The sequence below is a fragment of the Asparagus officinalis genome, chromosome 4 (genome assembly GCF_001876935.1).
Source record: "Asparagus officinalis chromosome 4, Aspof.V1, whole genome shotgun sequence".
Classification (NCBI taxonomy): domain Eukaryota; kingdom Viridiplantae; phylum Streptophyta; class Magnoliopsida; order Asparagales; family Asparagaceae; genus Asparagus; species Asparagus officinalis.
The window spans coordinates 141,431,362-141,485,396 of record NC_033797.1 but is presented as its reverse complement, the minus strand read 5'-3'; the positions used below and the strand labels follow the sequence as shown (position 1 = coordinate 141,485,396).

Below are 54,035 nucleotides of genomic sequence, written 5' to 3'. Positions count from 1 at the left end.
CTCTTTAAAAAGCAAGTTTTGATTTTATTTTATCAGTACAGGAACTTAATTTTTCATTTATATATTTTAGTTTAAATTTAAAAAAATTATATACATTCCAAACATTCTAGAAATTTGTCATGAAAATTTTTCCTACCCTACTACCAAATTAAAAAAAATACTCCCTATCATACCTACCGCATTATATCATAAAAGTTTATCTTACCTACCATCAAATTTATTAATAATTTCCTACATACCAAAACTTATTTAAAAAATCATTCTTTTCCCACTATTGCACAACATTGCCATAGAAAAATTTCATCAAAAATTTTGGTTTCAAAATCTATATAAATAGTAAATTTTGATTTTATTTTATTTAGTATGAAGATTCATATATATATTTTAATATATTAGTATTGTACATTTATTTATTTCTATATATATTAGTTTTAAAATCTCTTTAAATAGTAAATTTGGATTTTTAAATCAATATATAATCTTAGTTTTTTTATTTAAATATTTTAATTTAGGTTTTGAAAATATATAGATGTTGTTCTAATAACAATATAATTTCTACCAAAAAAAGATGTAGACATCTAGGGGAATCTTTAATTAATGCTCTTACGACCAATGTCCCCACTACCGGCTCAACTGAAGTCTCATTATCCTTTTTTCGAAGCTGATAATTCACAAGTGCAGCAGTGACCTCACTATAAGAAAGAGATGCCTTCCCATTAATAAGAGTAAGAACGAATGTCTCATATTCCTCATCAGGCAAGGAACTAAACAACAATAACGCCTTGTCCTCATCTTCAATCATCACATCTACATTCGCCAAATCTGCAAGAAGCTTCGTGTAGTGGTTCATGTGATCATCAATGGAGGTCCACTTCTTCAATTGGAAGCGATAAAGCCTCCTCTTCAAATGCAAGCGGTTATCTATACTCTTGGTCAAATACTTACCCTCTAGGATCTCCCAAATCTTCTTAGCCGAAGTCTCATTGATCACATCATATTTTAAATCTTGAGTCAAACAAGATCTAATCACACCACACACCGTTCTATTCATCTTTTTTCCAAACCTTCTCCTCAATGTCGTCCGGTTTCTCGTCCAACTCCAAAGTATCTTCCAAATTTTACGTATTGAGCGCATTCAAGACTTCACATCTCCAAAGACCAAAACTATTTGTGCCATTAAACTTCTCCACATCTATCTTCATAGAGTGGATATTCAAACTTTGGATGGTCTTCACGTCGGAAGTACCCCCCATAACTCCTTCTTTCCTGACCATCTTTCTTAAAGCACCAAAACAAATACGGAACAAATGAAGAATATATCCAAAACTGAAAAAGATAGAGTCTTTACCAAAACTATCCCACATTTATCACCAAACAAAGCCCTAGACGAGTCTCCCAAATGACCTACTCCTCCAAATAGCCCAAGCGTAGCCCAAGCTCTGATACCACTTGTTGAGTGCTGCGGAAGCCAAACAACCAAACCAACGTGCTACGAAAAATCAAATAAAACGAACGTCGAGAGAAGGCTAAACAAACCAAATCAATACCACAAATACAAACAACCAATTTTAACGTGATTCGGCAAGTTGCCCATGTCCACAGGGTAAGAAGGGAATATGATTTTTCACTAATAGAGAAGAAGAGTACAAACTGAGATTACAAATCACTCAAACTCACTAATAAATCTCTAATTCTCTCCAAACAAAACATTAACCAATAGCTCAGAAAATACCTCTCTTCTGTGCTCCAAATATCCTCAATTTTCTTCTCAATTCTCTCTTCTAATTGTTCCATATATATAGAAATCCTAAAATCATAAACATACTAGGAATTCTAAAACAAAAAACAAAATAGATTAGGAATCCTAATAACCTGTTACCAAAACAAATTAGGAAACATATTAGGAACCTGCTATCCAACAATATTATTCTTCATGGATTCGTACTTCGTAGAATACCCTTCTGTGAATTCTAAAGTCTTACTTCCACACTACATCAAATTTGGATCCTCTCCACCACCAAACCGTAGTGAAGAGACGACTACTTTGGCACAACCGATGATTTGTCTAGTAAGAAATTAAAATTCATTCTAAACTTATTACTCACCATGCCCTATGGATTACACTCATTTCTAATTTACACTCAAACACAAATCATAATCACTCATTAGAAAAGTCAATGGTTGTTAAAAAAAGTAATAGTCTCTCTATTACTTTCTTATAGTGAAGAAGATCCATAATTAAGTTCATTTTAACTAGATTATGATGAGATTTGTTCTCTTGTTCTATTTTTTGTGGATTATTTCTCTCTCTCTTTTATTCAAATTATAGTTTCTTAGAATTTTCACATCACTTGGTGATCGATCGATTGGTCTATGAAAAAAGAGGAGATCTAATTAGAAATTTGGTGACGCTTCTGCAAGCTATACTTTAGCATATATAGATCACTTGTAGATGCACAAGAATTGGTGTTGGGTTGCAGTTGGCGTGCACTAGCATACCTAACCATCATCCGAGTACTTCTGGTAAACTGAAAATTTTATTCAAAATTTATGTTGAATTTCTTCAATGATTTGATATCTCACAACAAAACAAGTGAAGATATATAATACTAAGTCTGTAAACTAGCAATCAAAACATGTCATACTTTTGGTTTTTCTTGGAATATATTATATACCCATGAACTCTACCTATTTGAATATTTACCCTCCAAGTATATATGTATATCTTCTAATTTGCCATTACATTCTCACAATATTGGATTTTTTTTTATTCCCCTCTTATTTAACACCTTTAAAATCCATAGGGTTAAATGAGCCAATCTGAAGATCTGGAGTGTAAAACTACAAATAGGTTAGATGTGGAGGGTACATAAGCAAAATATTCTTACGTTTTGGGAGAGGGGTGTTTTCATCATTTTTAAATTTTAATTGCATTAATAAGTGGGGGATATCCTAACTCAATGTCAAAGAATGTAGGAGTAAATTACCAAATGTTCAGTTTAGGGGAAAAATTACAAATAAGATATTTAGTGGCTATATAAGTAAAGAAACCCCCACGTATCTATGATTGTCTTCTCTTTTGAAAATATAAACAGAAGTCCACGATAATTAGATGGCCAATTATGAAGTTTTAACGAACTAAATTCCCCAACAGCACTGATATCAGACGTAATTCTCACATGTACATAACCATAGCAGAAAGCAAAGACAGGAGTGCGCTTTTTACTTTTATTTTTATTTTTTTATATTTTTTTGTTGACCCAGAACCGACTTCCATCCAATCTTATAATTAACGCACTAAAACTACGCTAAACACGTGGGCATCTTTAGTTTGGTTTATATTACCAAAATTAAAGTTCCCGATCCTGGCATTAATCGACAAGGAATCAAAGCGACCGGTCCTGCTCCCTACTCGGTCGGAGTTGGCCTTTAAAACTTCAAAATCATCATACCGTTATCAGACTACTACTACTGCTACTGCTAAATCCAACTGATGGGCTCCAAAACCAAAGGAAAGAAGAGGCTGTCCTCTCGGCTTCTCTCGTGTTTCTGTGGCGCTCCGGTCTCCGACGACGACACGATGCCAGATGACCAGAAAAAGGAAGCAACAACCGTCGAAAGCGTCGACGACAGGCCAATTGCGACACAGAATACTAGGACTTTGCGGAGGCAAGCTCCCTGCCCCGAGAGAAACATCCCGAGAGCGAAGAAGAGAGGCGGCGAGGGCGACACCGAAGCCTGGGTCCTTGTCGCCGCGGTGGCGCTTGCGGCGATGGTTTCGGACTCTCGCCTGCTTGCCGTTTTGTGGTTTTCGGTTTGGTTCTATTTCTCGCCTTGTTTCAGCGCGAACCTGCAGACGAAAAAGAGGAGCACTACTGTTTTCTCCGTCGACTGTTGGCGGCCAAAAAAGGCATAGGCTGAATTTTTGTTTCATGTTTTGTTGGAGAGAAATCGGAAAATTACTGCTTTTGTATATATTGCAGAGTTCAAATTAACTGAGTTCATTAACATTGATCACGAGGGGTTAGGATTTCATGTGTTAAATAGTGCAACATTGGGAAAGTTAACAAAGAACGTTAAGCTTTTGAATTAAGTTTGTGTCCTAACCTCTATTTAAGATCAACTAGTTAACTTTTAATTAATTGGACCAGATTAACACATACTTGCGAGCATTTAGCAACAGGAATATTTAAGTTTTCTCAGTTAACCCCCTACATTTGAAAACTATGATTTATTTGTCCGAAAAGAAAATTTTGAGAATAAAAAAACAGCTAGCCTCTAACAAATCAAAAATTGCAAAAAACAATAAGAACCAAAAATTACAAAAAACCCCTCAAAATCTAAAAAAATGCAAACGACGCCGAAAAGTCTGAAAATCACAAACAACCCCTAAAATTCTTACATTACAAACATCACTCAAAAAGTCTAAATGCAAGCAACCCCCTACAAAATTTAAAAAAGAGAAACAGCCCTTAAATTCAAAAAAAAAAAACAACCCTCTTAACAATCCAAAAATAACAAAAAACAACTTGGGAGTTCTACAAAATTAAAAACACGCCATAAAAATTTCAAAATTGCAAAAAGCCCTCTTAAAATCTAAAAAATGGTTGTATGCAATTTTTAGATTCTTTAGGGGGTTGTTTGCAATCTCTAGGCCTTTAGGGAGTTGGTTATAATTTTTCAATTTTTCAAGGGAATGTTTGTATTGTTAGAATTTTTGAGGGGGTTGTTTTATTTTCAAATGTTTCATGGGGTTATTTGTAATTGTCAAAAATTTAGTGGTTGCTTGGAATTTTTAGGGTTTTTTTTTGAGAAAAAGGATGGATTACAATACAGTAATCCAGCCAGCTAAATTAATAAATTGGTTGTTACATATAATGTGCACATCCCAACCCAAAATATGCACATAGATCCAACTGAAAATACAAAAGCAACAAACATACTTTTGCACAAAGTTTAAACCTCCCAAAATACTTAACTACCACAAAAGTAAGTATCATACTCAACAACAGCTTTAATCAATTTTTTTTATAGGAGCTTGTACGCATGTTTATGTGATGTTTGTCTTTTTAAGATATTCAAATTTTGATAATTTAGGAATTATTTATAATTTTTAAACATTTCTATTGAAGCCAAAAAAATCACATAGTCCGAAGGATCATGGGAAAGTTCCCTTGACAAACCTTTTTAAAAAACGGTTTTTCTATAAAGTGCTCATGGGCACTCTATAAGAGATGAGAGAGATAGAAAGAAATGAATAGCCCATGGCCCCCCCTGATTTGCATTAATTTTTATGCATAATTCATTTCTCTCTATCTCTCTCCTCTCTTATAGCCTATGGGCACTCTATAGAAAAACCGTTTAAAAAATATGTCTCTTTGGAGAGCTGCTAATATTCATCCGAATACTTTGTGTTCGATCAACCCATTTATTTATAGCAACAAAGAATTTATTCAAATTTCATATTGAATGTTTTCGATGTTTTGATAAAACGAACAAATGGAGAGAATAATAAATTTTTGTTAACAAGCAATTAAAACATGTCTATTTCTCCCACACTGGATTTTTACTCCCCCTCTCTAATTAAGCATACATGAAGATCTGAAGGGTAAATCTGGAAATAGGTTAGATTAGGAGTTTATACAGACAAAAAATCATTACTTGTTGTTTTATCACTTTATTCCTTCTTTTGAATTTTAACAATATCAATAGGAGGGTATTTTAAGTCAATGTCAACATATGCGCGCAGTAGCAAACTAGTTAGCAAATTAAATATTCAGATTCGGTGTAAACTTTGCAACGAAGATATATATATATATATTTAGCAGGTATATATGTAGCTAATCCTGGACGCAACGCGACATTCGAATCTAGAACCATTAATATTGAGTAGGGAGCAAACCCACTTAACCTTTTAATTGACAATCTTATAAAGTCCAACTAGGAATAAATTTACCTACATATAATTAATTAGATGTACGTAACGCGGGAATTTATTGGTTGGTTGACCCAGAATGACTTCATTTATCTAATCAAATGAGTGAAAGGAAATATATTTCAGTTTCCAGATAATTACAACAAATTAATGAGTTACAAATATTGTAATGACACGTTCATCTTTAATTTGTATAAAAGGAAACAAGCACCCAAGTCCTAATCCTACTCGCACTCGAGCCTCACAACCCCCAAACTATTATATATTGAGCTGCTCAAGTGCATAATCATATAACTGCTACATTAACTGACATGGGCATCAAAACCAAAGGAAAGAAGAGAATGTCTTCTTGCTTTATCTCATGTTTCTGTGGTAGTCCAGGCTCAGATGGTCGGCAAAAGGATCAACGTCGACGATCATCGAATAAGAAGGCTGTGCTGCTCCAGTATGCAACAACTGCTGAATTCGTCGGCGACGGCTCAATCGTGATCAGTGAGACGAAGAGTACTCCGGTGAGACGAACCCCCTCCGACAAAACCATCCAGAGAGCGAAGAAGAGAAGCGGCGACAGCGAGGCAGAGGGCTGGCTCCTTCTGCTCGCGATGCCGTTTGTGTCGATGATTAATCTGGACGCTCGCCTGCTGGCTGTTCTGTGGTTGTCTGCTTGGTTCTATTTCTCGCCTTTTCTTCAGCGAAAACTTGCAGGAAAACTAGGGTTCAGCTAGGCTTAATTGGGATGGAGAATTATAAGGAGAAGGTTGTGTTACGAGGATTATATTGCTGGAGAAAATCGGGAGAACGTGCTACTATTTTGTATGATTGTTGGCAGCGTATATAAGGGATAGCTAATATTAATGTTTCATGCATATTTTGTCGATTGGTCTAATAGGCTATTTTGTTGTATTTTTCTACTGCTTTTTTTTTTTTTTTTTTGGTCTTTGTAGTTTTATGAAATTTTGTGCGAATGTAAGGTTACAGAAATTGTTCTACATTAGGAAACAGTTAATTATACAAGTAAATTGAGTGCATTAACATGATCGTGCATGCGGTTAGGATTTCATGTATGTCAAAATAGTAGAACACTGTAAAAGCCATTATTAACGAAGAATATGGTAGACTTAAATAGATCGAAAGTTGGGATTAAATAGTTAGTTATAAGGTAAGCTTTTGAATTAAATTGGTTCTAATGTCTGTCCACTAATTATATAACTCAATATATGTTTGATCCAGATTAACTCATGCTTGCAAGCATTTAGCAACACCAGGTAAACTATGTTTTTAACTCCAAACTTTGAGAACTATTGATTTTTTTTGTCCTAAAGGAAAACACTAGCTAACATTTACAAGCAACTGCTGAAAACTCGAGAAATTTGCAAAAATCTAAAAAAATGCGAACGACGTCATGAAAAATGTGAAAATCCTAAGCAACCCGTTATTAAATCCAAAAATTAAAGCATCCCCCCAAAAATCTAAATGCAAACAACTTCTTGAAAATATTAAAACTGCAAACAGTAGCTTAAAATTCAAAAATTGCGTACTTACAATCCCTTGAAATTTCTAAAAATTACTAAAAAAAAACATCCTGAAAAATCTAAAAATTTAACAGTCCCTGAATATTTTGAAATTTGAAAATAGCCATTGAAAACTCTGAAAAGCGGTTGTACGTAAATTTTAAGATTTTCAGAGAGTTGTTTGTAATTTTTTTGATTTTTCACAAGAGTGCTTTCGAGGGTTGGTTATATAATATTTAGATTTTTCAGGGACTTTTTTTTAACTTTTCAGATGTTTCAAGGGATTTGTTTGTTATTATCAAAATTTTTGGGAATCTTTATAATTTTAAGATTTTCTGGAGCATTGTTTGCATTTTTTATCGGGTTGTTTGTTCTTTTAAGATTTTTTATGAGGTTCTATGTAACCTTGACAATTGCAGGGATTGTTAATTTGTAGTTTTAGGCGCCCTATCGACTAAGGTTTAAGGATGAGAGATCAAGAAGAAGAGTTAATATAGTTAAGCCCATTTGATAACCCGTAGAGTTAAATTGTTAACCTGTTAGGTGACATGTGGTAAAAGGGTCAAGGAGGAATGATTAAGGAGAAGAGTTAACTTATTTAGCCTATTTGTTAATATGAAGGGTTAAAAATTTTATCCGTTAGATTAGTTTATTTTAATCTTTTTGGTACAAAACGAATTATGATCACTTTCTCTATAAATAGAGGGTTTATCTCTTAATCCAGCAAAATCGGTGGATTTGTAAACCCCTCAAATCATTGTAAACACTCTAGAGGGGTTTTGTAAACTATTCTACTATTTTTTTGTGTTTGAAAAATTATGAGGGGTTAATTCAGTTTATATACCCTGTACAATATTTTTGTGTTCGACAGGCTAAGAAGGGATTAATTGTCCTTAACTCCTCACTTAACCCTTTGCCAAACAGAGCCATAAGTAAGATTTAGTTTAACCCTTGTAGTCGTTTTTAGTGTTTGGGAATAATGAAGATTTTGACTATCAATATAGTAGTTTTCAAATTCAAATTCTCCTCACTTGTTTATTTCCGTTTTTTTTTCAAATTCAAATTCCAGAATCCATCAAGATAAAGGACTCACTATTAATTAATGGTTTTCACATTAGTAGTTTTCAAGATGAAAGTGAATATCAATATAGTAGTAAAATTATTGTGTGGATGTATGTCATTCGCTGAAATTTGAATTGATGATAAAGATTGAGATAATTGGACCCTTATTAGAGAGGAAGGTCCTAGTTCTTCCTAGGATGAAGCATATTTTCTAGATGAGTTGTTGCGAGTGGCTACAACATTTTCTATTGGTTTTGGAGTTATTTATCTCAAGATTTAACATTAAATGCAATCTCAGAATAAACACACAAAACAACACAAAAAAAAAACACTCCCAAAAAAAATCTTCGGAAAATTTCTTAGGTGCTTAATGAGCACCAATGTGACATAGACCGCACCAATAGAAGTGGGCCATGTGGTGCAAATCACATGTAAAGAAGTAGGCGATGGAATTAAAACATTTTCTTGTCCTACAAGACATACTCCTATTGGTATGGTGTATGTCACGTAATATAGTTTCCAGCGAAATCAGCTTCAACTGAAAGATATCTTCCCTTTTTCGAAACATAAAACAGAAAGTCCACATTTTAAGTAAATTCCCCCATATTACAAAATCCAACTAGAATTTAAATTCCCGAACACTGACATCAAACATTGTTCTCACGTTTAAATAACTTTATACAAGAAAGCAAACTCGGACGTTTGTAAGCTATATTGAGATATAATGGCAGTTTGGACATTTAACTTTGACAGTACTTTCACTCTTTCAGGGTGTTAGTCAGATATAATGGCAGTTTGGACATTTAACTTCAAGTATGACGCCACAAACAAAAACGCTTTTTTAGGCTATTTTTAAATAGAGAACGAAAAGAAAAGCAAATCTTTGCTACTACTAGGAAACTACTAGGAGTTGCAGCAAAAGTTTCCCAAAACTTTATATTTTATGATTCACCCTTGTATTAAATTGATACCAATTTGACATGTGTTTAGATTTGACTTTGATCGGAAGCAAATAATTTTAGTTGGAATTGAATTCCAATTTAAACAAAGGCTAGACTTAAATAATCCAGCCCCAAGATAGAATCCTACATAAAATAAAATCAAGATAGGGGAAAAGCTCCATAAATATTCGTGGAGAGATTTAAGGTAAATCAAGCCACTGAAGAATTGCTTAATTGTAGAGAAGAAACAAAAGGGAAATCCTAGAGTTTGTGCATGGCATTTTTCCTCTCTCCTAAGATCACATTTTTACACTTGTTTGTTTATTGGTAATTTTATTTTCTGCTAGATTGTCATTGTGTTTCTGCTTGTACTCAGATCTCTATTCAATATGTGTCAAATTTTTTATTAACATATTATTGTGAAGTTATAGAGTTTCTCCACAGCTAAAGATGTAGATGATCTCTAGGCTTATCAATTGTGCCACTTGGACGAGACAATTTCTCTTATAATTCTTGGCAAGTCTTAGGGACTTTCCGCTTTTCACCAACTCATGTTGTGATCTTTGGCTGATTTATGTGTTTGGCTTGTACAAGATCGCATCCAATAAATCAGAAATTAATGACATAATAGTATTGTTAATTCACCAATTTCATCTGAGACCGGTGTATGTGTTGACTTTTATGTTATATCATATTAATTGATAAGATAGTCAGCAATAAATTAGAAACTATGGATACTATAAAACCAACATTTCATGATAACAATTGCATCTTCTTATTTTCGATCGACAAAAACCCCAATAATTTACCCAATCCCTAAGCATGGATAAACCTACAAAGATTCTATTTAATTATATCTTAATAAAAACAAAATGTTCCACTACACATGTTGTGAGTTGTAATAAAACATAAACATAGAAGACTAGAGATGAATATAGAATTTCTTTGAACAAAGGTTAGATGAATGCATAATTTTTTGAATCATCGGCATGTTTTACTTTAAAAATATGTAAAGAAATATAGTCAGCGACAACTTGTGTTTATAATAAAAACAAGTGTAACGCGTCAGGTCTTACGTCATTAGGCCAAATTAGAAGACCAGGACTTAGTGTTTGGTTAATGTCTTGAGGGAGAAGCTAAGGTTGTGATAATCATACCATAGTTAAAAAGACTTGACTTTGTGATAATACTATGGTTAAAAGACTAGGATTATGAATATATCTCATACCACTTCATGAGTGTTCATAATATAATGTAAAGATCCATATATATGATATACATACATCAAACAATCTTAAAAATAAAGTTTGCACCATTTCCGTATCCAACAGGACCAACATTCTATTGATCAGGGATTAAGTGTTGGGGATTCGAATCAATCAATCGAACCCGTGGCCTTCCGGATCTTGTGCTAAGAGTTTAACAAGTAGGAAAATCACCGCAAATAAAAGAAAAATTACAAGAAAGATAAACAAGAAGTAACACACCAGATCTAACAAGGTTCGACAACGTGTCTATGTCCTAGGGAGTCGCACCACACAATTCTTTGATTAATTAAAGAATATTACAATGCTCGCAATAGGCCTCTCTCGCTCTCTAAGATCTCTAATCTCAAAGTGCCGTCAAAAACCCTCTTTTTCGTGTTCTACAAACCCTAAAAACATATCAAGGTATATATAGCATCCCAGCCCAAAACAGATTCCCAAACGATTTAGGAAACTGGAAAAACCGATTCCGATCGACCGGGCCATGGGTGTCGGTCGACCGGCCAGAACACAGTTTCTTACAAGGTCTGTTAGACCCTAGAGGGGGGGTGATTAGGGTCTTATGCTAATCTAACCCCATTACTGTTCTTCTTCTCTAAGACTTAAGAAATCTAAGTTCACTGTTTAGCAAGTTATTAATCGCGTTTAAGAGCTGTTTAAGAGTTGTTTCGTTAATCTGTTTTCAAGAGAAAGTTTTCTACAACAAGAAGAGGCTCTCATATTCCATTGGGATCATATTCTTCAGCTCCTCTTGTTCATTGAGAAGTTTTCCTAAACTCTTTCCATATAGCTTATTATTTCACTTTCATTTGATTAGCTATATTCATTTAAGTTATTTATTGAATTTGATTCACTATTATCACACACACTTATTGAGCTTGATATTTCCATATTATATATTGTGGGATTGTGGGGTGTGATTTAGTGAGTGTGAGCTTCATTGTGTTCTCACTTGTTAATTGAGAACAAATCACTGTATTTAACTTTTATTTGTGAGAATCACTTGTAATACACTTGTACACCGAGAGAAGTGTGAGGAGAGAGAGACGTGGTCAAATCCAATAGGAGTGGCGTCGATTGACGAACCTAGGGAGAGGTTGTAATCGAGCACTTGAGGAGGAGGACACGGGCTAGATTCCTACACTTAGTGTGTAAAGTGTGTTTGTTGAGTGATTGTGTAGTGTGAGAGTTTTCGGTGAACTTGTAAACCGAGTGTGTAGAAGTTCCGGCTTCCAAACCGGATTGTGATAGTGGATATCTCCTCGAGGTGAGGAGCGGGGACGTAGGTCGTGGGGACCGAACCTCGTGAACATATCGTGTGTTTGTGTTTTGCTTGTCTCATATTTTATTTGTGCATATTCTTATTGTTCTTATTGTTCATATCTATCTCTTGCAAGAACATATTGATCAACATAATTTTAATTGCTATTAATTGGGATTAGATTAGCATAAGACCCTAATCACCCCCCCTCTAGGGTCTAACAAGAGTATCAGAGCTTAGATATCATCATACCATATATGTAAGTAAACTAAACAAATACCTAGGTCTGAAAATGGGTTCTTCGTTTATCGAAGTGAAATTTCAACTTTGGCTATAACCATGAGAAGATTTAACCAAAGAGAAAAAGAAGGGAGTTCTTGTTAGACCCTAGAGGGGGGGTGATTAGGGTCTTATGCTAATCTAATTCCAATTAAAAGCCAATTAAAATTATATAGATCAATATGTTCTTGCAGGCGATGGATATGAACAATAAGAACAATAAGGAAATGCACAAATAAAATATGAGACAATCAAAGCACAGACACACGATATGTTCACGAGGTTCGGTCCCCACGACCTACGTCCCCGCTCCTCACCTCGAGGAGATATCCACTATCACAATCCGGTTTGGAAGCCGGAACTTCTACACACTCGGTTTACAAGTTCACCGAAAACTCTCACACTACACAATCACTCAACAAACACACTTTACACACTAAGTGTAGGAACCTAGCCCGTGTCCTCCTCCTCAAGTGCTCGATTACAACCTCTCCCTAGGTTCGTCAATCGACGCCACTCCTATTGGATTTGACCCCGTCTCTCTCTCCTCACACTTCTCTCGGTGTACAAGTGTATTACAAGTGATTCTCACAAATAAAAGTTAAATACAGTGATTTGTTCTCAATTAACAAATGAGAACACAATGAAGCTCACACTCACTAAATCACACCCCACAATCCCACAATATATAATATGGAAATATCAAGCTCAATAAGTGTGTGTGATAATAGTGAATGAAACTCAATAAATATAACTCAATGAATATAGCTTAAAGGAAAACTTCTCAATGAACAAGAGGAGCTGAAGAATATGATCCCAATGGAATATGAGAGCCTCTTCTTGTTGTAGAAAACTTTCTCTTGAAAACAGATTAACGAAACAACTCTTAAACAGCTCTTAAACGCGATTAATAACTTGCTAAACAGTGAACTTAGATTTTTTAAGTCTTAGAGAAGAAGAACAGTAACGGGGTTAGATTAGCATAAGACCCTAATCACCCCCCCCCTCTAGGGTCTAACAATTGGTATCAGAGCTTAGATATCATCATACCATATATGTAAGTAAACTAAACAAATACCTAGGTAAATCCACGCAGATGAACTTGAATCTTTAACGCTGTGTTGAAATACCTGAAAAGAGAACATAAACACAAAACACTGGAAAAACTTATTAGTAATAAATTGTTTGTCAAATCATCATCAAAACTATAGGGTCAACAAGGTCTTCGTGCATGTTTTCGGTCGACCGGTGACCTAGCGTCGGTCGACCGGTGACCTAGCGTCGTTGACCGGTTGACCACTCTCGGTCGACCGTCATAAAGTTTCGCTCGACCGGCCAGAGTGAGTTTCCTGGGCTTTTTTCCTGCAGTCAATTTGGTCGACCTGATCTCCTCCGTCGGTCGACCGACCCGAGATTTTTCACTCTCGCGGATTTGTTTTATGTTTCGGTCTTCACACTTCCAAAACCAACAATCTCCCACTTGGAGACCAAACCGCCATCAACGAGCTCTCCCGAACTCCTACCATCTTCGCAAGCATCTTCTCCTACCAGGATAAATACATTCTTCAATCATCATCATCTCGACGATCCCACTGATCCTCCTAGCGTGGCTCCGCCTTCGACTCCTACGCGTGAAGGTCAACTGAAGTTGCGCACAACTCCAGTTTGTCAATGATCACTGCTTTAGTCAACATATCTGTAGGATTTTGACTCCCCAAAATCTTCTCTAGCTGTAACTTGTCATCCTCAATCAGCGAGCGTATGAAGTGGTAACGTACGTCGATGTGCTTCGTTTTGGCATGATATACTGGATTCTTAGCAAGGTGTATAGCACTCTGGCTATCACAATAAAGAACTCCGTTCCCTTGCTTCAAACCCAACTCTTCCAGGCACCCGGTCAACCAAATCATCTCCTTGCTGGTTTCAGTCACTGCGACATACTCTGTCTCTGTCGTGGACAATGTTACTATCTTCTGCAAACGTGAGACCCAACTCACTGTTGTCGATGCTAAGGTAAAAACATACCCCGTGGTGCTTCGCCTCGTATCATGATCATTGGTAAAATATGCATCCACATATCTCCACAGTACTAACTCCTTCCTCTTGAAACACAATGGTATATTCGTAGTCCCTCTTAAGTAACGCAATATCCACTTCACGGCCTCCCAATGCTGCTTCCTTGGATTGCTTGCAAACCTGCTCACAACTCCCACTGCATGTGCGATATCCGATCTCGTGCAAACCATCGCGTACATAAGACTACCAATGGCTGATGAATACAGCACTCTGCTCATGTGCTCCTTTTCTGCATCTGTCTTGGGTGATTGCTCCTCAGATAACTTGAACTGGCTTCCAAGGGGCATGCCGACGGGCTTAGCATTCTCTATGTTGAACCTCTGAAGTACATTCTCGATGTATTTAGCTTAACTTAACTTAACGTCCCTTCAGCTTCATCTCTACTGATTTGCATCCCAAGAATTTGCTTCGCTGCACCCAGATCCTTCATAGTAAATTCCTTCACCAATTGCTTCTTCAATTTGTTTATCTCCTCTAAACACTGTCCTACAACTAACATGTCATCAACATACAATAATAACATGATATAGATGGACTCGAACCTCTTGAAGTAGCAACAATGATCTGAATTGCATCTTTCATAGCCATTGCTCTGCATGAAGTTATCGAACTTCTTGTACCACTGTCTCGGAGCCTGTTTCAAACCGTACAAGCTCTTCTTGAGCTTACACACAATCTCTTCCTTTTTTTCCTCAATGAAGCTAACAGGTTACCTCATGTAGGTTTCTTCATCCAAGTCATCATGAAAAAATACAGTCTTCACATCTAACTGTTCAATATAGAGATCTTCTGCAGCTACTAAGCTCAACACCACTCTAATGGTTGTAAGCTTCACAACGGGAAAAAATATCTCCGTATAATCCACTCCTTCCTGCTGTTAGAACCCCTTCACGACTAATCTGGCCTTGTACCTCTTGCTTCCATCACTCTCCTGTTTGACCCGATAGACCCATTTGTAATGTAAGGCTTTCTTTAGTACAAGTAGCTGGGCTAACTCCCATGTCTCATTCGAGTGTATAGAATTCATCTCTTCTTGTATTGCATACTCCCACTGCTGAGATTCACTAACTTGCATAGCCTCCTCATAGCACTCTGGTTCTCCGCTATCTATGAAAAGCAAATAATCTAGTGATGAGAGATATCTGGGATTCTGTTTGGGTACTCTGGATGACCTCCTAAGCTTCTCGCCCCGGGTAGTCGTCTCTGCACCTAGAGTCTCCTCCGTTCTTCTGTCAGAACTGACGTTTTCGCCCCCATCTGGAAGTTCCTCCAAATCCATAAACTCGGATCCACCTGCATCCGTAGTGCTGCTCCCACTGCTTTGGCTATCCTTAGCATTGTCTCTGTCTTTGTACATCATCTCCTCATTGAATATCACATCTATGCTCCTGATGATTTTCCTATTCTTCTCATCCTAAAGACGATACTTGAACTCATCAATGCCATATCCAATGAATGTACACTTCTGTGACTTAGCTTCTAGCTTTTCCCTGACATGGTCACTGATATGAACATATGCCACACAATCAAATACTCGCAAGTATGAGAGATTAACCTTCTTGCCACTCCAAACCTCTTCTAGAATCCTAAAATCCAATGGAACTGATGGCCAATGATTAATCAGATAAGCTGTTGTATGCACCGCGTCTGCCCAAAACATCTTAGGTAGATATGCATGTAAACACATGCTCCTTGCACGCTCTGTCAATGTCCTGTTCATCCTCTCTACAACGCCATTCTGTTACGGCATCCCTGGAGTAGTCCTCTCCAAACGAATCACATTTAGTGCACAGAACCTCTTGAACTCCTCCAGCTCGTATTCTCCACCATTGTCTGATCTCAAACACTTCACATTCAGATCTGTCTCGTTCTCTACCATGGCTTTTCACTTCTTGAAGATCCCGAACACCTCTGACTTATGCTTCACGAAGTATACCCACACCTTTCTCGAGTGATCGTCAATAAAGATGATATAGTACGCCAAATCGTCAAGAGAAGACACACTAGCTAGGCCCCATACATCTGTATGAACAAGCTCTAGCTTATGAGCTTTAGATGGTCTTCCACTCTTCAGAAAGCTGACCCTCTTCTGCTTCCCGCAGATGCAATGCTCTCAAACATCAACTTTAACTGAATTGATGCTGGTTAGCTTTTCCCGTGAGTGTAGAATCTTCATACCCTTCTCGCTCATGTGTCCCAACCTATTGTGCCATAGATCTGCACTCTCCTTGCCAACTGTAATTGTGAGGGTGTCACTCACATGTGAAGTGAGGTAAAGAGTTTTTATTTTGTTGCCTCGGGCAACCATCATAGTACCGTTAAAGATTTTCCACGAATCCTCGGTGAATGTTGAAACATAGCCTTATGCTCCAAGCTGGCCCACCGAAACAAGATTCCTCTTCAATTTTGGTACGTGTTTGACGTTCTTCAGATTCCACTTAGAGACCTTCATCTGAATCTGCACGTCACCTCTTTCAACAATACTGCAAGGCACGTTGTCCCCCAAGTACACTTTCTCAAAGTCCTTGCTACATAGTTCTGAAGAAGCTTCCTATTAGCAGTGGCGTGAAATGAGGCTCCCGAGTCAATAACCCAAGAATCGGAATCGTTGTCCATAGCAAGGATCAAGACATCTTGCACGATGTGAGCCTCCTGCTCACACATCATTCTTTGGCGCTTTGCAGACTGAAGACATATGTCCCTCCTGGCCATAGTTCCAACACTTTTCTTTGATAGGCCTAACCTTCGAGTTCGACATCTTCTTCTTCGATTTCAACCAATTTCTGTTCTGGTTTCTCTTCTTCTGGTTTCGGCCTCTCTGGTCAAGATTTAAGGATGAACATGAACCTTCTGATTCGGACGATTTCCTTCTAACCTCCTCGGATAGAATCATGCTAACAACCTCGCTCAGCTTTAATTTCTCCTTCCCTGTTGAATTGCTAATTGCGGTCACGTAAGTTGCCTAACTATCCAGCAACTATGATAGAATCAATAGGGCCTGCACTTCATCATCAAACGTGATGTCCACGGAGATAAGTTGATCAACAATCGCGTTGAACTCGCAGAGATGCATCGTGAAGGAGCATCCTTCTGCTGTCTTGAGGTTGAAGAGTGTTTTAACGAGATGTACCTTGTTTGCGGCTGATGGTTGCTCGTACATCTTCGTGAGCGCTTCCATAAGCCCCACTGTCACCTTCTCCTTCAAAATATTATAGGTGACCGATTTGGCGAGCGACAATCGGATCTGTCTTAGAGCCTTTCGATCCAATATTTTCTAGTCCTCGTCTGATTCCTCATTCTTCTTTCCCTTAGCTTTGCCCATCAATGGGCGGTAAAGATCCTTCTGGTATAGATAGTCCTTCATCTGTGACTTTCAGTAGGCAAAGTCTGATCCGTCAAACTTCTCGATCTTTGATTTGCTTTCCTCTGCCATGGCTCTCACATAAATCTTTTGAACGAAACTCTAATACCAGTTATTGGGGATTTGAAAGAATCAATCGAACCTATGTCCTTCCGGATCTTGTGCTAAGAGTTTAACAAGTAGAAAAATCACCGCAAATAAAAGAAAAATTATAGGAAAGATAAACAAGAAGGAACACACCAGATTTAACGAGGTTCGGCAACGTGCCTACATCCTCGAGAGCCATATCACACAATTCTTTGATTAATTGAAGAAGATTACAATGCTCACAATAGGCTTCTCTCTCTCTAAGATCTCCGATCTCAAAGTTTCGTCAAAAACCCTTGTTTTTTATGTTCTACAAACCCTAAAAAATATCAAAGTATATATAGTATTCCAGCCCAAAACAGATTCCCAAAAGATTTAGGAAACTAGAAAAACTGACTGCGGTCGACCGGACCATGGGTGTTGGTCGACCGGCCAGAACACAGTTTCTTACAGGGTCTTCGTGCATGTTTTCGGTCGACCGGTGACCTAGCGTCGGTCGACCGGTTGACCACTCTTGGTCGACCGTCATAAATTTTCGGTCGACCGGCTAGAGTGAGTTTCCTGGGTTGACCACTCTTGGTCGACCGTCATAAATTTTCGGTCGACCGGCTAGAGTGAGTTTCCTGGGCTGTTTTCCTGCAGTCGATTCGATCGACCGGATCTCCTCCGTCGGTCAACTGACCCGAGATTTTTCAGCCTTGCGGATTTGTTTCAGGTTCCGGTCTTCACACTTCCAAAACCAACATTAAGTTTATCCAATTGTCACATATTCAATATATAATTACCATCCATATATACCTACTTAAGTACAAAGGACTCAGGACAGACAAAAAGTACAATTAAGCTGAGGGTGCTTTACACAAAATATCCACGTCTTTTGTTAATTAACGTATTAGTTGAAGTCTTAAGGGAGTTGCTACTAGTCAAAAGAAGGAAGATGTTAGATAGTAGCTATAACTAAAACATTGACATCCAAAATCCTCACAAATCCTCTTTCTCTCTCTGTCCTCCTCATTGTTTTTCATATAAGTAGCATGTCGACAAAGTTAGAGGCTCCTAATGAAACTAGAAACAAAAGAAGAAGTTCATGCCTATCTTCTTGTTTCTCAAGCTCGCCCGTCTATGAGTCTGATGAATTGGAGTCAGCTTTAGATTCAAAGCTCGAGCTCAAGAGGGAGAATAGATCATGGTTCTCTCGGTCGACGTTCCATAGCAAGAAGAAGAAGGCGCAGAAGAAGAAGAAGGCAGGGCATGTTGTCGTCGATGTCGCTGAATCTAGTACTCCTTCAGGCAAAGAAAACAAGGACAGACTCCAAAGCCAAAAGGTAGTTCTACTCCACATGAGTTTTCTTAGTTAGGGGATTAATTAGAGGGTTAATTGCACAGAGACCCGTTGTAGTATCGATGATCTGAGCTTACTACCTCTACCATGTTGTTAATTCTACTGTTTCAAAAAGATTCTCTGGTTTAAATTTGCATCAGAAGCTAAACCAGGGGGGTCTTTATGCAACAATGAAACGGAAAGGGAAGTAACTTCAAAACATCCATATTATAGGGGTCGTTGTGCAATTAACCCTTAATCATATACAATAGAATAAATGTAGGCATCAATCTCTATCGTTTCACAAACAATGAGATTAGCAGCCTTTGGTGGGTCTGGTTAATCTAGAACTTCAATTAGTCTACAATATTAACAGTCATGCTGCATGGTGGCGATGTTTTATTATCTAATGATAAGTGTCCATTCAAAATATTGACCACAGGTTTAGACATTTGCTAGTTCTTAGAATTCTCTTGGAAGCTTCTGCGGGCTCCGATACTTAGATTTTCAACATGAATTGGTGCTTGCAGGCTAAGAGAAACAAGCACAAGCTCAAACCCCAAATCCAACAACAGGAACAACGGCTACAAGCCCGCACCAACACTGTATCACAAATCACAAGCCTCCCAGAAATCTCATTCAAGTACAACTCGAGCAGACCACGAGCCAGATCGAGACCTGAACCAGTCCAAACCACAACAAGAACACAAGAAACTGGTTCGTCCAAACCAGAACTAGACCGACATGCAAAACTTGATCCTACAGTAGGATTACTAGTGCTTGGAATCACATTGGCCACAATGCTTGTATGTGGCCGTGTTTGTGCAGTTATGTGTCTGTGTGCGTGCTTTTATGTCCTCCCTCTTCTGAGGGGGACACCGACAACGAAAGAAGATAACGGATATACGAAAAATGATGAAAACGTGGATCTGGAATCCGAGGAATATAAGAAGAGAGTAGTTCTTGGAGGCTTGCTGGAGAGAAATGGCCGGAGACCGTGATTTGCTTGATGATATGAAGATATCAAATATCTTTAAATCTGTTTTTGACAATTGCGATGTTCATGATTTGTGTACAGAAGGCATACATGTAAAAAAGAGCATACAGAAGGCATACACGTAAATAGATAAACATGATAAGAGTTTTGATGAGCAGAAACAAAAGAGTGTGCATTAGTAACTGGAAATTGTAATTATCGTCGTAACATTAACATGATAACAAATGGTCCCATGAGATTCAAATTATGTATAGAGATGCTTTACTCTATTTATGCACGTGAAAATAACAGAATGAAACACTTACAACCGTCTAAAACCAAAGCCTTCTTCAGGTCTGTTCCAATCTGTAGCAGTTGGTCTGAAGTATAATTCAATCTTTCTTCATTTTTCTTTGTGGTGAAAACTGTTACTGTTCTTCAAGAAAACACCTTCCTCTTTTCTGAAGCTCCCGAAGCATTACAAATGCTGATGAATCATTTGCAGTCTTCTTGTCCGTTTTTGGATCAACAATGAGTTCAATAACTTCAGTATTGGGTATATGCAACGTGATACGTGATGTGAACACGTTGAAATTCGGTGTTTCCACACCATTAAGAATGATAGGATTTCTGTCAAAAATGCACCAAAGAATTAAAAGAGAATTAAAGGGATAAACAAAAGGTGCTTTCATACAAGTTAAAACAGACAGTTATTGACCTGAACTTCTCTTCAGACAATTCAAATTTTGGCATTGGCCATTGGTATTTCCTGCAAAGCTTGAATAAAGCAGCTCGAGGACCACCTTTCTGTTGGATAACGGATTCCTAATCTATTTTGGTAACATGTGGTTATTAGGATTCCTAATCTATTTTGGTTATAGGTTATTAGGATTCCTAATTTGATTTGGCTTTTGGTTTAGAATTCCTAGTATGTTTATGATTTTAGGATTTATATATATATGGAACATTTGGAAGAGAGAATTGGGAGAAGAAAATTAGGGATATTTGGAGCACAGAAAAGAGGTATTTTCTGAGCTATTTGTTTAGGGTTTTGTTTGGAGAGATTAAGAGCTTGTTGGTGAGATTAGTTTGTTCCTTCGAGTGAGTTGTAATCTCAGTTTGTACTCTTTCTCTATTAGTGAAAACTCCATCCCCTTTCTTGCCCCGTGAACGTAGGCAATTTGCCGAACCACGTTAAAATTGGTGTTTTGCTTATGCATTGATATTTTGGTTAGTTTTGGCCCTCTTGGATCGGCGTTTGGTTTGGTTCCTCGACACAGTTTTTAGCACAACAATTTGGTATCAGAGCTCGGGCTACGCTTGGGCTATTTGGAGGAGTAGATCGATTTGGGAAGCTCGTCTAGGGTTTCAGTTGGTGAGAAATGTGGGATCTTTTCGGTAAAGCTTCTTTCTTTTCTCAGTTTTGGATCTATTCTTCGTTTGTTTCCGCATTGGTTGTTGGTGTGTTGAGGATTATGGCCGAGAAAGAGGGGGTTGAGGGTAGTTCTTCAGGTGTGAAGACTGTCCAAAGTTTGAGTATCCACTCGATGAAGATTGACGTGGAGAAGTTCAATGGCACTAACAATTTTGGACTTTGGCGATGCGAAGTCTTGGATGCGCTCAATACGCAGAATTTGTACTTGACGAAGAGCGTTGAAAACCGCTTGCATTTGAAGAGGAGGCTTTATCGCTTCCAATTGAAGAAGGGGACATCCATTAGTGATCACATGAACCACTACACAAAGCTTCTTGCAGATTTGGCAAATGTAGATGTCATTGTTGAAGATGAGGACAAGGCGTTGCTATTGTTGAGTTCCTTGCCCGACGAGGAATATGAGACGTTTGTCCTTACTCTTATTAATGAGAAATCATCTCTTTTATATAGTGAGGTCACCGCTGCATTAGTGAATTACCAACTCAGGAAGAAGGACAATGCGACTTCTATTGAGCCGGTAGCGGAAGCATTGGTTGCAAGAGCAAAGGGTCCAAACCGAGGTAGAAGGTCACATTCTAGAGGAGCACATCTTGGAATTCGTAGGAATCAGTGTGCTTTTTGTAAAGAAGATAGACATTGGAAGGCTAAATGCCCAAAGTTGAATGATCAAGCCGGGAAGAATAAGAGAAAAGTTGTACAAGCTTCAGAGGTGAATATTGTCAAGACTAGTGGCAACAATTCAAATACGGATTCTTCAGGCTACTCATTATCTGCACTACTGTCAGTTTGTATTGTCTACTCTACAGAGTGGATGTTGGATTCGGACGCTACATACCATATTTGTCCTAGGAGGAATTGGTTCTCCAGCTTTCAAGAGTTGGAAAGAGGGGATTTCGTGCTCATGGGGAATGATCACAAATGCTCTATTAGTGGTATTGGTACCGTTCGGATCAGGATGAGTGACGGGGTGATTCGGGAGTTGGTTGGAATGAGGTTCGTTCCTCAGTTGAAGAAGAACATCATTTCACTTGGAGCTTTGGAGACAGCAGGCTATAGGGTGACATTGGCGGATGCACGTTTGAAGGTTACATTTGGGTCCATGATTGTGATGAAGAACGTCAGAAAGAGTAACTTATACAGAAAGAGTAATTTATACTATTTGCTTGGGAGCACGGTGATTGATAGAGCTCTGACGACTTTATTGGATTTGGCTAGATTATGGCGTTGTTTGGTGCTGGGGTATTTGATTGGTGATGCCGTGCCTAGGTTATTGAGGAGTGCTTTGACCTGTAGATGGAAGTCCTTTGAGCACATTGTGATGAGCAAGACCGAGGTGGAGTTTGGCACTCCTATCCATCGAGCGAGGGGTCTTTTAGGAGGTGTTCAGTTAGGCATTTGTGGGCCTTCCAAGGAGGCATCATTGGGAGGTAATCGTTTTGTAGTTTCCGCAGTTAGTGATTGTTCTAGGCATTATTGGGTCGCGACCAGTTCCCGTTGATGTAAAGTCCTAGAAGTCAACAATAATTGGAAGAAGTGTATTGGCAGAAAGGTAACTCGTTGTTCTAGCTTTGGTAGGGGTCCTTTCTTGCGTTTGTGCCGAGCTCACGGTAATAGGAGATACTTCATTGGTGTGGAGACTTTGGGGCGACAAGATGAGATGACAGTTTCGATGGGTCGTTCCTTTCTGGAGGAGGATCGGCGTTGGTTGTCGAGCATTGGTTCTGGAGCTTCGACATATTTGGTTCATCTTAGTCATAGGTCGCCGACTGCTGCATTAGGAGTTATTGGATTTGGTGGAGCTGCTTCAGATTTTGGTCGGCGTCGGATATTTGGTTACCCAACATTTGGTCATTTTGAGGATGTGAGATTTAATCCGATTGCGCGTTTGGGATTCGGAGGCTCATTTGATTATTGTTTGGGAGCTTCTGATTTTGTTCTGAGCAGGAATATCACTTTTGACTCTCAGCAGGTGGAGAGTGTTGATCAGGTCATTTGGATATCGCAGCAACTTATTCCACATACTCCAGATCATACTGCATCATTTGTGATTCCAGCTGAGGTGACACAGGTTGGGGATCATTTGATTTCGGATGCAGATAATGGATTGGTTTTGGATTCGGTTGTAGCTGGTGGACATGATTTGGATACGACCATTGGTTCACCTCAGATGGAGGTGTTTGATTTGTATCAGTTTGGGACTGCTATCAGTTACAGATCCGTTGGTAATATTAGGAAAGAGTTGCAGACTTTTCTATTTGTTTGAGGACCTTTGGGGGCCGTTTGAGTGAACTACGTGAAGGCTTGATTCATTGGGCAAGATGATACGTAGGCAGTCAGTTTTGATGCAGCCGATTTGGTGAGTAGATACCGACATTTGGGTGAGTGTTCGCACTCCCGTTTGGGTCTCATTATGTGAGGCATTTGTTTGGTTGGTGTCGGCTCAGTTTTGGGAAAACTTCGCCGAGGTGGAGAATTGTTGGATAGCGGATTCCTAATCTATTTTGGTAACATGAGGTTATTAGGATTCCTAATCTATTTTGGTTATAGGTTATTAGGATTCCAAATTTGATTTGACGTTTGGTTTAAAATTCCTAGTATGTTTATGATTTTAGGATTTCTATATATATGGAACAATTGGAAGAGAGAATTGGGAGAAGAAAATTGGGGATATTTGGAGCACAGAAAAGAGGTATTTTCTGAGCTATTTGTTTAGGGATTTATTTGGAGAGATTAAAAGCTTGTTGGTGAGATTAGTTTGTTCCTTCGAGTGAGTTGTAATCTCAGTTTGTACTCTTTCTCTATTAGTGAAAACCTCATCCCCTTTCTTGCCCCGTGGACGTAGGTAATTTGCTGAACCACGTTAAAATTGGTGTTTTGTTTGTGCAATAATTTAGGTTGGTTTTGGCCCTCTTGGATCGGCGTTTGGTTTGGTTCCTCGACACAGCTTTTGGCACAACACTTTCTGCATCTCAACAGCAAGAATACCTGGAAGAACCAAATATTTGACATATATGAATAATTTTTTAAATTCATAAAAACTATAAATGCAAGAAGATATCATCTCCATGTCCAGCAAATCTTTTCCCGGCTCTCTGGGGTAATCTACTTTTTGCATCAGTCTCATTTTAGTGATAATTTCATAGATTTTGGTGAATGACAAGCTTCTGTCGTTGATTTCCTTTTTTCCGTTATTTCCCCATCATAACACTGTAAAGTAAATTCCGAAACCCATATCTTATATTTGTTCATATCAACCATCAACCTCTATTAGTTGTTATTAACCAATATCACCGTATTAATCGATTTTTGGGTGCATCTCATCAGCATAGTTAAATCCAATATGATCGTGAAATATATTGATATGAGCCAATTAAGGGCAACATGTGATCTCATTGTAAAGACCGCCACACTATTTCTTCGCATATACAATCCTAAAATCCATGTTTTTACTTAAGATCGTAACTTTAGATAAATCCAATAAATGACAGAATCTAAGGAGTTTGAACCTATGAAGCACGGACAAGGACACGACGACATAGACACGACACGGATACGGACACGACAAAACCCAAAAAAAATAGGACACAATGACACGGCTAGATTTTTTTAATATTATTATTATATATAGATAAATCTAAAAAATTCAAACAACAAACTAAAATATAATCCTCAAACACAAAATACTAAGCTACTAACAAGTCTAACATTGCAAACATATAAAAATTACAAAAGAATAAAGATCAAGTTGCAACCAGTTCTATGGCTACAAAATATTAAGTTACTAACATTGCAAAAATATAAAAATTACAATCAAAAGTGTATCTTAAAATAAAGTTTTCAAGTTAAAACATCAAAAAAATCGTTCTATGGCTTCAACTCCTTCATCCTCCTCAAACACAACGGCCTCCATCGTGGGCTCGTCAAGAGAAAGGGTAGCAACATCTAAAATGTCGGCACCTTGAAATGAGTCAAAAGGCATCTCCACCAATATCCCACATTCTTGATTCCCCTTCCATATACTCTTCCGAACTTCGCGAAATTAAGCGAAGGTTGGTGTGAACATAAACAAGATCCTCTGCACGTGTCAGGCTTAGCTTGTTCCTATTTAAGGAGTGAATGAAACCATATGTACTCCAATTCCGTTCACAACAAGAAGAGGAACAAGGTTGGTCTAGAAGCTTTACGGCCAATGCTTGTAAATTTGGAGTACTTGGACCATAAAGAAACCATCATAACTTTGTATCCATATGTCCTCTATCGAAAAGAGAATCCGAATCACTAAAAGCCTCCAAAACCCCCGCAAACTTAGCATATTCCAAGTTCACCGCTCGTCGTTCATCGGGGTTAGGATAGTATCTTCTTAAGAACTTTGTTATTTCCGTAGAGATCTCAAGATCTTGATTTGGAGCTTGCCGATTGACGTTCTCATTTAGCCATGTGGAATGATAGTACCTATGTTCGTTAATAACATGAATTAGCCCACAAGGTATTGATTAATAGAAATATTGGCATTAAAGAGTGAAATATGAAATATTGCCTTGGAACTAAAGAGTGTGCCAAGCACTGAAGCAGGGTGTTGCTCTTGTTCCATCGATCCACCAAGATCTTGTGAACCACCTCATAAAAAGGAGATTCCTCATTATCCCTTTTACCTTCATGTCTATAAATCGCTTGCTTCACCTTCTCAATCATTGTATCCCACATATCATACACCAAATGAAGACATGGTGTATCGGTGTCGGTGACCCTTATCATTTTATAGATTGGGCCAGTGAAGTCAAGAATAAAATCTATCTTGTCCCACCACAAATCATCGAGGACTTTCTCTTTCACAATTTGAACTTTATCCACATCATATTCTGTATACAATCTTCATCGATCACTAAGGACCATGTCTTAGAGGGCTCTCTTGACGACCTTAAACCTCTTCAACATAATAATCCATAAGGCAAATCTTGTGTCGGCAATCGAAAGGAGCTTCATCTTGGAATAATCATTGAACATGGCAAGCCACATAGAGTGGTTCATGATAAAATTCTTCAAAGCAATGCATCATCGGAGATCTATGTAATCCAATGCAATTGTGCATAAGCCAAGGTATTTGCTTCCGTGTTCTTAGCCGCACAAATATTCTTGATAGTAAAATTGAGTGTATGGACTACACAAGGAGTACAAAATATGTGAGGCCAGGTGCCCCCCACAAGCCCTCCCGCGGCCTTGCATGCTGAAGCATTATCGGTTATGATTTGGATGACATTTTGCGGTCCCACCTCTGTGATGCAATTTTCTAGCTTCGCTTGGATAAAATATTTATTCTTGACTTCTCCCAAGAACATTGACTTACCCTCACATACCGCCATAAAATTGATGATGGACCTTCTTTGTGTATCTGCCCACCCATCATTACAAATGGAGACCCCCTTCTATTGCCATGTGCCCCTGATGGGCTCCATCAATCTCTCTACGTGAGCTTTCTCACGTTGTAAGATAGTAGTCCTCATGTAATTGTAACCGGGAGGCTTGTAGCCAGAGATTGAATTGCTTACGGCATACGTAAAAGCCTTGGTATAATATGGATTCCTTGTTAAGTTGAAGGACAATCCCCCGGTGAAGAACATCCTACCAATCAATGCATCCAATTCCTCCCTTGCTCCCATGTTGAATGCTTGTTCCACGGTATTAGGCCTCCTCCTCCTCTTAGATTCACTTGCACGATTCAACATGCTTGCACTTGCACTTACACCGGTCGTACTTGCAGTCGAAGACGTAGGCAAAGATAAAGTCTTAGGCCAAGAAGCCCTCAACCTCGCCTCCGCTTGATCGAACTTTCTTTGAAACTCCTTTAGGTTTTCGGGTGTTAACTTGGAACACATCTTAATTCTAGTCCCGCTTATACTCAAGAGGTGATTTCTAACTCTTGAGTGTGAACCGGTAAACTCCTCTCTACAATAATTATATCTTCATCTTCACTTTCCTCCTGTCGTTCCATTCTTTTCTCCAATTTGGTAACATATTTTCAAAACAGACATTTGTCATCTTGTATTCCACTATCACTAGAACTCCCTTCTTGTTTCATTTCTCTAAAGTACAATAGCAATAATAGTAAATTAAAAAATTAACAATAGCAAACCAGTAACTAAAATCCTAATTAACAGTAAATTAAAGAATAGAACCCTAATTAATTAACAGTAAATTAATGTAACTCTAATTAATTAATAGTAAATTAACAGAAAATAGTAAATTAAAATATAACAATAATCCTAATTAAATGGAACCCTAATTTAATTAACAATAAATTCACGTGAAAACAGTATAATCTTCATATGTATATTCAGAGAGAGAAAGAGAGACGGATTCAGAGAGAGAAAGAGAATCAGAGAGAGAGAGAGAGACGAAGAGATCTAGAGAGAGACAAAGAGATCGGTCAAGAGAGACGAAGAGATCGAGAGATCGAGAGATCAGGAGAGAGACGAAGAGATCGGGAGAGAGAGACGAAGAGATCGGGAGAGAGAGATCGAGAGACTGACCTAGCAGCGACGTGCCGACGAGGGGGGGGGGGGGGGAGCCGATCTCGAGAGAGAGAGACGAAGGGATTGTGGCGGAGTCAGGACTCTGGTAAGTGAAGAAATTAGGGTTTGAGTTTGGGTTTCGAGTTTTTCTTTTTTGTTCGCAAATCCCAGCCGTGTCGAGAACGAGTCGGGGGCGTGTCGGGGTGTTGACGCATGTCGGGGGCATTGACGCGTGTCAGGGGCGTTGACGCGTGTCGGGGGTGTTGAACGCAGGTGGAGAATTAAAGAAATGGCAAGCACAGCGACGAAGACCGTAGGAAAAGACGAAGGAACAGGTTTAGGTGCTGTGCGGTCGACCGCGTGTGGTGCGACGGTCGACCGCCAATGTGCACGAGGATGAGTTCTGTTCAGTATCAAGTCACGGTCGACTGCGAGTGGCGCGACGGTTGATCGCCAAAAGTCCAAAGACTCAGGAAAGTTTTTGTCGTTTTCGCGGTCGACCACGATGGGTTTTGCGGTCGACCGGCCAAACCCTATAGGGTTTTTTAGTCTCGGTCGTTGGATCTGGTCGACCGTGAGTGGTTGTGCGGTCGACCGCGAGTTGGGTCTAAGCTGGGTTTTGGTTTTCAACCCGTTTCGTTTCTGAGTTGATATATAAATCTAATCCTAATTAATTAGGCTTAAGCAAGGACGTTTTGAGCAGTCTTTGAGAGGGGATTGTTGCATCCAATTGTAGGAGATTTGTGAGAGATCTAAAGGCTTTGTTTTAGGGTTTATTTAAGAGATTTGTAACCCTATTTGTATTCTCTTGATTTCTAATAGTAAGAACCCCCCCTCCTTGCCTCGTGGACGTAGGCAACTTACCGAACCACGTAAAATTCGTTTGTCTTGCTGTGGTATTGTGTATGGCTTATTGGTTGTGATTTATCTCGTTCTTGTTCGTGTGGTTTCAAGCTTCCGCCGCGCACAACAATATCAACATGAACTAGGAGTTCTGGTGGAACGTGAGCATGAACTTGTACTTTCTCAATTAGAAAACTTTGGCCAGTCAAACCATCTGTCAGCAAAGATGCACATTATTAGCATGTAAATACATGATCATCAGTTTAACGTCACATACCTTCAGCTTAAGGTAATGACTATGAATATTAAGTAGTATTGCAGTATGCAGTATTGAATTATGCATGAATAACATGATAGGAATTGTAAAAGAGAAGAATGTAGTTTTGCTATGTCTGTTTAGTATTAAAACTTAATTGTTTAATCCAAAAATTTTGCACAAGAAATCTTTCAGTACTAGGTTAACCCATGGTAATTAAGTAATTCTACAATTCAATGAATCATTAGAAATGAATTATAGGTTCCTGGATGTCAAGTGTAAAACTGAGCATGAGCAAACTAACAAACTAACAGTAGGTTATGCTAATTCATCGATCATTAAAACAACCATGACCTTTGATGTCACCACTAAAACTGAGCATGAAAAAACTTCTAAACCAACATTAGATCATGCTAATTCGTCAATCATTACATTAAGTGACTAAACTAGCCATGAACTTTTTGATGTAAACCGAGAAGCTTATAAAATGAACGTCAAAATTCCAGTCCTTAATTAGTATGAATATAGTCCAATTTACCATTTGAAAGATGTAGAGAACACATCTGAAATGACTATTTTAGAAGAAAAATATTGATGTACAGCAAGGTTTTAAACACCGGATACCAGGGAAATATCGGATGGTCAAAATTCATATTGGATTGCGAATATCCGGGAAATATCGGGGATACATTGTAAATATCGGAATGCCATAATGAATGTTTGTATATATGGTATAACGCACTAAATGTAATCTCAACATACTTAATGAAATCTAAGCATACAAAATGTAAATAATATATATTTAGGATCACTAATCAACCTTGTCAAACATGCAGAAGTACAAATCAATGTTGCAACATTTCATCTGATCTTTTTAGGGCAAAATGGCATTTGATATAATGGGAAAATCATGATATCTCACCTAAAAATTGCCAAATGAGATGTATCGTTTTGCAACTAGCTATATAAAAAGATATATCGATCAACATATCCGTTGATATATTGGCCATATTGGGAATATATTGCCCAAAATAGCCAAAAAAACAGCAAAGGATATTCAGAGACCATATCGGTTGCAACAAGCCCTGTAAAATGACTTATTTGCAAAACGATACATCAAGCTAGATGACTTATTTGCATTTAGTGTAAACAATAAACATGCTATGTTGAATCTAATGACCAATAAGGTATTTGTTTCAACTAGTTATGATAGACTTCACCATTATCACCATGACCTTATAAGCTGGTTTTGGCATTGAACTACTAGCAGACTCTGAAACAAGATGGCTCCACGGAAAGTTTGAGAGAACATTATACTTGGCTTTGTCAAAGTCCCTAAACATTACACTAAAGCTCCAAATTTATGGTGAGGGTTAATAGTTTTATATTCTAACATGCCTATTTAGGCTAAGCGCCCTTTTCATTGGCCGAAACCTGGGCTCACACAGCGGTGTCAATTTTAGAAAATCCACTTTAAATTTGTGGTGGGATTTGAGCCTGGGTTGATCCCATACCATGTAAAAGTCCCTAACCATTACACCAATACTCGAAGTTGTGGTGAGGGTTGACCTCATATTATCCTCCCAATTCATGAGTAGATCGTGATTGAGAAAAGTATCACATGAGGGAGGCTCTTCACATCTATGATTCCTTTTGTGTAATTCTAGATCTTTATTGCTAGAACTTAATGACGCCTGCAGTGATGGAGACTTAAAATATTTAATGCCTATATTTTTGTTGTACGAGGGAACTTTGTGGGTATCAGTTATGCTTTCTATAGACTATTATGCATAGTTTGTGAATGTAATGGTTAGCTTTATCAGTGCTCTAAGAAAAAGGGAATTGTGGTAAAGGAATAATGTAGAAGACCTAGAAGAGATGATTGCCAGCTTAAAATGATTTTTGTGCTTATATGGGCAAGGTGTCAAAAACCTAGAAGGCAAGGTGGATCACGGTGTGCCCATACTTATGAATCAAGTATGGCTGAAATAAATAACCCATGTCCAATTAGTTGCAAAATGTGGACATGTAGCGTAAGATATAGGTCAAACAAAGGTATGACGAGTGTTTTAAACTAACATGTATATTATAACTGAGTATACGTCTGAATAAATATATATGCATAGTCAAAGAGTGTCGAAGAAGTGTCAAAGTCGGACACGTACCAGACACAGATATAGGAGCCCAGACGAGGTGACAAGCTAGCTTATATGAAACCTGATGTCTGATGAGAAGAAACCCTGCAAACCCCTTCTAGACTAAAGAAGAGGCTAGATAGAAGATGTCAAAATTTAGTATGGGAATTCTTGAGAGCTTATTTGTTAATTTATGTTGAAAATCATATTATTTTCGAATCAGCAATATGTATAGCAAATCCTCTCAAGTAAGTAGCATGATTTCAATTTCTGATGTATACATGGAAGTGTCTTGGACCTTGCTATTCTAATAATAGGCTTAAATTAGTTGTAATATCATGCTTCATATTATTTGCTAATTGGACTTGTAATATGTGCTCTAGAAAAAACCATCTGAAACTGAAATATACAAAATATATTTTAGGTTTGAGGTCATTAGTATATCATTATGCAAATTCATGTTTGCTGGATTCGGTGTTTCATACTACAGTAGTGTCCATGTTTGGATAGTACACACTGCATGATGTACTTGAAATGATATGACAGTATTTAAGATTAATCATGGGTTTATGTTTATTTGTACACCTAAAATACCATGCACCATACAATACACTGATTTTGGCAACTCAATCATGTAAGATGTCAATATTAACATGCCAAATGAATGAAAAAAAGGACAAACAGACTTACATGCATGTGAAGACCCAAACATATTTGAGCTTTGCATCTTTGTACCTGTCTTTGTTGGGGGTATGAGTACCTACCTTATCGGTCATAAAGATTAGAGGTTTCGAGTTTCATTTCATGTCAGTTAAACAAATGGTCTTTAAATTTTGTGAATTTAATAGTTGCAGATTCGTAGGAGTTACCTCTATAGGTTTCAAATTACCTTTTCAAGAAAATGAGGAATATCTTAATGGCTAGAGCAATTCATACAGTTATCATCAAATTTTCTGGACGGGAATCCATTTTCTTTCATCATGCAGTCTTTCAGAGAATAATAAAGAGAACAGACAATGCAGTAGGCAAATAAAATAGAAACTCCAATGAGTTATATCCATAAATGCTTCAAAAATAATGTAAGGTATAAAAGTTTTATGGAATGTGTACATATGAATGCTTCAAAAATAATGTAAGGTATAAAAGTTTTATGGAATGTGTACATATGATAGAAAGACCACAGACCTATAACCTTTGATTTCTGAAAAAGAAGATTGTGCGGATTATGGCTTTGCTTAAATAATAGAAGTGGTTGCCTTGAATGTTGAAGTGAAATGTTGTACCTACAAATTTGAAAGTATATATTAATTGAGTCAGCTAAAAGAGGACTGTAGAAAGACGCAATAATCAAAAAGTTAAAAAGAATCACTCACTTTTCACGGTAGTAGTCTATGAATGAATTGAATTGTGACTTTTTTCCATCATATATCTCATCAAATGGGCTCTCTGAAGTCATATCAGTCAACACATCAAGAACAGAATATAATCGTCCAGTATGAACGGCCAGAACCACCAACTCTTTAAGATTTTGAGTATAAAGAGATTTATTTGCCAGGTGAATTATGTCCAGTTTCTTGTTTTCTTTACCATTTGAACTTGGAATGTGTGCTCCTTGACTCCAAGGATGATATTCACCATCTGTAAAATATGTTTCTCAAAAAATTTACTGCAGAAAAACATGCATCCACCCCCTTCCAGTGGATGCAAGTAGTATCATGATGATGATGGCTCAAGTGGTAAAAGGAGATAAATATTCGTGGAGCTCCATGATAGTCTTTTTCCTTCTTTGAATAAGAATTCTCTCCGGATACCTGATGATTTGGATCCAGTAATCAACTTCCCAAATATCCCATTGAAAAAGAATTCCTCGAAAAGTTTTGATTTCTCCACCTAAGAGGAACATAAACAGTGAGCGGAATAAAAATTTTACATCATGTAAGTAGATATTCAGGTTTCCCAATGATACTTTTTGCTAACCTGATCCGCACTCAGTTGCACCTTTCCGCATGGAAATACGGAAGACTTGACCACTTTGTTAGGAATTAAGAAGAGTTCAATTTCTGCTCCAGCTATATCACTATCAAGCGAAGCCTCAAGTAAAAGGACAAATCCAGAATAACTCTCACCTTCTTGATCACAAACAAATTTTATCCCATAAGCATTCAATGTAACATTATCAGGTTTATGAGCCCATGTTCCTGACAGAGCACATGCACGTGTGATCCCATGAAACTCCTTTCTCTTAGTTGTTCCTTAAAAATTTACAAAAGATACATTACTCTATAATCACTTTTAAAATATAAGTTCAATAAGGGAACATTGAATTGTACTTCATAACAAAGTAATAAGTTTAACTCCAAGTACTGAAACTACAAAAGTCATGTTTGGTTTGGTAACAAAATTCAGATCCGTATGGCAAAGAAATGAAGAAGCAGAAACATAAGATAAGGAATTTAAAACGTACAAAGCTATAACATGATCAAGGGAAGATAAGATTTTGGAAATTCCTTGACTACTTAGATCCATCATTTCTTGAGATTAGCAATGTAGTTGTGCACTATCTTCTGTATGCTTCTTCTTACTACTATCTTTTCTGTACTTTTCCTTCTCTTTTCTCCATTTTGGAATGCGCGATTTGTCTGATTTGTTCAAGTTTCATACAATAAGCTTTAGTTGGAACTTTCTAATTTTTAGGAGAGCAAAATATCACCCACTGTCTATTCTTAGCAACCGACTGTTACTCCTAAATATGTTTTATCCTTTCTTACATAAATCATGGCTTTACACTTTCTACTTCATTTTGTCCCTTTTTGTTTTCTTTTTCCTTCTGGCTTGGTGGGTGGAGGAGAAAAATAGGGATGAGGTTTTAAATGTGGTAATTTAATTTTACCCTTCAAACTACATTAAACTAAAAGAACTAATTCAAATTATACCTACCATCTTATTTTCACATGATTTCGGAATATGATAAGGATGATAAGAAAGCGTTTATATCAGGAAAACTAAGATGTTTATGTTTTTCCTGCCATGTTGTGGGAAGTGGGTAGGAGTGGTGGAGGTGGCGAGGATAATGGGATTTCAAATTTAATTGTATCCTTCACACCTTACTTCAAGGAAAAATTATAAAAGAAAATTCTAGTCAAATAGTATATATAAGCTTATGCACAAATGATGTATTATATTATAATATGTCAAAGATGACAAGAAAATGTTTATACCAGGACCGAGCATGTTTAGCTTTCTTGTATTTTCATGTTTAACATTGTAACAGCAACAAAATCTTAAATCTTTTTCCTTGGCAAGATGAATCCTTTTCTCCGTGCAATTCAGTTAAGGATAACTTTCTTACAGAAGAGCAGACATATGTATTCCACATTTCCACTTATTTCCATCTATGATAAGGTAATCGCCTAGCCCTTGTTGCTCAATTAAATATGCTTCTATCTCTCTAACTTCTCCTACCTGGCACACTAATTGGTCTCCACAACTTGCTCAGTAGAACAAAGACACAGCATTCTACATAGTCATAGTTCCATCATCATATGCCAACTCTCTTTGCTATCCAAAATCATGTTTTTCATTTCATTTTTTCACTACATATACATGCCTTCCATGTACCAGCTGAAATCCATTGTTCCCTTAGCAACATGACCATTTGGGTTTCATCCTACAAACATTTTTTTCTCCACGAAGAATTCCCTCAATTAATAGATCCATCTCATATTTACCTTTAAGGTTATCATATATCCAACTTATGGCGCATAAGCACTAATAGCAATATAGCATTATCTCTTCTCCTGATACAAACATTAATGAATGTCCATCTCCTACTCATGTTACATGTATTGCGTTCTACTTCCATGTTTTCCACAAGTATTCTCATCACATTTCCTTTTGCCTCATTTCTCATACACCAAAGTATACATCTCGCGTATATGTAGACAGCATCACCAGCAAAACTTATTAAATGGATCTCTTCAATTGATTACAGTATCAGTATTGCCAAAAGTAAGGGGCCTTTCAAGAAAGGAACTAATGATATCTCGATGTTAATATTCGGTTGATAATGTTGTGCGCAGCGGAACCGAAAAAATCACAAACGAGATAAAAAAACAAGTACCACAGCAGGCAAGACACCAAATTTATGTGGTTTGGCAATATGCCTACGTCCACGGGGCAAGGAGGGGATAGATCTCACTAATAGAGAGGTAGAGTACAAATAGAAATTACAATCACTCAATAATCTCACAAACAAATCACTCTTGATTTTTCCTCTACTCTCAATCTCTCACAAAAAATTGCCCAAATACAAAATCCTAATCACTCTTTAGACTCTGCTTAAGACTAATTATTTCTCAAGCTTCTGATGGATCTGATTGGGATAATCAGAGGAAGAGAGGGGAAGGGGGCTTTATAGGCTTCAATCCCCCCTTTGGTCAAATCATTCGGCTCCTCTTTCTCTCTTCGTCCACAAATGTGGCTGCAGCGGCTCCCCATGTCAACAACTACGGCTCTGCCCATTTTTGACCTCCCACCGAAAGCTCTTCAGCCTTCATTTTCAACAAAAGCGGCTACCACCCAATAATCTCCACCTCGACGAAGTTTTCCCAAAACTGAGCCGACACTAATACCAACCAAAACGTCTCACTTGTTGTGTCCAGTACGAAGTGGAACAAAACCATGACAACGGACTCAATCCACAACAAGTCGAGAACCCAAACGAGAATGTGAGCACTCTCCAAATATTGGTATCAACTCACCAAACCGGTTATATCAAAATGACTGCCTACGTATCCTCTTGCCAAGGAATCAAGCCTTCACGTAATTCACCCAAATGGCCTCCAAAGACCCTCAATCAACTAAAAGAGTTCGCAACTCTTCTCAAACATCACCAACAAATCTGCGACTGATAGCACTCCCAGTGGCCCCAAAATAAAACGAACCAAACACCTCAACCTGAGGTGAACTAACGGTCATATCCAAATCCGAACTATGTCCACCAGCTGCACTCGAATCCAAAACCAACTCATCATCTGCATCCAAAACCAAATGATCCCCAAACTGTGTCACCTCAGCTGGAATCCCAAACAATACAGTATGATCTGGAGTATGTAGAGTAATCTCCACCTAATATGGAGTAGCATCACCCTTCACCTCCTGTGATATCCAAACGACATGATCAATACTCTCCACCTGCCGAGAGTTAAAAGTGACATACCTGCTCAGAACAAAATCAGAAGCTCCCAAACGATAATCAAATGAGCCTCTGAATCCCAAACGCGTAATCGGATCAAATCTCACATCCTCAATGTGACTAAATATTGGGTAACCAAATATCCGACGCCAACCAAAATCTAAAACAACTCCACCAGATCCAATATGTCCAAATGCAGCAGTCGGTAGGTAACCTATGACTAAGATGACCAAAATATGTCTAAGTTTCAAAAACAAAACCAATGCTCGACAACCAACACCGATCCTCCTCCAGAAAAGAGCGACCCATCAAAACTGTTATCTCATCTCGTCGTCTCAATGTCTCCTCTCCAATGAAGTGTCTCCAACTGCCATAAGCTCGGCACAAATATAAGAAAAAACCCCTACTAGAACTAGTACAACAGATAACCTTTCTGTCAACACACTTCCTTCAACTGTTGTGGACTACTAGGACTTCAAACCAACGAGACTTGGTTGCAACCCACCAATGCCTAGAACAGTCACTAATATAGAAAACTACATACCTATTACCTCCCAATGATACCCCCTTAGAAGGCCCCCAAATGCCTGACTGAACACATCCTAAAAAAACCTCTCGATCGATGAATAAAAGTGTCAAACTCCACTTCGGTCTTCTCCCTCATACCAATGTGCTCACAGGACTTCAATCTGCAGGTCAAAGCACTTCTCAACAAACCATGTACGACATTAACAATCAAATATCCCAGCCTCAACAAACACCACACTCTAGCCAAATCCAAAAAAGTCGTCAGCTCTCTACCAATCACTGTGCTCCCAATCAAATAATACAAATTCTTCTTCCTGACGCCCTTCATCACAATAATAGACCCCAATGTGACCTTCAAACGTGCATCTACCAAGGTCACCCTATAGCCTGTTACCTCCAATACTCCAAGTGAAATGATATTCTTCTTCAATTGAGGAACGAACCTCACTTCAACTAACTCCCTAATCACCCCGTCACTTATCCGAATACGAACGGTATTAATACCACCAATAGGGTATTTGTGATCATTACCCATGAGCACAACATCCTTTCTTTCCAACTCCTGAAAGCTGGAGAACCAATCCATCCTAGGGCAAATGTGGTTTGAAGCACCTGAATCCAACATCCACTCTGTAGAGTCGACAACACAAACTGACGGTAGTGCTAACATGTAGCCTGAAGAATCCGAATCTGAATTATTACCACTAGACTTGACAACATTCACCTCTGAAGCTTGTACAGTTTTTTTCTTATTCTTCCCGGCTCGATCTATCAACTTTGGGCATTCGGCTTTCCAATGTCCATTCTCTTTATAAAAATCACACTGATTCCTACCAACTGTAGGATGTGCCCCTCTTGGCTTCGATTTTGAGTGATTAAATGGACGGTGGTTTGGACTACGGCCTCTCACTACCAATGCATCTCCCGATGTCTTCTCGGAGAATTCACTATCACTCTTCCTCAACTCATAATTAATCAATGCTGAGGTCACCTCCTTATAACTGACAGTGGTTCTATCATTAATCATTGTAAGGACAAAGGTACCATAATCATCCTCTGGAAATGAACATAATAACAACATCGCCTTGTCTTCATCCTCTACCATGATATTCACATTGACCATATCCGATAACAATTTTGTGAAATTATTAACATGTTCTCTAATAGAAACTCATCTCTTCATTTTGAATTGGTAAAACCTTTTCTTTAAATGAAGCCTATTCTCAATGCTCTTCGTCAAATATTTCTCATTGAGTGTTTCCCACAACCGTTCCACCGATGTTTCATTCATTACATCATAAATCAAATCCGACGTCAAACATGATCTAATAACCCCACATGCTCTACTATTTATTTTCTTCCAAACCTTTTCCTCCATATCAACGGATTTCTCTTATAATTCAAGAGTCTCCTCCAAATTTTGGGTATCTAATATATCCATCACTTGACACCTCCATAATCTAAAATTTATCTTGCCATCAAATTTTTAAACATCATTTTTTGTATTATTAATGCTCAACCCTTGTATCGCCTTAGTCAAGGACGATCCCGATGTACTTGCTTCGGTCATTTTCAATCTAATCTCCAAATTACACAACTACAACTTGAATCGAAAAAGAGCAAAATTAGGGTTTGTACCTCCAAACGAGAATCCGCACCGAATCCTCCAATTGATTTCTCCACCACTCCTTGGAAGATGAAACCCCTTATAAAAACCCTAGCTTTTTCCTTCAATCCTCCAAATCGAACCCTAAGCTAACCGGAGCTCTGATACCACTAGTTGTGCGCAGCGGAACCGAAAAAAATCACAAACGAGATAAATAACAAGTACCACAGTAGGCAAGACACCAAATTTACATGGTTCGGCAATATGCCTACGTCCACGGGGCAAGGAGGGGACAGATCTCACTAATAGAGAGGGAGAATACAAATAGAGATTACAATCACTCAATAATCTCACAAACAAATCACTCTAGATTTTTCCTCTACTCTCAATCTCTCACACAAAATTGCCCAAATACCAAATCCTAATCACTCTCTAAACTCTGCTTAAGACTAATTATTTCTCAAGCTTCTGATGGATCTGATTGGGATCATCAGAGGAAGAGAGGGGAGGGGGCTTTATTCAATCCCCCCTTTGGTCAAATCATTCGGCTTCCCTTTCTCTCTTCGTCCACAAATGTGGCTGCAGCGGCTCCCCATGTCAACAACTGCGGCTCTGCCCATTTTTGACCTCCCACCGAAAGCTCTTCAGCCTTCATTTTCAACAAAAGCGGCTGCCACCCAATAAGTAATGTTTACCACAAGATGATAAAGATGTTCTATGAGGAGCTCCGTTTCAAGATAGCAATAGCCCTACATAAAGATATTTCAACTTCCGAATTTGATGATATACTTAATCCAACAACCAGTTGCTTCACTCAAATGCAAAAGCACCAACTAATGGACACACTAGTTGCCACATTATTTGTGTATGATGAATATAATTGATTCATTTCCACCTTAATTTAAGTTGTTCTCCTCGGTGATCTCATCAGACATTTATTTAAATCAGAATAGGTAGACTCACTCCTCCAAATTTGAGAAAGAGAAATTTTGAAAAGTATAGAAAAGTAAGACAGAGCGGTAGAAGTACCACTAAGAACTAGGGAGACAGAAATTTACCTGCTTTTGCAGCATATTCCTTATTGATCCCAGCAGTACTAGTCCCTAGTGGCTCTTCAAAAAAAGGAAGAAGATGATCATCAAGTGCATTCATTTTGTGCAATTTTTTACATGCCTCCAAAGAGGCAAACTGCTTTGCTACATGAGCATTGATGCTTGGAGGACCTACTATCCTTCGAAAAACAGCATTTGGAGGTAAAGTCAAGACACACTCATATAAGCCATCTTTTAGATGTACTTGAAATGTTGGTTGTGGTATAAAGAACCTGAGAAAGGTGTATTCAAAAATGAACTAGATAATGAAATCAAAAGTTAAATGAACTAGATAATGAAATCAAAAGTTATCTGCATTCTGAGTGCAAGAAGCAGGAACATTACTGCTAGAAGAAAATAGTGTGATCTTACCTATCTCCTGGAAGTTTTTCACAGTACTTGTAGATAAGGCTAATGCTCGAGTCAGCTGTAACAGTTGCTCCAGTTGATTCTACGACATACGCATTTAATTCTTCACAGAATACTTTAGGTGTGAAACAAAGAGGGTCTCTAGGTGAACAAGGACATTTCAGAAAAAGCTCACTTCGAATGATACCAAATAATTGATCTATTTGGTCAGCATTTCCCCTTCAGTAGTCCATGTACAAATGACACATGTAAGCAGAATTAATCTCCAAAATCACAAAGGAGGAGGAATAAAATAAAATATTGATGCCGAAATATCATTTTATTGTAAAAAAAATGCCAACTTAAGATTGTGAGACCCCCAAGTGTTCAGTCCCATATCGCGAAAGTGTGAAATGTTTGGGTGGCTTAAGATATGCCCAATGCTCAGGTGTAGCAAATGCTAGCACTATTTGGCAGTGGATTTAGCCATACAACGTGTTCCATTCAGTGGGTCCCACGGCTTATATCGCGCCAGCAGGCTCCCGGGCCCATGACACGTATTGCTGAGAAAGCCAAAAAAATCAAGTTCTGGAAACCAGAAAAGCATACCTTTCAATCATAAGGATATACTGGGAATCATGATGCCTTGCTCTGCCACGGGATTGGACATAACTACGAACTGTTTTTGGTAAATCAAAACGTATCACAAAAGAACAATTGCGTACATGAATCCCTTCTTCAGCAACATCTGTAGTGAACATAAAGTTCACCTGAAAAGCAGACGGCAAAGTCTATTAAGAAAAGTGCATGATATTAATGGCAAATGGTTAAATTTTATAAATCTCTTGTACTACCTTTCCAGAACGGAACATATTCAGTGTGGTTCTCCGCACTTTTGCAGTGAGTGCATCTTTAGATGAATTTCCTCCGGTCAAGTATGAGACCGAAAATTTTAGTTCCTTCCACGGAACACAATAAGACCTGAATGATAGAAAATTTTGAACCAGTTCATTCAACTTCGGAGATATAAATCCCATTTTAGTTCCTCCCACGGAACCATAATTTGTATCTATGTGTTCTTTAAAATCTGTGGGGATGCAATAAAATTTGATAGTCAGTAAATCATTACAGTAGGAAATTCAGAAGCCAGATTTTGACTAAATGTACAACCAATTATGGACCCTTGCCAGTTAATTCTTTCCTCGACTACTTACCAAATTGCAATGTTTATGAGAGATGATTAAAAATATATTTAAACTGGGGAATAACTACATAACGTCATCTATAATTCTATTTATGCAATTGCAGATGATTTTGTTACCAACTTTCTATTTGAAACCAAAATAGATGATGTTTCCATCCAAATCATTAAGCATACATCCTCAAACACAGCATTTATCCAAATCATTAAGCATACAAATCGTTACCTCGTTGGTGCTCATCTCCTTCTTCCACCAACTATCAGTCCACTCATAGATCCTACTCTCGCCGTAGTACTCGACCACAATGAGCTCTGTGTAATCTCTAAGCACCTCGAATTGCCGAGAAACAAACCGTGGCATCAATTTCTCGACAAACCCATCTCCCAATATATACATACATTACACACTTCACCTGGTGCACGAGGTAAACGGTGGCACTTTCCTTCGCTCTCCTCCCAGTTTCTCTGATCAACATAACGGCAATCATCGGTCTTCCCCGTCCCCGTGTCGAGCACGAACGGTGCTCCTCTCCCTGGCCACCTCGAACACCTCGGTCTGATAGCTGCAAACCCAAAAAAAAAAGATTTAGAAAGAACCATTAAGCTCTAGCAAAGAGAAAGTCAGCAGAGGACGTCAAATGACCTTCTCGGCTCGAAACTCTTTGATCAGGGGTCGCCCCATCGCTTGGTTTGGGAGATTTTCAGCGGGTTCTTCAATTTTAATTTTAACCTTCTGAAAATATTAATTTCAATTTTAATTTTAATTTTAATTTTAATTTTTTATTAACAGTATTTTCTTTGGGTGGCAGCCCGAACCCGAACCCGAACCCGAACCGAAGTTGAGACTCACAGTCGAGTCTCCCATTCCCATCACCCCCCAGCGTCCCTCTCCCCTCCCAAACCCTAACCCTAACCCTAACGCCGGCCATGCTCGCCTCCTCTTCATCGCTCCTCCCCCGCGCTCGCTCCTCCCGCCGCCGCCGCGCCTATCGCGTCCTACGGCCTGATCCGATGGTGATCGAGCACACCTCCCGGGGGAGCGGGCCTACGACATCTTCTCTCGGCTCCGAAGGAGCGCGTGGTCTGCATCAACGGCCCCAGTCTCCGACGACACGGCCGCCGTCGTCGTGGCCCAGCTCCTCTTCCTCGAGTCGGAGAACCCGCTCCAAGCCCCTCTCCCCTCTACATCAACTCGCCGCGCGGCGCCGTCACGCCGGCCTCGCCATCTACGACACCATGCAGTACATCCGCTCCCCGTCTCCACCTCTGCGTCGGCCAGGCCGCCTCCATGGGCTCCCTCCTCCTCGCCGCCGGCCCGCCCGGCGAGCCGCCTCCCTCCCCAACGCCAGGGTCATGATCCACCAGCCGTCCGGGGGCGCCACCGGGCAGGCGACCGACATCGCCATCCACGCCAAGGAGATCCTCAAGGTGAGGGAGAGGCTGAACGCCATATACGCCAAGCACACGGGGCAGAGCCTGGAGAGGATCGAGGGGTGCATGGAGAGGGACCTGTTTATGTCGCCCGACGAGGCCAAGGAGTTTGGGATTGTGGACGAGGTCATTGAGCACCGGCCGATTGCGCTGGTTTCGGACGCGGTCGAGGGTGGGGAGAAGGAGGGGAAAGGGAAGGATGAGGGATCGAGCCCGTAGGCGAAAGGTAATAAAGGATGATTCTTTTTTTTCCCCTTCTAATTGCTTCTTTGTTAGGGAACAGAGGTGTTGGATGCTAATCTATCTGTATGCTGCAAGAAACGGTTAGCTCAATAATCGCTTGTTGTTTGATGTTCATCCTAGCGGCGTTATTTAGTGGGAGTTACATTCGTCTTTTTCTATTTAATTTCAACGCAATATTGATGTCTTGAGGAATTGTGTTGTGTTCCGTTTGGAGTTTATTTTAATGTTTTTTATTAACTTTGGTTAGTAGCTTCATGATGATAAATGGAAAGCAAGTTCACTGCATTAAGATCAGAGCTTTAGAATCAGGCATAGTACCCATGTAAGAATGATGCTATTTATAACTTCCCTGACCAATATAAAGAACCATTGAGTTATGACCAACTCAAGAAGTCATGTTTCCGCAGAATATCGATATACAAATCTTGGATTACTATGGAAATGATGTTTATCGAGGCTTCGTGGAGAAGACTAAAAAATTATCTTGGAAGTTAGTCCTCTTTAGTCTGGACCTAAAGTTATTGTTGTAGAACTTCCGCCTCACATCATTTAATATCTGACTAGTTAGTCAAAGTGATAATAGTTCCTTAGGCGGTGAAACCATGGATAAGTTGTTTTCAATGGTGCCTTCTTCTCAAGCTGGTAGGTGCATTGAGGTGATGTTCTTTTAGCATCCGTCTATCTTCTTGACTTGCAATACCTCCACACAATGACGCATCCATTTCGAATTAGCTAATTTGCACATTCGCATGCATGGAAGTCCTTCTATCTTCCAGACACCAACTTGTGGAGCTCCCTGAGATATTTCTCATTAGAGTTAATTGGGGGATGCATATATAGATCTTAACTTCCAAATTGGCTGGAAGAAATTCATCTCATTTCATGTTAACTATGTTAAACTCTTGGGATGCGCATTTTGCCTTCTCATCGCATGCCACAATTTTACTTTTTTTGACTGTTAGCTTTCTAGTCAAAGCTAACATTCCATCATTCTGTTAGGTAGTCTAAAGAACCTTGGTGGTCATCCTTGTGCATAAACAGGGCAACTTACTTGTGAGGATTAATGAGACAGTTCAATTGGCCCTTCCATTTATACAGAACACATGGCTTTAAAACATTTGTGTTTGTGGCTTCTGATTATTTGATTGTTAAGGCACTTTCATGCTGCCACTTATGGAGCAGTTTAGTTTTTCCAGACAGCCACATAAGTCTTTTCTGCTCTCCTTGTCAAAATGTTTCATGCTTATTACTCTTGAGCTTGAATAGAACCTGGCTACCTTAATAATACAAAAGTTTACTTATTGGTGCTTTAGACTCTTGAGCTACCTGGCTACCTTAATAATACAAATGTTTCATGCTTATTACTCTTGAGCTTGAATAGAACCTGGCTACCTTAATAATACAAAAGTTTACTTATTGGTGCTTTGCTGAAAGATCCTTACATTGTTTCTAGTGCTTTGGAGAATAAACAATTTTCTACAGTCTGATAAAGTGTATATCTTGATACCAATTTCCAACTTCTCATGAATTGAATGTGGAGGTGTTCGTGTTTTCATGGAAATAAAATTATGTTTTTTTGTCTCTAACCTTTGACCTGTGACTTGTTCTTCTGTGTAGCACTTGATAATTATGTTTTTCACGATAATTTATTAATAAACCTGCCATATTTACCATATTTACCTTTTGTTAAAGGTGTATGGTCCATCCATTTATGGATTATAATGGTGAACTGAAATCACATGTTGGCCATCTTATGATATGTGACATTAAATGCCATGGAATTATGTTAAAGCTCATTAGTTCTCTTCTTTTTCTACTCTTCTCGAACCATTCATCTTCCCCTGAGGTAGGAACGTTTTGTGATGCATGCACATCTTATAAGCCACATGTGTAGTATGATGGATGATCATTGAACACAATTAGGAGGCTTGGTATCTTAGGGCCTTGATAAAGAACTTGCATTAGAGTTTGAGAAATCTGCAGTCCACAAGCTGCAAACTCTTGTTACTAGGTTGAACTGTTGATTCTTTAGTTTATAGAATTAGAATATTTAGTGTACTAGAAAATTTCCAATTTTCTTTTGACTACAATCCATGATTTTGACCGTTTTCGACCACATCATGAGTTGCCATCTCATGTAGAATTTTTTTTAATTTCAATGAACTAATCCATAATTTTGGTCGTTTTCGACAGCATCACAAATTGTCATTCTTCATAGATATTTTATGCGTACCCAAAAAGACTCAGATTTTTTTTCTTAACTATAATCTATGACATTTTCGAACAAATCACAAATTTGTTTGGCTCGCATAGAATATTTTATACATACTCCAAAGTTTCATGAATCTCTGTGAAGTATAATGTGGTTGTGGTCGTTTTCAATCATATCACATACTGTCTTCCGGCATAGAATGTTTTATGAGTACTCTGCAGTATATTAATAAACTATAACTCATTATTTTGATCATTTTCAACCAAATCACAAATTATCTTTTCACATAGAATATACTATGCATACTCAAAAGTTTTTGAAGTTTAGTGGACAACAACGCATGATTTTGTCCATTTTCTACCAAATCACAAAAATTGTTGTCTCACAAAAGTATTTTATATGTACTTCAAAATATCTAAATTTCGATGGATTGTAGTCCATGATTTTGGCCATTTTAAACCAAATCACAAGTTGGCCCGCATAGAATAGGTGTGGGTAATCGAATAGTCCCAAATTTCTCTTGGATTATAACCCATTATTGTAGAGTTTTCGACCAAATCACAAATTCTCGTTCTACATAGAATATCTTATGCTTAATGCGAAATATTGGAATTTCTCTTGACTGTGCCCCATGATTTTATTCGCTTTTGATGAATTCACAGAGTCTCTTCTTGCATAGTATTTTACTAGTTTGCGGTCCGTGCAAAGCACGACGATAAATTTTTTCATACGACAGCAATCATGTTTCTTAAATGCTACAGTAAGTTTTTGAATTACCACAGTATCTCGTATTTTGAAAGTGCTACAGTATTCCCGTGTGCTACAGTAACAGTGCAACTGTTCGTAACAACAATCATGAGTTCATTGAATAGGCACAGTATCTTACATTTTTGAAAATACTAGTGTTCCAGTTGCTACAGTAATAAAGCTACTGTTTATACCACAGTAATTATTTTACTGTTGAATTTACTGTAGCATAAATAGGATTATCTGATTCTCCTGTTTGTATAAAGGAATAGATGTGTATTATGAAATTATCGTATTTCTATGGACAACTATGATTTTTGGTTGTTTTTGACCAAATCTCATGTTCTTGTATGCATGTTTCATGCACACGCCAAAATTCTTGAATTTTATGTGCACTATAATGAATGATATTCACCATTTCAAATCACAAGATGTTGTTCCGCATAGAATTTTTATGTGTACTCCGAAATTTCTTGCGGATTATAACCCATTATTTTGGCTAATTTTGGCAAAATCACAAATTGTCGTCACATGTAGAAGCTGTGATGCGTACTTAGATATTCCCAAATTTGTGGACTATAACTCGTGATTTTGGTTATTTATGACCAAATCACAAATAATGGTTCTGCAAAGATTATTTTATGCATACTAAAAATTTCTTAATTTCTATGGACTTTAACCTATAATTTTAGTAAGTTTCAACCAAATCACAAATTTTCTTCTCGCGTAGAATATTTTATACGTACTCAAAAAATTTTGAATATCGTGGACTATAACCTATGATGTTAGCAATTTTCAACTAAATCACATGTTAAGTATAGAATGTTTGCGGGTGCTTCAAAATTTTCGAATTTATGTGGACTATGACCCATGATTTTGGCTATTCTGACCAAATGGCAAATTGTCGTCCCAAATAGTATATTTATACAAATTTTTGAATTTCTGTGAACTATAACTCATGATTTTGATTGTTTTCAACCAAATCACAAATTCCCTTTCCAAATAAAATGTTTTATATCTATTTCAAAATTTACAAATTTATGAGGACTATAAGCTATGATCGTGGTTATTTTTTTACCAAATCATAAGGTCGCGCCTCTATTAAAATATTTTATTCGTGATGATTTTGGTTGTTTTGGACTTAGTCATGTGTCCTACATAAAATATTTTATGCATACTCTAAATTTCTCGACTTTCTGTTGAATATAACTCATGATTTTGGTTGTTTTCATCCAAATCACAAGTTGCCATCACAAATGGCCTACCTACATAGAGTATTTTATGTGTTCTCTAAAATTCCCTAATTTATGTTGATTATAACCCATGATTTTTCCATTTTGACCAATCACAAATTACCATCCCACATAAAATATATTATAATACTCCAAAATTTCCTTATTTTTGGGCTATCACCCATGATTGTGGCTATTTTCTACAAAATCACAAGCTGTCACGCCCCTTACTTTATGCATACTTCAAAGTAAATCTATTGTATTGGTCTTTTCAACTGATTCACAAGATGCTTCCGGTAGAAAATTGTTTTATGCATACTCTAAAATTTTGAATTTTATGTGCACTATAACGAATGGTTTTTATTTTTTTTTACTGAATCACAAATTATCGTTCCACATAGAATTTTTAGGCATATTTGAAATTTCTAAATTTTATAGGCCATAATCTATGTGCACTATAACGAATGATTTTCATCTTTTTCGACTGAATCGTTTCACATAGAATATTTATGCGTATTTGAAATTTCTAAATTTTTGTAGGTTATAATCTATGGTTCTGGCCGATTTGGGCTAAATAACAAATTGACGTCACATATAGAATACATGATGAATATACTTAGAAATTCCCAATTTTGTTTGGATTATAACTCATGATTTTGGTTATTTATGACTAAATCACAAATTATGGTTCTGCAAAGATTATTTTATGCATACTAAAAATTTCTTAATTTCTGTGGACTTTAACCTATAATTTTAGTAAGTTTCAACCAAATCGCAAATTTATTTCTCGCATAGAATATTTTATACGTACTCAAAAAATTTTGAATATCGTGGACTATAACCTATGATGTTAGCAATTTTCAACCAAATCACATGTTGTTAAGTATAGAATGTTTGCGGGTGCTTCAAAATTTTCGAATTTATGTGGACTATGACCCATGATTTTGGCTATTCTGACCAAATGGTAAATTGTCGTCCCCAATAGTATATTTATACAAATTTTTGAATTTCTGTGAACTATAACCCATGATTTTGATTGTTTTCGACCAAATCACAAATTCTCTTTCTGCATAAAATGTTTTATATCTATTTCAAAATTTACGAATTTATGAGGACTATAAGCTATGATCGTGGTTGTTTTTTTACCAAATCATAAGGTCGCGCCTCTATTAAAATATTTTATTCGTACTCAAAATTACCCGATGATTTTGGCTGTTTTGGACTTAGTCACGTGTCCTACATAGAATATTTTATGCATACTCTAAATTTCTCGACTTTCTGTTGAATATAACTCATGATTTTGGTTGTTTTCATCCAAATCACAAGTTGCCATCACAAATGGCCTACCTGCATAGAGTATTTTATGTGTTCTCTAAAATTCCCTAATTTATGTTGATTATAACCCATTATTTTTCCGTTTTGACCAATCACAAATTATCATCCCACATAAAATATATTATAATACTCTAAAATTTCCTTATTTTTGGGCTATCACCCATGATTGTGGCTATTTTCTACAAAATCACAAGCTGTCACGCCCCTTACTTTATGCATACTTCAAAGTAAATCCATGGTATTGGTCTTTTAAACTGATTCACAAGATGCTTCCGGTAGAAAATTGTTTTATGCATACTCTAAAATTTTGAATTTTATGTGCACTATAACGAATGATTTTCATTTTTTTTACCGAATCACAAATTATCGTTCCACATAGAATTTTTATGTATATTTGAAATTTCTAAAGTTTGTAGGCTATAATCTATGTGCACTATAACGAATGATTTTTATCTTTTTCGACTGAATCATAAATTATCGTTCCACATAGAATTTTTATGCGTATTTGAAATTTCTAAATTTTTGTAGGTTATAATCTATGGTTCTGGCCGATTTTGGTTAAATAACAAATTGACGTCACATATAGAATACATGATGAATATACTTAGAAATTCCCAATTTTGTTTGGATTATAACTCATGATTTTGGTCATTTTTTGACCAAATCACAAATTGTTGTTATGCAAAGAATATTTTATGCATACTCTAAAATTTTTGGATCTTTGTGGACTATAACCTAGGTTGCATAGGTACGGGTACGGGTATGGACACGGGTACGGGACATGAAAAATTTGTAAAAAGTTGAGAATATATATATATATATATTAAAAATTAATAATTATATTAACTATAATAAATTTACTATATTTAATTCCAAATTTTGAAATAAGCTCATTCCTTAAAGTTATAAAGTAAACTCTTTGACTTTATATTCCACATAAGCATCAAAAAAGAGCTAAGTAGGCCACTTAAACGGCCCGCCCAACTATTTAAAAAAAAATCAAAACAAGTGTTGAAAATAAACAAACCCAAACCCAAACCCAACTTAACTGAAAACCCTAGATCTCATTTCTCTCCTGACGCTGCCACGATAATATCTCGTTACCGAAACCATGTTCCTCTTCGAAACTTCACCGACCTGGTCGATGCTTCCCTGATCTCGTCGATGCTTCCCCGACCCTCGTCGAAGCTTTCCCGACGCTCGTTGACGCATCTCCAACCTCGTCTTCGACCTCCGATCTTCTCCGACACGTGGGAAATAAGTTGCTCCCGTGTCCCCTCCGTTTGGGTGAGAAAACATACCCAAACCGCATCCGACACGGGTACGACGCTAAAATTGTCGTGTCGTGGTATCAAAGACTATTTTATGCTTACTCTGAAATTTCCAAATTTTATTACTCTTGATTTTAGTTGTTTCAGACCAAATCACAAATAGTTCGTCTGCATAGAATATATTATGCATACTCCAAAGTTTCACGAATCTCTGTGAAATATAATATGTGATTGTGGCCGTTTTCATTGAAATTACAAATTATCTTCCCACATAGAATATTTTTATATGCACACTAAAATTATCGGATAACTCATTGATTTTGGTTGTTTTCTAGCAAATCACTAATTGTCTTTCCGCATAGAATATATTATTCCTAGTGCTAACATCTTGAAGCTCAGTGAATTACAACTCATGATTTTGTCTGTTTTCACACGCATAAACTATTTTATTTATGCTCCGAAATTCTTGTATTAACTATAACCATTGATTGTGGTCATTATTAATTAGACACTAATTGACTTCCCGTAAAGAATATTTTACATGTTAGGACAAATTTTCAAAACTGTCCTATTTGCAAACATATTTCCCAAAAACGACCCGTTTCAACTTTATTTATCAAAACCGACCTGGTTTCAGCCCTGGGGGCTGAAACCAGGTCGGTTTTGGCAAAAAAAATTTCAAACTTCATGGGACTTGAAGTCTCGTGAAGTTTAGCAGTCATTTAACTAAGCTGCTAAATTTCATGGGACTTCAAGTCCCGTGAAGTTTCACAGTTTAATAAACTTTATGGGACTTGAAGTTCCGTGAAGTTTATTAAAGTGATCAAAATCCTACGCGATTCTACTTCTAAAATTATGCAACTAGCCCCTCGACTTCTCAACAAATTTACACAAAAACATATATGTACTTACTTGGTGCTAACTAGAGGGTACACTAAAATGGACCCACCAATCTCATCCTTCAAAATATTCTAGTTGCTGCTAACTAGAGGGTACACTAGCATGTGCCTCGGTCTCCACCCTCTTCACACGTGTGAGGAACTCCACGTAACCCACCTCCGCGCTGAACTCCAACCCGCGCACATCTCGGCCACTTTCTGCAAGGAGGAAAATAAATTCAAACAAACTTCACGGGACTTGAAGTCCCGTGAAGTTTAGCAGCTTGGTTAAATATCTGCTAAACTTCACGGGACTTCAAGTCTCGTGAAGTTTTGTAAGTTTTTCCTTTAAAACCGACCCAGTTTCAGCCCGGCGGCTGAAACTGGGTCGGTTTTGAAGAATATTTTGAGACTAGGTTGTTTTTGGGGATTATTTTTGTAAATAGGACGGTTTTGAAAATTTGTCCTACATGTTATCCAAAATTTCCAAATTTTTGTGGATTATAATTCATGATATTGGTTTTCGATCAAATCACAAGTTGTCTTGCATAAAGTATTTTGTGTAGTCCGAAATTCCCGAACTTGTTTGCACTATGACCAATTATTTTGGTCGTTTTAAAAAAAATCACAAGTTGTCCCATGTAGAGTATATTATGCATACTCCAACATTCTTGAATTTTGATAAATTATAATCCATGATTTTGGCTGTTTTCAACCAAAATCACAAGTTGTCTCGCATACAATCTATTATCTATAACATGTTTACTCAATAATTTCCAAATTTCTTTGGATTATAACTCATTATTGTAGAGATTTCAACCAAATCTCAATTCTCGTTCCGCATAGAAATATATTGTGCGTGCTGCAAAAATTTTGAAATTTCTTTTAAGTGTAACACATGTTGTCGTTTTTCACCGAATGACAAGTTGTTGCCTCACATAGTATTTTATGCTACTTTGAAATTATCGTATGTTGTATTTTTGTGGACTATAACCTATGAATTTGGCTATTGCTGACCAAATCACAACTCATTGTCTGCATGAAATATTTTATGCGTACTCTAAGATCCTCCAATTTTTGTGGACTATTTGGTCATTGTCGACCAAAACACAAATATCCCTTCCGCAATAGAATATAGTGTACTCCGTTATTCCCAATTTTATATGGATTATAACTAATGATTGTGGTTGTTTTCGATTAAATCACAAATTGTCGTCCTGCATAGAATATTTAATTTATGACTACGAAATTTCCAAATTTTTGTTGACAACCTATAATTTTAGCCTTTTTTGAACAAATCACAAGTTATTGCCCCTCATGAATATTTATGCATACTTCAAAATAAATCCATGAAATTGGCCTTTTTAACTTATTCACAAGTTGCTTCTTGCAGATACTATGCATCCACCAAAATTCCTGAATTTTCTGTGCACTGTAATGAATGATTTTTGTCATTTTCAACCAAATCACAAATTTTCATCCTACATAGAATTTTATGCATATTCGAAATTCCCAAAGTTTTGTAGGCTATATCCCATGATTCTAAACGATTTTGGGTAAATCACAAATTGTAGTCACACAAAAAATACATGACGCATATTATGAAAATTTCAAATTTGTGTGGACTATAAGTCATAGTTTTGGTATGTTTTTTACCGAATCACAAACTGTTGTTCCACAAAAATTATTTTATGCATTTTCTAAAATTTCTTAATTTTTGTGGACTACAACCCATGATTTCAGTTAATTTCTACCAAATCACAAATTCCAGAATCTCTGCTTGACCCAGAACTATAAAAGAATCTCTGCTCCTGTCCTGGTTATTTGGATGTCATCACTTGCTATTCGTCATTATCAAAAGGTGTAGGTTGCTGCTGCACTATACCATCCCCATCTATACTGTCCAAATTGCAGGTGCGTATGCTGCTTCGGATTTCTAATCATGCATTGTTATGTTGGTACAGTTTCTTGTGCTTGAGAGCAAAGGCTTCTTGCCAGCTTCACCTAAATTTGGTTGACACACGGATGCGGATTGTCCAACTTCAACCATATATTTGGTCCTCTTTTTTTTAGGGTCTTAGGTATACCAGGGCTGAGATTGTCTTCTAAAAGTATTTGCGACCTTCAACCTGTTATATGACTTCTCACTTTTCCTTGTCTACATTGTGTCGTTGATCTAAATCTGTCGTAATACTGGAGATATCGCTTGAACAAGGTTTGCTGTGCAGACTCCAGAGACTTGAATCTCTCATGTCTTCGTTTATTTAATTAAGGTCTGAGTTGTGATATAACTAGACACAGAAAGATCACTCCATTGATCTGCTTTTGAGCTGGGACATGGATGGATTTGGCGATGTAAGTCACTAAGCTAATCTGAGATTTAGAAGTACAGAACAAACTTGTTCATATTGGTTGGTCAAATGTCTACCGCCGCGCTGACGCAATAATTTAAGCCAAACCGTGCGCTTGATTTTTGTGGAAATTAAATGGGAAGGCGTCGGACATATATGTATTTAAAGTAGGCTCTCTGCCTGATGTAGGTTATCTCGGATACGAGGAAGGTATAAAAGGGGAAATAAATTGTTTCCCTTCTTTCTTATATTTTGAAAGCTGGTACATGTCGGGGGTTTTACGTTTTCTTCTGTTGGTGGTGTCGATCTGTGGATTTCTCAGGAAGAAGTGGCTTGAGTTGGTTGAGTGGACTAGCAGAGATGTTTAGCAGTGATTCATCCTGAAGGAATCCCCATGCACCTGCTGTTTATTGACCTCAAATGAGAACAGTAAAAATTCTACAACGGAGTAGGAAAAGAAGACCTGGATCACCTCTCGGAAGTCTGATTGATAGATATCGAGTGGCGAGCGAGGTAAGTTCGTAGCGGGTGGGGCGGAAGATTGATGACCCTTCAATCGTCAAAAGCTTTCGATCGGTCCATTAATTCGATCTCCCCCATCATGCGGCACATGATCTAGGCCGCCGTGTAATGTTTGCGAGGACAAATCACACTTCCATACGGTCTCCGAGCACTAACAAGCTTTGGATGTGGACGTATGCCAACACTAGCATGCAAAAAAAGTTGCAATGTTGGAGTATTTAAGAGCGAGGTAAGAACCGTAAGCTTGTTTGCGAGGAGTTTGTTATATAGAGTTTTTTAACTTTCTGAGCAGCCATCTTTACAAAAGATCGAAACCCCCACTAAGCTTTTTGGTTTGGCCCTTTTCGGCTTGCAGTCTATCTAATGGGTTGGTGGGGGAGCCGGACCTCTCGTGTTGCATCGTGCCAAACCCGAAACCTATTCGCGCGTGGTTGAATTATGATGCTTACAAAAGATCGAAACCCCCACTAAGCTTTTTGGTTTGGCCCTTTTCGGCTTGCAGTCTATCTAATGGGTTGGTGGGGGAGCCGGACCTCTCGTGTTGCATCGTGCCAAACCCGAAACCTATTCGCGCGTGGTTGAATTATGATGC

The 54,035-nt window shown here is 37.8% G+C and overlaps 3 protein-coding genes across 3 annotated transcripts; 2 read left to right on the top strand and 1 right to left on the bottom strand.

Annotated features, from left to right (window-relative positions):
- On the top strand, positions 18,813 to 20,100 carry LOC109839406 (uncharacterized protein At5g23160-like). The gene is made up of 2 exons (XM_020407831.1): positions 18,813 to 19,103; positions 19,630 to 20,100. The coding sequence occupies exons 1-2, from the start codon at positions 18,813 to 18,815 to the stop codon at positions 20,098 to 20,100; spliced, it is 762 nt and encodes a 253-aa protein (XP_020263420.1).
- LOC109839586 (endoribonuclease Dicer homolog 3b-like) lies at positions 20,424 to 41,650 on the bottom strand. Its single transcript, XM_020408075.1, is given in 12 exon segments — positions 20,424 to 20,705; positions 28,884 to 29,076; positions 32,439 to 32,536; positions 32,627 to 32,848; positions 32,889 to 32,984; positions 32,986 to 33,143; positions 33,231 to 33,505; positions 39,640 to 39,905; positions 40,045 to 40,260; positions 40,630 to 40,790; positions 40,875 to 41,107; positions 41,448 to 41,650. Coding segments are annotated over 11 exon segments (2,070 nt in total). The 5' UTR covers positions 41,058 to 41,107; positions 41,448 to 41,650; the 3' UTR covers positions 20,424 to 20,503.
- LOC109839585 (ATP-dependent Clp protease proteolytic subunit-like) lies at positions 42,036 to 43,100 on the top strand. Its single transcript, XM_020408073.1, is given in 6 exon segments — positions 42,036 to 42,251; positions 42,254 to 42,384; positions 42,387 to 42,432; positions 42,435 to 42,483; positions 42,485 to 42,546; positions 42,549 to 43,100. Coding segments are annotated over 6 exon segments (714 nt in total). The 5' UTR covers positions 42,036 to 42,148; the 3' UTR covers positions 42,872 to 43,100.

Coding starts and splice junctions, on each gene's coding strand:
- LOC109839406 (XM_020407831.1), top strand. CDS start 18,813: ATGTCGACAAAGTTAGAGGCTCCTAATGAAACTAGAAACAAAAGAAGA. Junction 19,104..19,629: donor ACAGACTCCAAAGCCAAAAG/GTAGTTCTACTC, acceptor TGGTGCTTGCAG/GCTAAGAGAAACAAGCACAA.